At 51.7% G+C, this 70,021-nt stretch overlaps 2 protein-coding genes across 4 annotated transcripts; one reads left to right on the forward strand and one right to left on the reverse strand.

Annotated features, from left to right (window-relative positions):
- Positions 1 to 21,135: 21,135 nt before the first annotated feature.
- LOC129673266 (DNA dC->dU-editing enzyme APOBEC-3-like) lies at positions 21,136 to 37,375 on the forward strand. The gene is made up of 8 exons (XM_055602985.1): positions 21,136 to 21,305; positions 24,335 to 24,491; positions 25,525 to 25,798; positions 25,931 to 26,045; positions 34,365 to 34,530; positions 35,180 to 35,438; positions 35,605 to 35,717; positions 36,033 to 37,375. The coding sequence occupies exons 1-8, from the start codon at positions 21,220 to 21,222 to the stop codon at positions 36,096 to 36,098; spliced, it is 1,236 nt and encodes a 411-aa protein (XP_055458960.1). The 5' UTR covers positions 21,136 to 21,219; the 3' UTR covers positions 36,099 to 37,375.
- Positions 37,376 to 45,140: 7,765 nt separating this feature from the next.
- Positions 45,141 to 64,540, reverse strand: Cbx7 (chromobox 7). Of its 3 annotated transcripts, XM_055602987.1 has the most exons (7): positions 64,197 to 64,540; positions 62,380 to 62,423; positions 53,773 to 53,838; positions 50,925 to 50,991; positions 48,217 to 48,568; positions 47,738 to 47,933; positions 45,141 to 47,513 (listed from the first exon to the last, which is right to left on the reverse strand). In XM_055602987.1, the coding sequence occupies exons 1-6, from the start codon at positions 64,263 to 64,265 to the stop codon at positions 47,779 to 47,781; spliced, it is 753 nt and encodes a 250-aa protein (XP_055458962.1). In that variant the 5' UTR covers positions 64,266 to 64,540; the 3' UTR covers positions 45,141 to 47,513; positions 47,738 to 47,778. The 3 variants fall into 3 exon arrangements, with proteins under 3 accessions (XP_055458962.1, XP_055458963.1, XP_055458961.1); XM_055602988.1 differs by having other exon boundaries at positions 45,141 to 47,933; positions 48,217 to 48,289; XM_055602986.1 differs by having other exon boundaries at positions 45,141 to 47,933.
- Between the last annotated feature and the right edge of the window lie 5,481 nt (positions 64,541 to 70,021).

A 70,021-nucleotide genomic window follows, 5' to 3' on the forward strand; every position in this document is an offset into this window, starting at 1 on the left:
GAAAGAAAGAAAGAAAGAAAGAAAGAAAGAAAGAAAGAAAGAAAGAATTCAAGTTCTCATGTAGTTCAGGTTGGCCCGGGACTCACTATGTAGCCAGGGATATCCTTGGATTTCTGATCTGCCTGAGCACTGGGATCCCAGGCATGTGCCCCTATACCTGGACTTTCAGTGGATAGAACTCAGGGCTGTCTGCACAGTAGGCAAGCCTCTAGCAGCTGAGCTGGTCCCCGGCTGACTATCTTACTATCTCACCTCCCGCTGGCCTCGAACTCTCACTCCAGCTTCCGGAACAGCGGGGTCTCCAGGCCTGTGCCACAGAACCCGGCTGCGCACTGTTCAAACACTGAATTTTACCGAATTACCCCCCACCCATGGGCTGCAGGGGCCTGTGGTTCATCTGCTCACGTGATGAACCGAAAACCACCGCCCCCCTGGCAGCACCAGTGTGACCAGTGTGTCTGAGCTAGATGGAGCTGCTCCTTGTCATTTCACAATAATGTGGAAACAGGCTTCTCTACGGCCTATTAATTTTCATGAAGTTTGTTCTGACAGAGACACCGAACCTGCAGTCTGCTCCAGGGCATGTTGCCATGTCAACAATATTAAATATTCCAACCCACGAGCACGGCTTCTTTCCTCATCTTTTTAGCATTCCTTTAACTCATCTCGGTCACGCCTCGTGATTCCCAGGGTGCAAATACTCCATCTCCTTTCTCAAATTTATTCCAGGCTTTTAAATCATATGCTATTGTGCGTGGAGCTGTCTTCTTCTTGTTTTTTCTTTCGTGTTTGTTTGTTTGTTTGAGACAGGGTTTCTCTGTGTAGCCCTAACTCTCCTGGATCTCATTCTGTAGACCAGGCTGGCCTCGAACTCAGAGCTTCAACTGCCTCTGCCTCCCAAGCGCTGGGATCAAAGGTGTGCGCCACCATGCCAGGTATCTTTTTTTGTTGTTGTTGACTGTTTATTTCTGTGTTTATTTGATTGAATGCATCTGTGTGTGTGCCTGAGTGTCTGTGTGTGGACTTTGTGTGTGCAGAAGCCCATGGAGGTTAGAGCAGGTCTTGGATGCCCCGGAACTGATCTTAAGGATGGGTGTGAGCCACGGCTAGTCATCTGCAACAATTGGCACTCACAGCCACCGGTCATCTCTGCAGTGCCTGGGGTTATTTCTTAAGGTTGTTTTCAGGTTGTCCCTGGGTGATAAGTCAAGGCACAGCTAGCTTCTGCAATTATTAATTTATTTTGCTCTGTGTGTGTGTGTGCCCGTGTGCAGGTGTGTATGCCTGTGTTCAGGTGGAGCCATGGGTTAACCTCAGACATTTCTCTCTGTTGATTTCCATCTTTTCTGAAAGGAGGTCTCTCACTGCCCCTGGGGGGTGCTGGTTTGGCGACACCGGCTGGCAGGCAGGCTCGCTCCAGGGACCCTTCTGTCTCTCTTTCTACCAGGCTTCCAGCTCCAGGACTAGAGGGGCGTGCGTGCCTCTCAGCCTGGTCCTTACAGAGGCACAAGGATTCCACCCGCCATCCCGGCGCCCGCACAGCAGACACCCCGAACCTCGCAACTCTGCTGACCTTGAAGATCAGCTGTAGTGATACTTTTTGTGGACCCTGAGATTTGAAGGTTTTAGGGATGACAGTTTCACCTCTTTATTTCCCATCTGGCATTTATTTGTTTGTTTATTTATTATTTTATTTATTGCTTGCCTGGTCACTCTAGCAAGCATGTCTGAAATGTTGAGCTACAGAATTAAAAGGCGGCCCAACTGCTGTTGATCATTCTCAGAGTGAAGACTTGAACCTTTGCCACCGACTACAATGGTGGCTGCGACTTTTTCTCAAATGCCCCTATCATCTTCAGAAAGTTCCCCTCTATTCCTACTTTTCTGAGGGTTTTTTTTTTTTTTTTTTTTTTGGTTTGGTTGTTTATTTGTTCTCATTGGCCCGAGGTGAGGTCGTACTGTGTAGCCCTGGCTGGCCTTGGAATCTCAGTGTAGACCAGGCTGGCCTGCAACTCACAGAAATCCACCTGCCTCTGTCTCCCAAATGCTAGGATTAAAGGTGTGCCACTAGCATGACTTTATTTTCCAAGTGTGTGTGTGTGTGTGTGTGTGTGTGTGTGTGTGTGTGTGTGTACATGTATGCTTGTGAGCGAAGGTGCCTACAGAGGCCAGAAGAGGAGGTCAGAGCCCTGCAACAGGGGTTTACAGGTAGCTCAGGTGCCTGGAACCAAACTCAGGTCTTCTTCAAGACAGACTGAGTCCTGTCCCCAGCTGCTTGCTGGGGTTGTTAGGTAAATGTTAACAAATTCTATCGATCAGGTTGTCTTTCGTGTGTGGCCTATTTGGCTCACAGGATGAACTGGAGGACAGTCCCTCCTGCTTTGAAAGTCGAATTCTAGCATGAAAGCCTCTGTGACACGTTTGGCCGCACTCACTAGTAAAACCTTCTTGTCCTGGGCTCCTTTTTTGGTTTGCTGATTCACCCCTGAGGCAAAAATTTACCTGATGTAACACATTTAGAATTTTCTCTTCTTTGTCTTTGCTTTTTTTTTTTAATGGTCCTAGGGGGTTGAACCCAGGGCTCACACCTGCTGGACAAATACTCTACCAAGAGCTATATCCCCAGTCGCTCCTGTTTCTTCTTAGATGAATGTTAGCAGTCAGTGTTTCTAAGCATCGGTTTGGGTCTCCTAGAGCATGTAATTGCCTGATTTGTCCTGTGCAATGGTTCCCATTATTCCCTTCTCCTTCTGCTCTGGTGGGACAGCAGTGGCTCTGATTCCGTTATTGATTTAGTTATTTGCCTTTTCTTTTTTTAATTTTTTTTTCATCAGCCAGGGTGAAGGCTTGCCAGACTTATTGATTTTTTTTTTTTTTAACAAAGAGCAAACTTTTAGCTTTATCGCTACCCTCTGTTGTTTCTATCCTGTAATCACCGCACATTCCTACTTTGTCTATACCTGCCAGCGATGGACGCAGCTAACTCTTCTTCTTGTGATTCCTCAGAATATGAAGTCAGCTTGTTAACTTGAGATCTTTGTTGTTGCGGGTGATGGTTTTTCCAGCTCTGGCTGTCTTGGAGCTAGCTCTGTAGAACAGGCTGGCCTTGAACTCAGAGAGACCCACCTGCCTCTGCTTTCCGAGTGCTGGGATTTACAGGCGTGTGCCTTCGTGCAGAGGATGGCTTTCTCTTTAAATACAGGCATTTGCGAGGCTGGAGAGGTGGCTCAGCGGTTAAGAGCACCGACTGCTTAGGAGGGGGCAGATCTGAGCGCCTAGCACCCACACAGAGCAGCTCACAACCGCCTATACCTCCAGTCCCAAGAGAGCCGAGTCCTCCCCGAGCTCTGGGCACACTGTGGTGACGTGTGTACATGCAGGTGAACACACCTATAAAGTAAAAATAAATCCCTAAGGTAGGTACACGATTGTCTTCCTACTGCTGTGATCAAACATCAGGGCAAAGCGACTCACAGAAGGAAGGATTTCTCTGTGCTGCGGTTTCAGGGGGACACAAGGCTGTCACGGTAGGGAAGCCGGGTGGCAAACAGATGTGGCAGCAAGAGCAGGAAGCTGAGAACTCGAGGCTTCAAATGCTGGTACTGGAAGAGGTGTGAGGCTTTTCATCTCTGAGTCCACCACCAGGGCCGTGCCTTCTCCAGCAAGACCACACCTCCTATGCCTCCCGACCCCACCCCAAAGAACACCACCTACTGCGGACGAACTGTCTAATATCTGAGCCCAGGGGGGTCCTTCCGGATCAAAACATTACAGACATCTATGTTACACATTTTTGTTCAAGAATTGCCTTTTCTGCTAAATCCTTTTTATTTTAAGAACCAGTTTGAAAGCTTAATCACCTCCTATTTGACTGTCTTCTCTACGTATGGAATTACAACAACATGGTTTTTCTTTTTCTTTCTTTTTTTGTTTTTTTGTTTGTTTGTTTGTTTGTTTGTTTGTTTTTGAAACAGGGTTTCTCTGTGTAGCCTTGGTTAGCCTGGACTCGCTTTGTAGACCAGCCTGGCCTTGAACTCACAGAAATCGCCTGCTTCTGCCTCCCTGAGTGCTGGGATTCCAGGCGTGCACCACTGCACCTGGCTGATTTTCTTTTCCTTTTTTTCTCTAAAAGGTGATCTCTGGGGGATTGCTTTGACTAGAAAATGTGTTTTTCTGACTTATTTGCTTTTCTTTTTCTTTTTTTAAATTGTTTAGATAGAAGCTGGAAAGATGGCTCAGTGGTCAAGATCACTGACTGTTCTGCTCTTCCAGAGGTTCTGAGTTCAAGTCCCAACAAACACATGGTGGCTCACAACTGTCTATAATGGGATTTGATGGCCTCTTCTGGTGTGCAGGTGTACATGCAGACAAAGCACCCCTACATGACGTCCATAAACAGATAAACTTTTAGGTTGTTTAGATACTTATTTCATGCTTAAAATAGTTAGAATATCTTAAAATATGTTATGAGTGTTTTGCCTGCATTTATGTCTGAGAGCCACATGCATGCCTGGTGCCTACAGAGGCCAGAAGAGGACATCAGATCAGCTGGACCTTCCATGTGGGCGCTGGGAACTGAACCCACGTCTCCTGCCAAACGGCAAATGACCACTGAGCTGTCTCTTCAGGTCTTACCGTTTTGTTTTTTTCTTTTTTAAGACAGATTAGACAGATTCTTTCTGTGTAGCTCAGGCTGACCTAGAACACTCCATTCTCCTGCCTCAGCTTTCTGATTACTGAGTTTACAGGTATGTGTCACTAAGCTCGGACTCAGTATCAGGATCCGAAGACCACAAACTCTTCTCTCTCTCTTCTCTTGTCTCTCTCTTCTTTACCCTCCCTCCTGCTTGATTCAACATAAATCTCCTCTTATTAAACTTTCACTTCATAGTTTCATTGCCCTCTGATGGTCATTAGTTAGACCCATGGTTTCATGGGGTTTGCAAAATAGTGGTTCTATGTCACTTTTTTTTTTGGCACTTATTAACTGATGGAGCTTAGCTGATAGTCCAAAAGGGACATCTATGGCTGACATTGTGGTCTTTTTCCTGATCCCAGCAGCCTGTGACGACCTGCTTGTTGCCTAGCTTAGGACATCCTTAGTGACTTCTTAATACTGTTGACATGATGGAGTCTCTAAGTTGTCTAGGCTAGCCTTGAACCCCTAGTCTCCGGAGATCCTCTTGCCTCCACCTTTCAAGTTAGAACTACAGATGTGTGCACTATGGCCTGCGTGTGCAAATCTGTGATAATTCGTTCTTTTCATTTATTCCAGACCTGTAGATTGTCCTTCGGGTGCAAAAATTATCAGCTGTCGCTTACTTTCTTCTTTGACTTCTGCTTTTGTTGTAGTCTTGAGGCTGGGTCGGCCAGAGCCCAGGCTGGTGTCGGACTTCCTGTGTAGCAGAGAGTGACCTTAAACTCTGGCCGCTGGCCTCCCCCTCTGGAGCCCCGAGTGCTGGAATTGCCTGTGTGCACCACCAAGCTCAGCTTTCCTCTGACTCCGAAGAGTCAGGCTCAACCCTTTTACCCCTTTGCCACCCCCCCCCAAGTAATTATTCCCATTTGTTTATTTCTTCGGGGGGAAACAATGAGTTTGTTGGAATTATAGGGGAGGGGTCACTGAGAGGAGCAGAGAGGACTCGAACTCAACAGCATCACTGAAACCCCACCCCAGCAAGGGTGATGGGTCACAGAGGCTGCAGCCCTGGAGCTCTCTGCACCACCCAAGGCATCTCTACTTAATTATTTGTTTTCACAAGTCATGCATTTATAAGCTATTTAAGTCCTGGAACTTTAAGAATCCTGTGCTTCCAAAGCCCACATTATAACAAAATATTCCTCTGTCTTTTTTGTTTTGTTTTAACATTAAAATTTTAAATATTTACTCAAATGCTATTTTATTTTATTTTGAGACACGATCCCTTTGTAGCCCTGGCTGTCCTAAAAATCAGTACGTAGACCAGGCTGGCCTTGAACTGATAGAGATCCACCTGCCTTTGCCTCCTGAGCGCTGGGATTACAGGTGTGTGCCATGACACCCAGCTAATCAAACATTTTAAATTGCAAAAAGTGAATTCATGGGGTCTGGAGGCACAGCTCCGTGGTCACAAGCACTTACTACTTTTTCAGATAACCGGGGTTTGGCTCCCGACACTTGTATCGAGTGGCCCAAGCCTGCCTTTAACTCTCGCTCTGGGGGATCCAGTGCCCCCTTCTGGCCTCCTGGGGCACTGCACACATGCGGTACACAACCTTCTGTGGCCCACACCTGAACAGAGAGATATAAACAGATCTTGTTTTTAAAAGGCGTTCATGAGCTGGCGATTCTGAGCATGCGCCGCTCTCACAGAGGACCTGAGTTTGGTTGCCAGCACCCAGGCTGGATAGCTCACAATCACCTGCAACCCCAACCTCAGAGAGGCCCGACAGCTCTGGCTCCACGGGCACCTCTGCTGATCTGCACACACACCCACAACACATCTCTCTTGGTTGTTGAAGTTTCCCACGGTTCTGACGAATGGGCACGGAAGCGCCAGAAACCTCCTGAGGGCCTGTTTCAGACACGCCCACTCCACCGCGAAGCTCTGACTCCACGGTTGCCTGTAATCTTCCCATGACGCGAACCTGTCATCACGTCAGGATCCGGAATCATCTGTGAGACGTCTCTAGATCCGGTTGATGGAGACGAGAAGACCCCTCCTGAATGCGAGTTCATGAGCCGGAGTCCCAGACAGAGACAAAAGGAAAAGGAGAAGGCAGCTGGGTGCAATGGCACACGCCTGAAATCCCAGCGCTCGGGGAGGAAGAGGCAGGCAGATCTCTGTGAGTTCGAGGCCAGCCTTGTCTACAAAGCGAGTCCGGGTCAGCCAAGGCTACACAGAGAAACCCTGTCTCAAAAAACCAAAAGAAAACAGAAGAAAGGAAGAAAAGAGAAAAGAAAGAAAGGAAAGAAAGTGAGAAGGCAAGCTAGGCATCAGCATCCACCTCTCTGCTTCCTGAGTGAAGACACACATGAGCTGTGCCCTCCCCACATGACGAGCTAGGCTTGAACTGCGAGCCAAAATAAACCCTCTCTTCCTTGAGTTTCTCTTGTCCTGTCTTTTGTGGCAACACATGAAAAGTGACTGACACAAAAGACATAACAAGCCCTGAGGGCCGACGGTGGCACTGATGAATCTGTGTTCTTCTGCAATGATCATGACCTCCAAGCCTGCGGAACTCAGAGCTGGCGTCGTGGACGTCCTGGGGGAGGCTGATGGCACAGTGTGAGGGACCACCGATCCATCCATCCCTGAAGTCCTGCTCGTGTGTATTCTGGTGATGGGAGAAAAGGCACCTTACGTTGGTCTCTGAGCCAAAGCAGAACCCACACACAGAGCCTCCTGACCTCATCCTTTCTGGTTCTTCATGCCTGGAGGGATTTGCCCTAGAGAGCATGGATGAGTCGGATCTAGAATGGGAAAGTGGATTTCAGAGCCAAGGGTTAAGAGTGAGTCTTGGGGTTTGGGACAGGAGACAAGGAAGACTAGAGACAGCAGACAGAGTGGCCAGACCGAGGATGCCCACTGGCCCAAGGGACAGGGAGGGACAAAACCCATCCATAGATATTTTTTTTCTCTATTGAAATGCTGGAATGACAGTGTGTCAGTCTAAAACTGAGGCCTCAAGAGGTAGTGTCAACGCTAGTAGCTACCAGAAATAAGTCAGTGGAAGAGGCTGTGAGGCCCTGGCCTTCCCTTCCATGACTCTCCTGGAAACTTTTGCATCTGTTGGCTGGTTTTAGGAGACCTGTAGGAAGGCACTGTAAGAAATTGCTTGTAGGAGCCGGGTGGTGGTGGTACACGCCTTTAATACCAGCACTTGGGAGGCAGAGGCAGGCAGATCTCTGTGAGTTCAAGGCCAGCCTGATCTACAGAGCTAGTTCCAAGACATCCAGGCTACACAAAGAAACCCCTTCCTGAAAAAACAAAACAGAAAGAAAGAAAGAAAGAAAGAAAGAAAGAAAGAAAGAAAGAAAGAAAGAAAGAAAGAAATTGCTTGTAGATAAATCTCTCCTATCCCTTTATATCCTTAGGCTCCTATCTCTACTTGGAGTTAAAATGGAATGTGTTTCTGGATATTTCAGGTTCTAAGCCCCACCTTCCAGGGCAGGGCAGAAGGTGAGGGGGTGTTGAACAGGACACCACACAAACTCTGGTGAACATGAAGCTAGGTTCCCCGGAACCAAGCCTACAGAGGCTGGGCCTCTTTCTGTCTCAAGCCTGGCTTCTCTATGGAGGCAGAAAGACCCCTGGGCTGGTGGGACCAGCCACCTGTTTTGGAGCTGTTCATGGTCCTGAGAGGAGCTGGTGGGTCTCTGGACTCATCGTTCCTCCTTCCACTGGGGCGAGGGGAGGGGGACCTACCTGGCCTCATCCAGAATTGGAAGTCAAGCCAACAGTGAGGCTAGCGATAAAGGACGCTGTGTCCCTGAGAAAACTGCATAGGCCTTTCTTGGGGAAGCAGATGGGACTTCTCGTTTGGCCTCCATTTACAAGATTTCACAGTTGCCAAGGCCTCTGAGGATTTGAAGAGCTCTTTGGTCCCGCCACACAGTTTCTCTTTGGGGTAGGTTTATAACAGCCAGGGAGAAGAATGGAGACCCGGGGCCTCAAATACATGGGTGTCAGGGCCCGTGTGATATTTTTTAGTGCATAGCCAGTGTACACACAGGGCGTTCGACTGAGTGTGAGCCAAATGGACAGGATATTGGATATAAGACAAAGACCATCCACTAAGCCTGGTGGCGGTGCATGCCTTTAATCCCAGCACTCGGGAGGCAGAGACAGGCTGGGTTCTGAGTTCAAGTACAGCCTGGTCTACAGAGTGAGTTCCAGGGCAGCTAAGGCTCACAGAGAAACTCTGTCTCAAAACAACAACAACAACAACAACAAAAACCTCAGAATATGCTTAGCTTTCACTCCTGCCTGTGGAGAGGGTGGGAAGGTTGGCAGGCATGGTCCACTCACTCTGTGTCAAGAATTTGCTAGACGTATTTTTATTTATTTCAGATTTCTTAATCAAGAATCAGGCTCAGTGGGGGCTGGCGAGACGGCTGGGGGTTGAGAGCACTGGCTGTTCTCACAGAGACCCAGATTCAGTTCTCGCTCATAACCACCTGCAATTCTAGTTCCAAGGAATCCAGCACCCTCTTCCGGCCCTCTGTGGACGAAAGAATCAGGTTCAAGCCAGGTGTGGGGTTCATGCCTGTTATCTCAGCACTTAGAGGGAGGTGGCAGCAAGAAGATCAGGAGTTCATGACTGCCCATGGTTACACAACAAATTTGAAGCTAGTTTGGGATACATGGCCCCCGTTTCAAGGAAGGAAGGAAGGAAAAAAGGAAGGACTTCAGATGTGAATCAGTGAGTGAGAGCTGGTGCTCTGTGTGGGGTCTGAGGATCAAACCCAGGTCTTCTTTGTCTCTCAGGTCACAAGGTCATCACTGTCTTCTTACACCTCACTGGACACTCGCTTTCTGTGACAGGGAAAGATGGACCCAGGGCCTGACAAACTGCCTGGTCAGTGTCTGGAAGCCAAAAGGTCAGAAAGATCTATTGTTCTCTCACAGGCAGGATCTGCTTTTAATCGGGATGTGGAGCCAGAAGCTCTGGGGCCAGAGTCGGGGAAAGGGAAAGGGGTAGGCTCGAACCCCTGCAGGGCCTCGGGCTCTTCCCCGTCTCAGAGCCCCATTCACAACAGGTTTCAGGCAGCAGATGTCATGAACGACTTCCAGCAACAGAAGTCATTAGGGAAGCCAATAAAGATGTGACAGATCTGGCAAGAGCACGAAACAGCTCAGGTGTAGGAAACTCCTCAGCTAGGAGGCCAAGGGCAGGATTCCTTTGGGTCATGGATGAATCAGCCTGGCAGCCACCCAGCCTTCGATTGGGATCAGAGGTGCAGCCAGCACACACTCAGAGAACGCTTTCAAGGGATGTATACTAATTAAAGCCTTTACTGAGCCAACATCCCCTGGTTTAATCACACGCCTCTCTGTGGTTGTGCGCCATGCGCGCTCCTATGGGGATTGGAGTCAGGTGCTGCCTACCCGAAAAATCCCTAGCTGATTCTCCTAGCTCAACAGGGGCACTTTAGAAGGTCATGGCTTCCTGAGGTTGAGGACACAGTCTAGGGCAGGAATACAGTCCCTCTGTTAAGGGGGAGAAAACTGCCTTCGCAGCGGACAGATCGGAGGAATTGAAGGGAAAAAGCAGGTGACGCAAAGAGGAGTAGATAGAAAGAAGAGCTGCCTGGGCGAGGCCCCGCCGTGAGTGCTGGGCAGCCGGCGGGGGGGGGGGGGTCAGGATGACAGCTGGCTAACGGCCCTTACAGCTGGACGCTTGCTGCACCAATGCCGGCAGCAGAGAGGACAGCTGGGTCAGACGACACTAATTTGGGAAAACGTACATCTGCGAGGAGTAGGGTCCCTCCCCTCGGTACAGCTCTTCAGCATTTTCATGCCACCACCCACTTCTGGGCATTTCATCCACACTTTTCGTTTGTTTGTTTGTGGTGTTTTTTTTATTACTGTTGTTATTTTTCAAGGCAGGATTTCTCTGTGTAGCCTTGGCTGTCCTGGCCTCACTTTATAGACCAGGCTGGCCTCGAACTCAGCGATCCAACTGCCTCTGCCTCCATGGTGCTGGGATTAAAGGTGTTCTCGACGCCTGGCTTCCGTTCACCCTTTTTAAAATCACACTTATTATGTTGCACACGGCAGGACATATTCAGGGGACAACTTGTGAGAGCCGGTGCCCTCCTGCCACCATCCATCTCGGAGATGTAACTCAGCACATCAGATTTGGCGGCCGCAGCTTTACCTGCTGGCCCCAACTGTGGTTTCCTTTTCCTTTTTAATTTTTAACTTTTTTATTATAAGTTGTTTGTTTTTTATTTTATTTTATGTGTATTGGTGTTTGCCCGCACGGATGTCTACGTCAGAGAGTCAGATTCCTGGAGCTGCAGTTACACGCTGAGAATTGAACCCAGATCCTCTGGAAGAGCAGCCAGTGTTTAACCACTGGGCCATCTCTCCAGCTCCTGTAGTTCTCTTAAAAGAATAGAATTAATCCAGGTATGGTTGTGCATTCCCCAAAATCCTTGGGAAATGGAGGCAGGAAGATCAAATTTTCAAGGCTACCCTCAGCTCTGTAGCAAGTTCAAGGCTGGCCTGAGCTACATAAAACATCGCGCCCCCCCCCAAAAAAAAATAATTCTAGTAATGATTCTAAATTAAAAGATGTTTGCCAGGTCGTGGTCGTGTACAACATTAATCCAGCACTGGGAAAGCAGAGGCAGGTGGATGTTTGTGAGTTTGAGGCCAGCCTGGTCTACACAGCAAGTTACAGGGCCACCAGAGCTACACAGGGAGACCCTGCATGACTGGGAACAAGAGATGAAACTGGATAGGTATGGTGACACGTTTCTGTAACTCTGCCACTCAGGAAGCTGGGGCAGGAGGATCATAAACTCAAGTCCAGCCTCTACTGTACAAAGAGACTGTCGAAAGAAAAAAAGAGAAAGGAGCGAGGGGGGGGAGGGGAAAAAGGTAAAGCAGCACATCACAAAACAAACAAACAAACAAATATGTGTATCTGCTGGGGGAGGGTATGTGTGCATGAGCACAGGTGCCCAGAGGCCAGAAAAGAGCGTCAGATCCCCTGGAACTGGAGTTATCCCCAGGTATACAAATGATCCTGTACTTCCCGTCCAAGAAATGGCAACCGTGCCGCCTTTGTTTCGGGAGGGTGTTATGGCCACCCTGCAACCATGTCTTTTTGTTCAGGAGGCTGTGACGGCCAACTTATTACGCTTTCGTCCTGCTTCTGTCACCCTGCTTATTGGCCCGCCCAGCCCCCACTTTGACACCCCTCACTTCTGAGCTATAAAAACCTTCTCTTCTCCGTGTCCAGGGCCCCTCTCTAAAACTTGCACTAGGGGAGAGGGTGGCTGGACTGGGCTTTGTTCTGCTACGCACAACAGAAAAGCTTGCCCTCAATGGGGCCATTTGAGTGGCTGGCCCGTCTGGTGGCTCCTGTCTGGTGGATGCTGGGAGCTGAACTCAGGTCCCCTGCGATTGTCCTATGTGCTCTTAAGCCCTGAGCCATCTTTTCCAGGCCCTACAATATCATTTTAAGCATGAACGGTCTCCTCATACCCGTGATCCCTTCCTTCCTTCCTCCCCTGGGCAACAGCGGACACTAGGCGGGCACATGGCCTATGCTGGTCCAATCAATATCAATTGCCTGGCTCCCCCCCCCCCCCCGCCCCTGGGAATTCTGTCACGCAGCTCCTCTTCCTCGGATGACAGGGAGGGCCTGTCTCTGCTGCCTGCACAGCTTTCTTACTGCAAGAAGCTGGTCTGAAAAGAGACCAAGGCAAAGGGAGCAGACAGAGCCAAGGCACCTGCAACTTGCAGGAGGCAGAGCGAGCCCCGACATCGCAGAGGCCCTCCTTAGCTCCGAGTATCATTTGATCCCCTCAGAACTGGGTTCCTGTCACCCCTGACCGAGTTCTCACTGCCCTGCCCCTACACGCTTTGTTAACCTTTAGACTAGGAGAGACAGCTGTCTTTTTTTTTTTTTTTTTTAAGCGAGTACTTCCTTTGACCAGAATCAAGGTCCAGATGTGCCACTGGTGACTATTAACTCTCCTCCGTGAGGAAGGCCTCGGGAGGAGCACAGGCCTTTGTTCCCAGAGCGGGGCCCCTCCTCCTGCTCACGGCTGCTTCCACGCTGGCTCAGATCCCAAGGCACCATTTCTGGCCCGTGACTCACGGAGTAAATCGCCTATAAGTGAAAAGCCTCTTATCATAACTTTGGCAGGGAAAGCGAGGTGGCAAGCCAGGGAGCATTCTCCACGCTGGAGGCCTACGTGTGCCAAGGGCTGCTCTGCGCACCGCGCATGAGCAGCGTCGCCGGTTTGCTCAAAAGCTGCCTGCGCTTGCTCGCTTGCTCCTGTGAGCACCGGCTGCTTTCCTATCCCGATGGGACATCACTCGACCTTCAACGGTCTGACCGCGGAGCCCTGTTCGTGTGCTGGCTGGTTCCCAGCACCGTCTTCCTGCCCATCTCGGCAGCGGAACGGAAAACATCCTGGGGAGGGCATGACTGCGTGCATTTGCTAATAGGACAGCGGCACGGAGGGACCGAGGGCTCTGTGTTCCTTCCCTTTGCACCTTTAGGAACAAGTGAAGTTAATCTTGTGGGTTTGAGGCCAGGATAGACTTTAGCTAGCTCTGTACAGAGACGACCTTGAACCTTTCGGAGCCTTCTGTGTCCACCTCCCCGGTGCTGGGCTTCGGGGCGTTCACCGCCACACTTTTTCTCCTTACTTTCACTTAGGGCAGAACTGGTGGCTTTGTTCGTTTGGGGACACTTAGCCTCAGCAGCCAGACAGGGAGGCTACGGTGAAAATCAGACCCCTTCGTTCTGCCCTGGTCACGGGTTCCAGCTTCACCACAGGAAACGTTAGCATCTTCTCATGCACCCAGTCAGACTCAGCGACAGCAGGAACCTGTGAGGGCAGAAGAGCCACTGTGAACTCCACTGGCTTTGGCCCCGTCTGAGGTGACACCTAAGGTGATTTGGGATGGCCCCTGTTTTGCCATCTTTCACCCCCAGGTTAGAGCAGGCCAGAGAGCTCATCTCCTGGTCAGCATCCTCTCTTACAGGGACGGTATCACCCTCGATGTCCAGGGCAGGCCTTGACAGAATTGGTGTTTCAGAGCTCTGGCGGAAGTCCAACAAACTGCTTGGCACCGGCGCTGGCAGCTGGAGCTGTTAATGGAGCCGAGCAGCTGCTGTGAAATGCTAGGGATCAAGGCCCAGACTTCAACCATGCTAGGCCAGCCCTCCACTAACCCGGCCACCTCCCGGAAGAGACTAACCAGTCTTGTATTAAGAAGCATTACTTCCAGGCTGGGATGTCACAGGGCATGCCTTGGTCCCAACAGAGGCAGGCAGAGCTCTGTGAGTTTGAAGCCAGCCTGGTGTATATAGCGAGTTCCAGGACAGCCAGGGCTACATAGCGAGACCCTGTCTCAAAAACAAAAACAAAAATCAAAAAGCATTAATTCCATGCTTATTCTGGAGAAGAAGTGGGTTGGTTATGTTTCCATAGATTTTTTTTTTTTTAATGTGTGAATATATGTATACACATGTGTCTGTGTGGGGCGAGGGTAGAGGATGGACTTGGTGTTGGCCCTCTCTCCCAGGCCAGAAACTTCACCACAAAGGGCAGGCTGGATGGCCCCATGCTTCCAGGGCTCTGGCTCCCATCTTGCCAGCACCGGGATCATCATCATCTCTGGATTCTGATGTTGGTTCTGGGGATCCGAACTCAGGTCTTCCGGCTTGCAAGTCAAGCTCTTTCCTGACTAACGTTCTCTCCAGCCCTTCACTAGAAAATGTTTTTCCGGCTTCGGGCTGTCATGCCTCAAGGTTTTCACAGTCACATATTCACAACTGGAGGCGAATAGATTGCTGGTCCAGCAAATGAGATGTTCCGCCAGTCCTCGTGGGACTTGCACTGCCGATTTGTGGCTACGTGTGTAAAATGATTGCCAAAAGGTATGCTGATCTTAGATCTCGAATTTCCAATCTCATGCTTACTCTAGAGAACGGTTTCGTGATTATGTTTGCAGGTCTCTTCTGGTGCTGTATTCGGCTATTTTCTGATTAGTTGTTTTTATTTTATGTTTATTTGTTATATGTCTCTGCACTCACCCAAACGCATAAAGAGATCAGACAACTTGTGGAAACCCCTGAGGCTGGGGATTTTCACTGTTACATTTAAAGAGCCCTCTGGTAACAATGATTCACCTTTTTAAGTCAGGGATACAATGTAACATGGTCGGAACTAAGGATTCTCAAACCCAAACAGAAGCAGTAACCCGAAAGCGGAAGCCCTAGGCCAATCAGAATCTTTTTCATTCTTTTTTCAAGTAAGGTATCTCGTCTAAGTGCTAGCTTTTAAGATTTTATTTTTTTTGCGTAGTGGCTTAAAAGTTTTCTTATGCCCTGTGAGTGCCGGATCCTGAGAGAGGTTCCTCTGCTTTGGCAGCACAGTGGAGTCCTCTCTCTGACCCTTAGGGTTTTCATTGTTAAATTTAAGGAACCCTCTGGTCACACTGATTCACGTTTTTAAGTCAGGGATACCATGTAACGTAATAGAAACCAAGCCTACTCAAACCAAAACACGAGCAGTCACCGGAAATTGGAAGTCCCGGGCCGATCAGAATCTTTCTCGCTCCTTTCTAAGCAGGGCATTTCGTCTAAGTGGTAGCTTTTAAGATTTTATTTTTTGTATAGTGGCTTAAATTTTTAATCTCAGCACTGGGCGGGGGGTGAGGGGTTGAAAGGAGAAGTCAGACAGATCTCTGAGAGTTCAGGACCAAGAAGGGCTACATAGTAAAACTCTTACGTTTATATTTTACTTCTGAAGTTCTACAGGGCCCAGGTACGTCCTAATGCCTTACACGAAGGGGGAGAAGGAAAGGCAGATGGTAACCGAGTCTTTTTTTTTTTTTTTTTTTTTGGGGGGGGGGGGGGAATCTTGCTCGACTTTTGGATCGTTTCCTAAAGCTTCTTTCCCTCCGTTATTGTGTTGAGACAGGGTCTCACTGTTAGCCCTGGCTGGCCTTGAACTCACAGAGATTAAAGGCCTGTGCCACCTGGTCGCCCCCTTCCCCCTCCATCCTTCACTAAATCTTTTCATCGGCTGGGAGGTAGCTGGCGGTAACAGCTACCTGTCCAGAGGACGGGCTGGAGCGTCTTTTGCGTCCCGGCTGGGACCCCCGAGGCTAACTTCTACCGGGATGCGACCCCCTTAGGGTCAGGATACAAAGGTCAGAACGCAGACTCGGGCACACAGCCGCCATCCCCTCCCTTTTCCGTGCTGTGTTGGCGCAGGCGTTCAGAGAACGTGGCTGAACCTCTCTCTCGGTACAGGATGGAGTCAGATTTTCCATCTTTGAGGGCCGCTGTGGACATGTGACTTACGCTGGCCAATGCCGTGTGAGCGTGGGTGACGTCACTTCCACACCAAAAGCTAGCCTCCTGAGGTGTTGCTGAGCGCCCGCACCTGCACCCCCGCACCCCAAGCCTGGCCCCTTCCAGTCGCTCCCGCGACCTCGGCACCCCCCCCCCCCCACTCAAGCCAGCCTTGCGCTTGCTCCTTACTCCTCACGCGCTGCTGTAGAGTCGTGGCTTGCAAACGCCATCCAGTTGCAGCCTTTTCACGCCGGAGCCACGGCTGACCCGTGATCTAAGGGGTTTGGAATGCCCGGGGCCACTGCCCAGAGGTGCTGAGCGCCACCCCAAGTCCGCACCGGTGGCCCGGGCCTGTCGCAGGGGTTGAAGGTGGCTCGCAGGGATTGCGGCTCCCGGTGCCCGGGCGCCCCCTGCCGGTGGCTTCCGGAGACGCAACGGCGGCCGGAGGACCCGCCCTGGCGCCCCAGTCGCAGACTGCGCAGCTGCGGGATGGAAGGAGCCGCCGCATCTTCCTCCTCTGGATTGGTCTCCGGGAGGATGACCCACCCGCGGAGCCTACGGGAGACCAGCGGGTGGCCTGGGCCCAATAGAACCGACCAGGCCGACAAGTTCGAGGGTGTTTCCAAGTACAGGAGCTGTAAAAGGGGGAGGGAGAAGCAGGTCCCACGCTTCGGACGCAAGCTCTGCGGCGTCCTGCGGAGCAAGCTAGCTAGGAAGGCATCCCTGAACCCCAACATGGCGAGGCAGGTGTCGTTCCGGGCAAGAGAGGGGGCCGAGAGGCCCGAGGTCAACATCGGAATAACCCTAAAAGCCGAAATCCTTGTAGATCAATTAATGACAAGTAGATAAAATGATAGTTGAGCAATGGATGATCGATAGATGGTAGATTATAGACAGGCGAGAACTAGACGATAGGTCGGTCATGTATAGATAGATGGATGGTAAATGATAGCTAACAGGAAGATAAGTGATAAATAATGAACGGATGCTGGAGAGAAACGTCTCCTTGCTTCTCAGCAGGCTAGCACACAGCTGTCATTTCTGTCCCAGGCTGAAATTCAAGTTCAAAGTCAGCCTGAGCTACCTGTTGAGACCCAGCCTCAAAATAACAACACAGCAACAGCCGCTGTCTGTACTGCGCCTCTCTCCTCAGAGTGTGTGTGTGTGTGGGGGGGGGGCCTTAAATCGCCTCCTGCACACAATATTCTCTTCTTTTTCTCCCCCACTGGACATTATTCTGCAAGGTTTTTTTTTTGTCGGTTTTTGTTTTTTGTTTGTTTGTTTGGTTGGTTGATTTGGTTCTTCCGGAGGGGCTTTCTCTGTGTAGCTCTGGCTGTGCTGGAACTTGCTGGCCTGCCTCTGTCTCTGTCTCTGAAAGGGGTGTGCCACCACCTTCTGGCCTCCTGGCATCTTCCAAAAGTCAGATCTGCTTGGCTAATGTGTTATTTATTTCACAACCTGACCCCACCGCAAGGCGGCTGGGGGTGTGGCTGAACTGGCAGGACACTTGCCTAGCATTCACGAGGCCCTGGGTTAGATGCCAAGCACCACATACACTGAATGTAATCTTCATAGCCATGATACTGTGGGCTAGTGATCAAATAGACCCCCTTCCCTGTTGACTTTGACTTTTTAAATAAACCTACTTTATTTAGGGTTATTAAACATTTCTACCTCCCTTCCAACACCCCCTCAACACCAGATAGGAGGGAAAGAAGATTAGTGGGGAGAGGGGGTAGAGTTCTCTCTGCTACTTCCTCCTCCGGTAGGATCGTAGGATTACCAATACCAATATCACTCATCCAGAAGTCCAGGTAACCGGCAAATCAGCAAACAGCAAACACAGCAGCAGCAGGACGAACCAGCAGCAAACAGTCCTCCTCCAAGCAGCCGCGCCTTCTTCCTCTGGGCTGTCATAGTTATAGCCCTCAAAGCCTTCAGAATTCAGCTAATTCCATCTTCAAAGGCCATGGTCCACAGGAGACACTTAGCAGGTGTGGACAAACTAAAACCTCCAACTTGGAATGTTAACAAAAAACATGTTTACACACCATAAACCAAAACGTCCACAACATTCCTCTGCAGCGGCTGAGGAAGGACGGCCTTGCTGTGCCGTAGAACCTATTCAGAACACCAGTTCAGGGAAGCTGAGTAACAGGCGGACCCCCACAGAGCAGGTCAGCAGTCCTGGACACACTGAGCACAACAGCCATCACCGAGAGGGCTGAGGTAGGCCCTGGCGTGCGGTGGGTCGCACGGCACCTCTGCACTCCTGTTCCGTTGTCTAAGTGAGAGCAGGAGCAGAACTCCTTAGACGCTGGCTGTGTGGCCCAGCAGACTTGTGAGTTTATAGCTAAATATGAAGACCGCTTGGGCCCACACATGCCAAGTATTATATAAATACTTACTTTTGCCAGGGGTCAGGGCAAAACCTAAATCCCAGCACTTGGGAAGAGGAAGCAAGAGGACCACGAGTCATCTTCTACTACCTAATGAAGGTGAAGTCAGTTTGGGCTGTATGAAAGCGTGTCTCAAAAAAAAAAGGAGAGAGAGAAGTGATCCAGAGAACTTGCTCCACAGATAAAGCACTGTCTGGTGAACAGCCCTGGGTCTCTAGAATCCACATGGTGGAAAGAAATAACTGAGCCTTGAGAGCAGCTCTCTGATACACACATGTATGTTACACAGCACGCCTGTACTGGCTCACACGCTGTGATGGCTGTTCTCGGTTGTCAGCTTAACTGTGCCTGGAATGAGCTACAATCCAGAAACAGAGGGCACACCTGTCATCCGGATCTTGAGTTGGAGAGACACAACCTTTTGACCCAGATCTTGAGTCGGGGAGACACAGCCTTTAGTCTGGGCTGCATCTCCTGCTGGAAAGCCTACATAAGGACAATGGAAGAAGGAAGGTTTTGCTCTTTGCCTGTTTGCCCTTTGCCCTGCTAAAACATTCCTTCCTTCACTGGCATTTCCTACCTCTTCAGGGTCCCAGCATACACAGGAGACACCCAGCCTCATAGAGTTGGAGGGCCCTGCTGTTTGAGATTGCATTTCTTCCAGTCCAGGTAGGCATTCTGAGCTAGATGGAGGGCTCCCTCTCCCCAGCAGGGCCTCCTGTTCTCTGCCTGGCTTCATCTGGAGAGTGTTATTAGGCATAGATGCTTCTAACCACATCTGATACATGGCCTTTGGCACAGTTCCCTGCTAGCTCTCCCTTCCCCATGCCTAAAGGATAATTAGGTTCTGTGTTCTCATTCATATGATAGGAGCGTGCTGCCGAACGCAAATCAAGCATCTTTGGAATTGCTACTTCCAGCTAATCATGTACACCTATCCTGTGAACCCCCACACACACTCCCCAGGGACTATAAAGTCTTTGTTCACCCCAAATAAAGTTGAACTATCTCAATGAAGTGGTTCCCGGAGGCTATTCCGTCATGCTCAGGGCCTTCTGAGCCCTGAGGCCTGCCTCTGCTCCTCCTGCCCTCATGGGCTAGTGGCCAACAGTACCCCCCCCAGGGAAGAGGAGACCCACACAGGGGATAGGGAGATGGCTCAGTCAAAACCCTCCAGTTTTCTAGGACAGTCACTGGAACCCGCATTAACAGGGAAGGACACACACTATGGCCTCCTGTGCAGCACAGCAGTTTCCAGTGCTGCTGATAGGTTAAAACTCCATCCCCGCCATCTCTAGAGCCAACCTGTCTATTACCAAAAGACACCGGACAGGCCGGAGAGGTGGCTCAGTGGTTAGGAGCACTGATTCCTCTTCCAGAGGACCCGGGTTCGGTTCCCAGCACCCACAAGGCAGCCCACAACTGTCTGTGATCCTGTTCCAGGGGATCTGATGCCCTCACAGACATACATGCAATGCAGATAGAGCAGCAATGTACATAACACTTTTAAAAAATTAAATATTAAGAAGAAAGAAATGCAGGGGGACTGATATTACTTTCATTCAGTTCTTGTAACATTTTGGATACTTGCTAAGCTCCTTACAGAAACCACATTTTATCTTGCCAGTACCAGTAGCCCCAGACAGTGGTTTATAAGGAATATAAGACTCCGGGTGTTAAATGAATCATCCCCAGCCACACATTAAGAAAAGGACAGAATCCATTCCCCGGTTACAAAGCTCACCAGCTTGGAGCTGGGTATGGGGCATTTTCTGGAGCTACTTTTGTTATCGTTTCCTTTTAAATGTGTCTAATTGTGACTGAAGTATTACTCCCCATCAATATGCTGCTATATTGTGTCCGCTTGCTTTCCAAGGCAATAGAAAACGTCACACACTCGCTACTCCCAAATTCAATCCGTTTTTCCTAGAGGTTAGACAGCCTTCTGCCAGGTGAGGGCGCTGTGACACACTGGCACTCCAGGAAAGCTGGCTACTACTACGCCCAGAGCCTCTGCAGAGGGCATGGATTCACCTGCCCAGACCTGTATCCAAGGACGGTGCAGGATTATTTGACGCCACAGGCATTCATTCCTCCAAGAAAATCTGAATAAGCAGAAGCGTGCACGCTCTCCATTTCCCTGGTTCACGCTGCCACCCTTGAGAGACAGGTCCGTGGTACAGCAAATCCATTTAGCTTTGGGCGTCCGTCTCCCTCATCTGCAGGAAGCGAGCTTGGATCACGGGCTGTGATGCCAGCTCGGCCACCCGTGGCTGTCTGGTCCTGCGCCATCAACGACCCGTCTGGGCTTGTGTCTGGCCCCACACCTGAGGCCCATACTTAGAAACCCAAACCTAGGCTGTCCCCTTCCCTCCTGAGCCGAGAGGAGAGTTCCCGCTCAGAAGCCGCCACTCCTTCACACCTTGGTACAGCTGGCACCTAGGGCTCCGAGCTCTGGGCACAGCCTGGCCCGGGCCGGTTGGATGGAGAAGTCTGGGTGTCCTCGCAGCGCCCCGCAGCCGCTGCCCTCTGCTCCCAGTTACTTTCTCTTTCTTTTCTGCGATCCCCCGTGGGCCGCTGGAGGGAGGAGCAGGTCTCTCTCCGTCAAGCCTGAGGGCAGAGGGTAGGAGGGAAGGTGGGCAGGAGCCTTGAGAGCTCTGTGGCCCAGAGCCCTCCCATTCCGGGAGCCGAAGCAGGAAGAGGGTGGGGCCTACACTCACATGGCCCCGGAGGTAGGTCACTGGCACTTGTGGGGTCTCCCCAAGCTAGGGCCTGGACGCAGGAAATGCAACCCCAGCGTCTGGGGACCAGAGCCGGGATGGGACCAGCCTGCCTGGGATGCCGCCAACGCAGACACTATTCACCGATCAGGTACCGCCGGCCCCGCTCCTCCAAGGTTCTCACTGCGCCCTCCTCGTGCTGGGGGCCTGAGTCCCTCCATCCCCCCCACCAGCCCTGAGACCTCCCACTCCCTCCACGACGCTCTGTGGCTCCCACTCCCCTCCAGGGTCCCAGCCCTGAGCCACTGCGGCTGCCTCCTGGCTGCCTCTGAAGGGGCCACCCCGCACCCCCTCTCCACACCGCCCCGTCTTTCTTCCTGTTGCAACTCCTCAGCCTGGGGCTGCTTGCCTGTGGGTCTTCCTGCTGATCTCGGGCTGGGCTGGGCTGGGCTGGGCTGGGCTGGGCTGGGCTGGGCTGCGCGTCAGAATTCAAAGAAAAAGTTCACGCAGGCAGAGTTTGGACTCTCCTGTTCGCAGCACTTTTCCGTGGATGTTCTAGGGTATCTGAGCTGTTCTAAGCCAACTTCAGGGGATGCTGGGAGAAGAGAGGACCAGGCTCTCTTTCCCCATCGTGGGAAAGAAAAGTTTCCCCAACACACCCACTGCCTGCATGGTCACTGTGACCTCCCAGAACCACGCCTACAGATACGGCTTGAGAAAAAGAAAAAGAAGGGGGGGGGGGGGCTTGGGGGGAAGTTGGCACTGCAGAGATGGCTCAGCAGTTAAGAACCTTCCATGCAATGTCAGGCAGGGTGGCCAACGCCTGAAATGCCAGCGCTGGGGGAGGCAGTGGGAGGCCGGTCTCTGTGAGTTCGAGGCCAGCCTGGTCTGCAAAGCGAGTCTAGGACAGCCAAGGCTACACAGAGAAACCTTGTCTCAAAAAACCAAACCCAAACAAACAAAAAAAGAACCTTTGCTACTTGCACAAAGGACCGGGGATTCGGCTTGCAGCAAACATACAGAATGGCTCATAATCACCTGTTTTTCCAGCTTCAGAGGATCTAAGGTCATCTCCAGACCTCCAGGCATCCCAGCACACACATATTAGCACACAACACACACACACACACACACACACACACACACACGTATTTTAAAATACACTCAAGAGACACGAGTGTATTTTAAAACTATAGATATGAAAAAGAAAATTAAACCCCAAACTGCCTGCTCCCGTGGTTGACAGTGTGGCCAATTTCTGTCCCCTCTCTTGGTGTCTGTGATTAAAGAATTCTTTAGACTGTTCATAGCAAGTGTTAAGGTAGAAGACAGGCTCGGTGTGTTGCCAAGAAGGGGTGAGTGTGACAGCAAGAGGAGACCACTGTCCCTTCTACACTTCGGCCTGGGGGGGGGCGTTGCAGGCCTTCAAGGCTCGGCCCCCCCCCCCCCCCCCGCCAGTCCCAGTACTGTTTTTTCTGTCTTTGGAACACACACCCTCCCTGAGCAATTTTATTCTGTCCAGTGATGGATAGGCCTGTCCAGAGCCACTGCCAGGTTGGGGTTGGTGGGGGGCTCAGCAAGAACAGCCTGTCTTCAATCTTCAGCAAAAAGCCCCTCGGCAGCCAGCAGTCTCGAGATTAGGAGTCCCACAGCTGGTCAGAGGCACTTATCTGTCAACAGCCTTGTCCCATGCATGGCCTGGTAGCCAGTCCCTGATGTCACTGCTCCTTCCAGAGTCAGAGATAAGACTCAGATACCATTCTGACAAAGGCCGATTAAAGTCTGGCTCTGCCGACTCTGAGGGAGGGGTCCAGCCCGATGTCCTCCAAGCCCGATAATACCTTAACCAGTTCCCAAACCACAGGATGCATCAGCTGGCCGAACCAAGGACTCAGCTCTGCCCCTCCCAGCTCTGAGACAGGGGATCCAGCCCCTGCCTCCTGGTTTGGGGTTTTCCGAGACAGGGTTTCTCTGTGTAGCCCTGGCTGTCCTGGAACTCACTCTGTAGACCAGGCTGGCCTCGAACTCAGAGATCTACCCGCCTCTGCCCTCCGCGTGCTGGGATCAAAGGCGTGCGTCACCACATGCAGCTGTGTTGTGGGATTTTTATTGTGGTAGCGGTCATAGTTTGGCTGCCTTTTCTTCCCCCCAGACAGGCTTTGGTTACGAAGCCCTAGCTAGCCTGGCACTCACTATATAGCTCAAGTAAGGCTCAATCTTGGGCTAATTCTCCTGTTCCTGCTTCCCAAAGACCATAGTTACAGGCTTGGGCTATTCCTGTCTATTAAGTAAGAACATTTCTCGGAGGGTCACAGAAGGACTTGATGAGTTCAGATGCAGGAACTACCGAGACAGGGTAGCGGGGATTTCCTTGACAGCATATCTGTGTGTGTTTGGGGAAGGGGCCTGTTTATGGTGTGTGCGCCCACCTGGAGACCAAGGGTTGATGTCAAATGTCTTCCTCGCTTGCTCTGCACTTCATTTCTTGAGCTAGGGTCTTTCACTGAAACAAGCTTGTGGATGCTGGCTGGCTGGCCAATGAGTTCCTGGGATCCTCCTGTCTCCCAGCTCAGGGTTATGGATGCTGCCGCCATGCTTGAAGGCTTTTACATCTGCTCTGAGACTCGGGACTCGTGTGCACGTGCTTTACTGGAGAGAGCCATCCCTCCAGTCCCGTTTCCCTGCATTTTAAAACCTCCGTGCCAGCCACTCGCACCTCTAACCCTGTAATCCTAGCACTCAGGAGGCAGAGGAAGGTGGATCACTGTGAGTTCGAGGCCAGCCTGGTCTACAAAGTGATGGGACAGCCAAGGGCACACAGAGAAACCCTGCCTCGAAAAAAACGAAATGAAAAAAAAAAACAAAAAAAAAAAACTCCATGCATTGTGGAGGTGCCATGTCAGAAAGGAACGGAGGTGAAACACAGGAGAGCTTTGTGCCTTCCGTGTTCTTGGGTTGCGCCCCCTCCCCCCGCTCTCCCCCAGCCCTGGGGCCCTAGTGGGAGGGCACCGCTCTGGCAGCATTTTTCTCTTCTCTCCCTAGTCTTCCTGCTTGGATAGACTGCAGAGATTGTCAAAGGTTGAGAAGAGGCGGTTCCTTAGGGCTCCAGGAGCCTTGCTCGGCTTGGAGTGGCTCCAGGGCACTCTGCAATTTCTGGTTTTTCTCTCTTTGTGCCTGCAGAAACCGGATAAAGATGTTGTATCAAAGAACATTCTACTTCCACTTTAAGAACCTCCGCCACGCCAACGACCGAAAGAATACTTTCTTGTGCTACGAAGTGAACAGAATAGAGTGCAATTTGCTTGTCCCCTTTTACCAGGGGATCTTTACAAAAGAGGTACTAGGGTTGAGGACGTAGCTCTTGCTTGGTAGAGTGCCTATCTAACATACATGGAGTGCTGGTAAATCCTTCGCAGCGCCCGTAGCTTAAAAATCTGCCAGGATTGGTGGGGTGAATTTCAATGACTTAATTTAATCCAACATGAGCAACATTACTTAAAAGACACACACACACACACACATACACACACTGCTGGGTTTTAAGAGAGGATCTCATTTTTTGGCCCAAGATGGCGTCCAACGTCCCTTGATCCTCCCGTCTCAGTCTGGGATTACAGGTGCAGGCTGCCACGCCCCAATTCCTTTCTCTCTTTGAAAGGAGCTGCATGAGTTAAGCATGATGGTGCTTGCCGTTTCCCTCCATCCTCCACAGGCTGAGGCAGGAAGGAAGGTCAGGAGTCCAAGGTCATCCTTAGCTACATAGTGGAATGGAGCCCCTCACACACACAAACACACAGAAATAAAACAAAAATAGCTTGACACGGTGATACAAGTGCTTTAACTCCAGCACTCAGAAGTCGGAGGCAGCTTTATCTCTGAGTTTGAGGCCTCCTGCTCTGCAGAGCTAGTTCCAGGACAGCCAGGCCTACACAGAGAAAACCTGTGTCAAAACAAATAAACAAACAAAACCCAATAGATAAATACTTTTTTAAAAAACTCAAAGGAAAGGAATTACAAATGACTGAGTTTCACCCCTGATGTAAATGCTATCTCAGATGAGCCACCCTTCAAGGACTCGGTAGCCATTCTTGGCCTATGGTTCCCTGAGGGGGCTCCTTAGCCTATGTCCTCCCCAGCAGGCATGACAGACAGGCAACCAGCTGACCCCAGTGGACCTGGCTACAGCAGGGTTCAGGGTGCTAGCGACAGATGCCAGGGAGAGACAGAATGGATTCGGGCTTAGCAGCTAAACCAGGACCCGTGAGGGAGAAATTAACGAGGGAGAATGGGAAGAGGACGGAGGCACGGAACCAGTCAAGCGGCAGAATGCCCTCCACCCCTCTCCTCAGGAGTTCCCCTTTCTTTCCCAGGGCGACCTCCATGCTGAACTGTGCTTCCTTTACTGGTTCCACAACCAGTTCCTGGAAGAGTCCCCCGGTGACGAGTACAGGATCACGTGGTACCTGTCCTGGAGCCCCTGCTGCGACTGCGCGGAGCAGGTAGCCAGGTTCCTGGCCACACACCGCAACCTGCGCCTGGCCATCTTCAGCGCCCGTCTGTACTACTTCTGGGACCCACATTACCAGGAGAAGCTTCGCAGGCTGACTCAGGAAGGAGCCCGGATGGTCGCCATGGACTACCCAGGTGAGGGGTGGGCATCGGTACCCTCGGATCTGCCAGGCAGTGAAGGAGTTGGGCCTGGGGAGCCAGCCTCAAGGGAGGGATTGTGGAGGGTCCTGCTGGGCCCTGACTGCCTTCTCTCCTCCTCTGTCTCAGAATTTAAAAAGTGTTGGGACAAGTTTGTGTACAATGGTGGACAGCCATTCAGGCCTTGGAAGAGACTGAAAATAAATTTTAGTTTCTACGATTCCAAGCTTCAGGAGATTCTCAGGTGAGGGGCTTTCTCGTGTTTGGCCACGCCTCCCCTTTTCTCCCTCCTCCCAGACCCCTTCTCTTTTGGGGGCATCTTTACCCACAATACCTCCCCACCCCTCACCCTTGTGTCTCCCAGCCGTGACACCATGATTGAATCCTGTTGCAAGTGAATTGGTGTATGTATATAAGCATGGAGAAACCCCATCAGGGCAGCCTTGAGAGTCCAGAGAGATGGCTCAGCAGTTAAGAGCACTGACTGTTCTTCCAGAGGACCTGGGTTCGGTTCCCAGCACCCACATGGTGACTCGCAGCTGTCTGTAACTATAGTTTCAGGCGAGTCTCATGCACACATGCAGGCAAAACACCAATGCGCACAGACATTAAGAGGCGGGAGCAGCCTTGAGTGCTCAGAGGGAGAGGCCGTCGGATCCCCAGCTACTGGAACATTGCTCAGCAGACACTCAGCCAGCCCGTTATGGTCTCTCCAGGCCCAAGAGGCTGCCAGGAAGTTTTTTCTCAGGCTCTCCCCTGGCTTGCAGATGCCCTCTTCTTGTTGAGTCTCTCTGTGCCCTATGGTCCTTCCTTCCTACCGTCCCTCTGTCCAAAGTCCCTCTTCCCATAAATCTGTTTTTTATCTTGGATCTGGACCCACCTAAATGTCTGGCCTTCAAATACCAGTTCCATTCTGAGTCCTAAGGTGTAGGGCCTTGAGCTTGAGCCTCTCACAATGGCTAAGAGGCTTCTTTGTGGGTCCAGACTACCGTGTCCTCACTCTGGCTGTTAGCACCCCAGGAGAATCTCTGACCGTGCCCTGTCACCCGCTTCCATTTTCCAGACCTTACTATACTCTGGAGCCCTTCCTCTTGTTCACCCACTCTGTCAAATGTCTGTCTGATAAAATGTTCCCACAAGCAAAGTTCTGGGTGGGGTGCAGGTGAGCCATGGGGACTGAGCAAAAAGTGGAGTGTACTTACAGACGATGCTGGGGGGGGGGAGAGGGCTTGAGGAACAGAATGGGGAAGAGAAGAAGAAACTGCTCTGTGGGCAAAGGGACTTGCCATTGCAAGCTTTGTGACATGAGTTTGACCCCTGGGACCTACAAAAAGGTGGAAGGAGAGAAACAACTTTACAGGGTTGCCCTTTGACCTCTACCCTTAGGCTGTGGTACGTGAGCACCTACATTATATACATGCATAAACACACACAACAGTAATAATAATAATAGTAGGAGTAACAAATAAGTACTTTTAAGGGTAGAAAGCCGGCCATCAGGGACAGCCGGGGGATGCACCTGTAGGACTGGGAAGGATGGGAAGTGAGACCAGGGGCAGGCATTTGGGAGAAGCTCAGGGGACGGGGTTGATAGACTGACCATGGACAATAGCCCTTGGCGCTTCCCCTGCCGGTTCATGACAGCGTGAGAAGCAAGAGCTCAGCTTGACGCAGATGGCTCTAGGCAGATAGACACAGAGGTGGCGGTCACCGTGGGAGGGCCCTAGCCCCATCCTCCTCTGGGGGCTGTTGGCGAGTCATCTGAGGGTAACCTCCAGGGGTTCTCTGGCTGAGTCAGCACGTCTGACTTCCAAATCTCCCCCCCCCCCCCCCCCCCCCCCGCCTCAGAGGAGAAGTACAGAGGGGTTCTGATTCGGCCTCATGATCCACCGTCCTAGTCATCAACACTGGCCCAAATGATCATGACTGTTTCTTGATTTTTGGAAACCAAAAACCCGTCCTTGAGACCCACCCCCAGGCATCCGGTAGCCTCCTGAGCCTGGCATGGCGCCCCGGCTGGCATATCTCCTGTCTTCCCTGGCTCACAGAGTTGGTGTGTTTTTGTTCCTCACAGGGCCTCTCAAGGCCGGAGACATGAGAATATTCTCTAGGGAGAAGCCAGGGTTCCACCCTTTGATGTGGGAGATACTTCAGCTTCTGGCATGGCTAAGATGCTCAGTGTACAGATGTGGCCTCTTCCTAAAAGGACCCGGCTCGTCCTGGAGTCTTCCTCAGACCCTGGCTCCAGGACAGATGGGGGAGGAGGGGCTCTCTCAGCTCTGGCCTGAGCCAGGGCAGGATGGAGGATGAGAGCGGGGAGGAGGCCTGCCGGGGACTCCTGTTCATGTGAGAGCCAGGCCCTGAGGTGACAGCTTTCACAGAACCTTCTTTGTATTTTCTAATCTGAGGATCCTTGGTTGTGACTTGCCAAAGCAGGCCAACAGCTTCAGGAATGTGAACTTGAAGTCCATGTCCTTGTAGCTTAAACCTGGCAGGCCCTGTGGGGGGCACCTCTTCCCCAGCCCTCTACTTCTGCTACTTCCCTGGGAACAATGAGGGCCACAGAATCGGCAGCTGGAGGAGGAGGAAGCACATCCGCAGACCTGGCCAGTGCTCCCACCATGTTGTTTAGCTATGTGTCCTCAAGAGACAGTCTCAGCCTCTCTGTGCTCGAGACCTCTTCTGAGACGTCAGAGCCATGACATCTGCCCCCGCTGTATTGTTGGGATAGCAGACAGAAGGCAGAAGGTTCAGTTTGTGAGGAGAGTACCATCTCCCGTTCTGGCATTTATTTCCTCTTTCCATTTGGATCCCTGTTCAGACCACATGGGCAGAACTGCTTAGGCTAGGCCCTGTTTTGCTGAGCCAAAGGACAATGGAAAGGAAAGGGAGCCCGAGATAGAGCCAGCCCAACTGTCCTGGGCCCTCCTGTTTCAGGGCGGGACCTGTAGCTCACTGTCAGGGTCTCAGAGAAGGAGCTGACTAAGCAGGAAGTGGAGGCCCAGACTGAAGGACCCAGAGCAAGGCTAGGACCAACCTGCTCAGGATACCTGTCCCCACAGGATGTCTCAGAGAAGGTATGTGGGAAGCTCAAGAGCAGAGAAGATGGACAGGACCCACAGAGAGTAGGAAAAGAGAGGAACAGCTGGTCAGAGGCAGGTGGATCTCTAAGTTCGAGGCCAGCCTGGTCCAAGAGCTAGTTCTAGGATAGCCAAGTCTACACAAAGATTCTCTGGTGGGGGTTGGGAGGTCCCACCCAGAGACTCTGTAGGAGTGAGCGAGGTCACACAGCTGCTGTTTGGGAGCCCAGTCACAAACCAGGGACTTTCCCAAGGCCACAGGCCACCTCAAGAGAGAAGCAAAGCGCCAAACAGTGCCTAATGCAAGGGGAGGTGGCTGGGGCAGCTGCCTTGCTCGCCCCCCACCCTAGGCTCCGCCCCTCAGAGAACCCCGCTGTTTCCCCACTTGTGTGCTTTTAGGAGCCTTGCGTTACTTTTGTATTTTTCATACGTCTTTATAATTCTTCAGTCAATGCACGAACCGACAGGTTCAGTTACGGTGTTTTCCCAAGTGTGTATCACTACAGTTGGCGCACACACCTCTTGTCCCCTCCCTCACCACAAACGGTCTCCCTCCCGCTTTCACACGTACACGCATACACACACACACGCACACGCACACGCACACACACGTGTATACGAATGAGGCACCCTGGCTTTGCATTTCTGTCTGGCGTCCTCGCTTAGTCCCCAGGGGCATCCGTTTACCTGTAAAGCTCGTCCTCCCTGCTGTCTGGCTGAGGAAGCCTCCACTGCGTATCCAGGCTCCCCTTTCTTCATCCAGTCTTCTGCTGATGGACACACCTACGCTGCCCCCGTGTTTTGTGTCTGGGTCACACGCTATTTTAGCCCTTGGTCGTCTGCTGTCCCATAGTGACTACGCTAGGGTGTATTCCTCCCCCCCCCTCCCGCATACACGGAGGGGCCTCTCCCCATATGCCCTTTCCTCGCCAACGTCTGTTGCCAGTCATTTTTTCTTAATTTAATTTGTCTGTTTGTTTGTTTAGCTCTTTTAGACAGTCTCTCACCGGGTAGCCCTGGCTAGCCTGGGGCTCTCCTAGATCAGGCTGCTCTCCGGCTTGCTACAATCCTCCTGCCTCTGCTGCCCACGTGCCGGGATTGTAGGCATGAGCTATTGCTGAGTGAGACGGAAACTCAATCTGTAGGTTGTGGGTTGTGAGGCCTGTATAACGTATATATGTGTTCATGTGTGTGCACGAGCGTGTGGTGTGTGGCCAATGGTCGGGAGGTCTGAGAAATGCTAGGTGCGTCCCTCGGTTGCTCCCTACCTTAGTTTTTGAGACGGGTTTCATTGAGTTGGCTGCGTGCTTGGGATAGCCAGCTCCAAGGACAACCTGGACCAAGCAGTGCTGGGATTTCAGCCTCTACAGACGGCTTTTTGCGTGGGTGCTAGGGATCTCAACCCAGAACCTCATGCTCACACAGCGAGCATCTCACTAGCTTTGTGATCGCCCAGGCCTCAGTTCGGTTTTGATTTACATTTCCCTACTGGCTAAAGATGCTGAACTTTTTTTTTTTTTTTCATCCTTTGTAGTTCTTTTGAGAAATGTCTTTTCTCTTTATTTCTCACTTAGTGATTGGATAGTGGGGTTTTGGTGTTTAGTTTTTGGTTTTTTGTTTTTAGCTCTTTTTATCTTCGACATATGAATCCTTTGTTAGATGCATGACTTGGCAAAGATCCTCTCCCATTCTAGATAAGAGTCTCAATCCATTTTTTTGTGTTGTGTGTGTGTGCTGGTAAGTGGGTGCCACGGAGCACATGGAGAGGTCAGGGGACAACTTGTGAGAGTCAGTTCTCTTATACTCTGTGGGTGTGGCCTTTCTCTCTGAGACATGAGTACACACACACACACGCACACACACACACACATGGCACAGATGCCTTCAGGTACCCTGGGGAAAACCCTGGCTCCTCAAGGGCTCCAAGGTAGGAGAAACAGAAGAACAATGTGGAGACAAAATTCTCCAGTCCCCACAAAGTGTACCAAGTAATACACACACACACACACACCACTGCATAAATTAAAATGAAATGAATCTCATCTTAGTAGGACCTGCCTGGTGATGGTGTGTGGGCCCAGACCTCTTGCTGTCCCGGAACTCCTTCTGTAGACCAGGCTGGTCTTGAACTCACAGATTCACCTGCTCATGCCTCCCGAGCGGTGGGGCTAAAGGTGTGCGCCACCGCTGCGCGTCTGTGGCACAGACCTTTAATCCTTGCACCAAGAGGTGGATCTCTGCGTTAAAGGCTAACCTGATCTACATGGTGAGTTTTAGGTCAGCCAGAGCTACACAGTGAGACCCTGCGTTTAAAAGCCAGAAATCTGCCTGGTGGGCACAGGCTGGGATGGGTGTAAGTGAATCGTGGGTCCTTTTGAAAAGAAAGCATAAGTGCACCAGTGGCTTACTGTTGGAACAGGGCTGTCCTGCCTGTCACCTCGAGCACTTTGGATGTCATAGGAGGAGCCCACAGCGTGTCCACCCCAGGGTCTGGCCACCCTTCTTGCCCCTTTATTATCCTTGGTTTAGACTCATAAGACTTGGTGGTTGAATACACTGAAGGACAATGTGTCCTACCGGGCTCTTTCCGCGCCGCTAATAACCCAGGTGTTTCTGGTCCGATTGCTATTTGGGTGCTGTGTGTGCACTCACGCATGCACGCGCCCACACCCACACCCACACTTCTTGGCAGGCGAGGGGCTTGGTCTCACATGAGTCTTCCGATGACAGAATGTTACCTTCCAGGAAGATCTGGCCAAGAGGAGAAAAGTCTGGGGAGCACAGGGATAGCTTGGTGGTTCAAAGCGCCAGCTGCTCTTGAAGAGGGACCTTGCACTCAGCACCAGGCAGCTCATAATTGCCTGTAGCTCAGTTTTCAGATCTGACACCCTCTCCGGTCCTCAGCAGGCACCTGCACGCACCCGTGGACGCATATCCACCTTTCCCCACATAATTAAAATTAAAAGTGAAAACTAAAATCTTTTTTTTTAAACTATAACCTTTTTTTTTTTTTTAAAAAAAAAAAATAAAGTTTCATTGATCTCAGGCAATGAACTTAACCTTGGGCAGGGGAAGGTAAACACAGAAGGGCAAAGTCTTACCTATGGAAGGTGTGCGGTTCCCCCTGAGAACGTGGGGTCACTTGGTCCTGATAAGCAGGCAGGGCAGAGAGCAGACTGGAATGGAAACTGGCGTTTTGGTCTGGTGACTGCGGGGCTGGGCGCAGATTGTTTGGCCTCTTCACACCGTTTCTCAGAGGACGGACACCTCCCTCCAACAGACCTCCCTAAGAAACAAAGGGATGGCCTTTGTCCCCCCCGTAGTCTGTAGTCTTGGGAATTGGGCCTTTCCTGCCTGGGATTTAAGACGGGCCGTTGCCCCTAGGTTTGACATTTATTCAATTGCTTCCCCTTCAGCAGGCCCGTTTTTCCTTTTGAGAGTTAAGTTGGGTGAGCTGGGCCAAAAAAAAAAAAAGCAGCTACCCAAAATGTCCCATCCTTCTTAAGGCCTTAAGAATCTCACCAAACTTTACATGTGGTGAGGTTGCTTTTTTTTTTTTTTTTTTAATGTATAAATGTTTTCCTTGCACTTACATAAATGCACCAGCATACCCTGCCTGTAGGGAGCGGAAGAGGATACCGGATACTCTGGAACTGGCGTTCCAGAAGGCTGCTAGCCATCACGTCATCACGTGGGTGCTGGCAGCCGAGCCTGGGTCCTTTGCAAGGGTAGCGAGTGCTCTTAACCACTGAGTCAGTCACCTGGAGCCCTTCAGGTGGTGAGTGAGTTTCTGCAGGTCTGAATCTTGACAGAGAAGCACGAAAGCCAGAAAACAGGGAATTCCTGGACACTTGGGAGGACAGGGAGGAGGAAGATGGCTCAGGGCGTATGAGTATTTGCTTTGCAAGCATGAAGACCTGAGTTCAAATTCCAGTACCCATGTTAAAAGGGGGGGGGCAATACTACACATGGTCATAGCCCCAGCACTGGGTGTTGAAGATGGCCAGATCCCAGGAACTCACCAGCCAAGCAGTGTAGACTAAATGGACGACAGATGAGGATACCCAGGGTCCTGCTCTGGCCTCCACATGGGCACACACAGTGCGCACGTCCGCATACATGTACCAGACAAAGGAGGAGCTGCACAGTGGGACCTCGGAGGACCATGTAGGTCTCCTGGTCTGGGAGAGGACACTATGATCTGCTGACATGACACAGGAAGCTGGACAGCTGCAGAGTCTGAAAGTCAGATGTATTCTAGTTTAAAATAAAGCAACCTAAGACAGAGGGTGACTGTCCAATGGTGGGAAAGTTTGCCAATCAACGGAAGATGGAGTCGCAAGCAGAGGTCAAAGGGTTGGGGGCTCACTGCAGAGAAGCGTCGAGGAAAGGCAGGCAAGAAGGGAAAGTTAAGAGGTCTGACTCCAGGCCGCAGGCACAGATTCACTGGAGACAAGCTGCCATCCGTGCCACACTCAGAAATCAGGGGCTGAGACATAAGAATGGTGTGTTCCACAGGCGGGAAGGAGAGAGGGAAAGATACCCGGGACACACATATTCACCCAGGATGACCTGGCCTTCCCGTATTTGAACTGGGAAGTGAAATGGCAGAAAAGAAACAGTCCCCCCTCCCTTCTGGGCTAAGGGAGGACCACCTTGTCCCAGAGTTGCTTTGGCCAGAAACCATCAAGTTGCCAGCGGGAGGAAGGCCTTTGATTAAGGAGGCTGGGTCACTCATCCCTGAGAGCTGAGTTTCCTTGTCCACGTAAGAGCAGGACCCATCAGATGTCCCTAGTCCCACACAAAGAGTAGCCCCCCAAAAAAAAAAAATCCACGCCTTCACTCCAAAGGCAATGGAGTGTGCTGGAGCCCAGGCACCAGGGGAACAGCCCTGGCTAGCGTCAGCGCTTGATGCCACTCACCAAGGGCTTCGAGGAAAGAGAAACAAGAACAGCGAGGAGGCCATGTGGGGATGTGATGATGAAGAAGGTGTCAAAAGCACAGGAGGATAATTCATTGCCTTGGCTGCTGCAGGTAAGGCAACAGGAACTGCAGAGGTGCTCCATAGGGCTCCCTCTTCAGGGAGGGTCTATGCGGACAGTCAGGAAAGTGACGTCATGTAGGGACACCAATTCAAGTTCAGACTTAGTGCCGGCAAGATGTCTGAGTAGGCAAAGGGGCCAACCCGATGAGTCACACGGTGGAAGGAAGGGACCGGCTCCTGCATGCTAACCTCTGACCTCCGCATGCACGCTATGACATTTATGCGCACTGCTCATAGGTAAATAAACCTAAAGCGTGTTCTTAAATGGTTCAGCGTGACCGCCTAGCCTAAATGGCATTCCCGGGGAGTCTGGAGGCAAGGTGCAGGGTGGTAGGGAAAATTTTCCCCCCAGTGCACCCGCATCGTTCCCCTCGTTAGCCCCGAGGTCACGTTCTCAGGCCTTCACGTGTGTGTTTCTGTTTTGTTTCTTGTACGGTAGCCCAGGGAGCCTGCTACGGGAAGAAGTGTTTCGAGTGCAGTTTAGTAACAGTCAGAGGGCCGTGCCAATCCAGCCGGGCCGCTACTGCCGCAGGAAGACCTACCTGTGCTACCAGCTGGAGCAGCCCGGTGCCCAAGAGCCACTCAAAGGCTGCCTGCAAAACAAGGTATCGGTCGGGAGAGGCAGCCGGGGACGTCCCCCTCCGATAGCTACATCACCAACACCTGAGTCCCAACTTCCACTTCCTTCTTTCTCACACACTGCTGGTCACTCTTTCCTGCTGGTCCTGGTTCTTGCCCTCGAGTAGGACACTCTCCTGCCCCTCAGGTGCACTCAGTGTCTGACCATCCTCCCAGCTCAGCTTTTTTTTTTTTTTTTACTGTCTTGGAGAAACAATGTACCATCCACAGTGGCATCTTCGCGGCTGTCTTCCAGACTGCCTGCCCCTCCCTTTTCCTACAGCTAGCTCTTCCGCGTCCTGATTAAAACATCGGGAGTTTTGGAGTGAGTGGCACACGCCTTTGATCCCCGACACTCAAGAGGCAGAGGCAGGTGGAGCTCTCTGAGTTCTGGGCCAGCCTGGTCTACAGAGTTAGAGCCAGAGCTACAGAGAGACCCTATCTCCAGGGAGAAAAGAGAGAATGAATGAATGAATGAATAAGTATATAAGTGGGTGAATGCAGAAAGAAAGGGCTCTCCCTGTGCTGACATTAGGAAATTCACAAGACAGAACCCCTGGTCTCCAAGCTTACCAGCAACCACATAACATCTGGCTTCTGCCTTCTAACTCTTCTCTCGGCCTGGACTCCCCTCAGAAAGGCAAACATGCAGAAATCCGCCTCATTGATGAGATGCGTTCCCTGGGGCTGGGCAAAGCGCAGATTACCTGCTACCTCACGTGGAGTCCCTGCAGGAAGTGTGCCCAGGAACTGGCTACATTCAAAAAGGATCACCCAGACCTGGTTCTGCGCATCTACGCCTCCCGCCTGTACTTCCACTGGAGCAGGAAGTACCAGAAAGGGCTGTGCTTCCTGTGGCTCTCAGGGATCCACATAGACGTCATGGACCTCCCGCGTAAGAAGGGGCCACAGCCACCAGTGGGCAAAGGTCTCTAGGCTCCGAGAGGACAAGCCCTGGGCCAGGAGGATGGGGAAAAAGCTGGCAGGAAGGGAGAATGCTGGCCCTATTGAGGCCTCTGCAAGGCCTGGGGCCTCACTAGCTACCCTCTTCTCCATCTCAGAGTTTACTGACTGCTGGACAAACTTCGTGAACCCTCAAAGGCTGTTCAAGCCGTGGCATGGACTGGAAAAAAACAGCCAGAGCATAAAAAGGAGGCTGAGGAGGATCAAGGAGGTAAGAACTGTGCTACAGACCCTGCCTCCTAGCGCAGGCTCCGCCCCTTCAGCATACCCCGCCCTGTTAGAGGCCCCATCCTCCGCGGCAGCCCTCCGACAGTCCAGGCTTCCTGCTGCAGACTCTCTCTTTCCCCGTGCCTTGGACCCCATACTTCACCCTCCCCAAAGCCAGGCCTCTCATCTCCAGACATCTGTTCTCGGTCCTGTCTTCTCTCCCTCAGGCACTTTCCTCAGCTCTCTGTCCCTGTTGTTAACTTGAACATCCCTTTCCTCAAACCCATTGGCACACCCTAATTTCTCTCTCTCTCAACAGTCCTGGAATCTGCAAGATTTGATAAATGATTTTGAAAAACTACAACTTGGACCCCCGTTGCCCTGAATGGCAAGAAGAGATTCAAGACAGTCTCTAGACGGCCTTTGGGTTCTACCCCAATCCCAAGTCTAGAAGATCTTGCTCTCCTGTTTTAATTTTTCCTTTTGGTTTTTTGTTGTTTTGTTTTGTTTTTTTTTTTGAGGACAGGGTCTCACTGTGTAGCCTGCTTCTCTGGAACTCACTATTGGAACAGGCTGGCCTTAAACTCAAAGATCCACTTGCTTCTGCCCTCTAGTGCTAGGAATAAAGCATGCTCCACTGTTCTGGGCCTTCCTTTCCTTCCTTGTTCTTTTATTTTCTCTCTCTCTCTTTCTCTCTCTCTCTCTCTTCTCTCTCTCTCTCTCTGGTTTTTCAAGACAGGGTTTCTCTGTGTAGCCTTGACTGTCCAGGATGGCCTCAAACTCACAGTGATCCACCTGCCTCTGCCTCCTCCAAGTGCTGGGATTACAGGCGTGTGCCACAGCACCGAACTCTTAATTCTCATTTTATCTCCCCCTCCACCCCCATCGATAGGTGCTTAATTTTGTAAGTGAAAAATTTAAGTTGGGCCAGGCTTGGTGAAGCATGCCTTTAATCCCAGGACTCAGGTGGCAAAGGCAGGAGGATCTCTGTGAGTTTGAGACCAGCCTCATCTGCATGGTGAGCTCCAGGACTATACAAACAGACCCAGTCTCAAACAAACAAACAAATAAATAGGGAGAAGAAAAAGAAAAAAAAATTAAGTTGGTCTTGATGCGCCCTGTCTGTTTAAGGCAAGAGGATTGTCACAAGTTTGAGGTCATCCTGGGCTATATATAATGAGATCCTGTCTCAAAAAATAGAATTGTTAGGGGATGGTTTGGTGCTATGCATTCAAATGCTAAATTACTGGCTTCCAAGATCTGACTGCAGCTCATTCTCACATATACCAAGTGATGTTGTGTAAACTTTGCTCGCCAATATTATCTGACTGGTTAAATAAAGTTGCTGAGAGCCTGTAACTGGGCAGAAGTAGGCAGAGCTTGGGTTCCTGGGCTTGGGGGTCAGATAGGGACCACAAGGCTAGGAGGAGAGAAAGGAAGCAGAGGATGTAGCAGGAGGTGAAGAACCTGGAGGGAAGGAAGTCATGGGGAGTATGGACCTTGAGCATGTGGCCTTGAGAGCTGGCCTGATGGAACAGAGGCAGCCCAGGCAGGAACAATTATGGCAGGTAACTGGAGGGTGTGTTGCTGGGAAATAGCAAAATAGCTTAGGGGGGTTGGTATCTGCCCAGTTACTATGCTTTAAAGCTTTCATAAATCCAAGAGGTTCTCAGTCTCGATTATTTGGGAAATAACTCGGATAGAGAAGCCCTCTAGAGTCTAGTAATCCTTCTAAAACTAAAATCAAGAGGGGAAAAAAAAAGTCTTAAAATCCAAAAAACCTGTGTTTGTTACTAAGAAAGTAGACAGCCAGGCCTCTCACCTGTCCCAGGGAGAATGACAAGAAAGGGAGCTGGAGAGACGGCTTGCTGCTCTTGAAGATCCCAGCACCCTCCTCTGGCAGCTCACAACTGCTCTATTTCCAGCTCCAGGGTATCTGATGCTCTCTCCTGGACTCTGTGAGCACCCCTCATCTACACGCACATACACATAAGTCAAAGGGGAAAAGGGACAAAAAGTCTGTGGGCAAGTGTGGGACAGTGAGATTATTTTAACTGTGTCCTGTTCCTTCCAAATCTCTACTATGTGTCTCGATAGAATAAGCCAGGCTTGGTGCTATACCCCTGCAGTCCTGTGTGCTGCAGAGGCTGAGGCAGGAGGATCTCAATCAGGTACTGGCCTCAATCAAGGCCAGCCTGGACAATTTGGTGACAGCTGTCTCCGCCAACAAAATGAGCCAATTCGAGCCAAACTCAAGTAGAAAAGGCAGGTTTATTGGGAGCAGCTCTCGGATGGGTCCACTGGTCCCAGGGACCCCGTGCTGGGCAGCTCAGAGTTGTCTGTGGCTACAGGCCCCCAGGGGATCTAACATCCTCTTCTGGCCTTTGAGGGCCTCTGCACACACATGGCATCCACTGAGCTCGACACATGCGTACACATAGAGAGAAATAAATCTCTTTATAAAAAGATAGCAGTCAATAGGGGCTGAGAGAGGGCTCAGACCCAAGTGGGCTGCTCTTTGTAGAGGCTGCAAGTTGAATTCCCAGTATCCACAACCACCTCCAACTCTTGCTCCAGGGTGACCTGACTCCTCTGGCCTCCATGGGCACCTAAATCATAGGCACAGACTCACATACACAAAATTTAAAATTTTTCTTACTTTTTTTGTTGGTTTGTTTTTTGTTTTGTTTTTGTTTTCCAGACAGGGTTTCTCTGTGTAGCCCTGATTGTCCTGGAACTCACTCTGTAGAACAGGCTGGCCTCAAATTCAGAGATCTGCCTGCCTCTGCCTCCACTGTTCCTACATAATTAAATTTATGAAGGAAAAACCATCTGAAATCTCAGACTGGGCTGGAATAGTTGGTAGCATAAGATGGTCCATGCTTGGTCTAATTTTGTCCATATCTTGTTTCTCCCAAAGCTGAGAGTGTCTGTGTGACTTAACTGTACCTGTAAGGAGACACCTACTAGGACAGCATTCTGGTTTTAGACTCAGACAGACTTTGGGCCTATTTGATTAGATGAGATCTAAACTATCTCTCTGTGTGTGTAATGTGCATTGTATTGGTAAATTATTGCATGCTAATAGAGCTCTTTGAGAATCTGGCTCTGAAGGCAGGATTGCTCCTTCAACTTCAGACATAAGCATGTTTATGCCAAATGTCCCCCTCGTCTAGGGATGGACTGGCCCCATAACTGTGAAAACAGAGGATAGGCTAGAATGCCAGCCATTTCCAACAGAGGCTTCTGCTGCTCATCCCACAGTAGAAAAGTGTTCAAGCTCTACTTTTTGCTAGATGTTTACTAAATAAACTTAAAGGGCAGCCTTCAATCCCAGGACTCAGAAAGCAGAGTCTCTGTGAGTTCAAGGCCAGCGTGGTCTACAAAGTGAGTTCCAGGAGAGCCAGGGCTACACAGAGAAAACTTGTCTCTGAAAAAACAGAAAGAAAGAAAAGGAAGGAAGGAAGGAAGGAAGGAAGGAAGGAAGGAAGGAAGGAAGGAAGGAAAGAAAGAGGAAAGCAGAGAAGCCAGGCCCAGTGATGCTCGCTGTAGTCCCAGCACTCAGGCAGGCAGAGGTAGGTGGTCTCTGAGTTAGAGGTCAGCCTGGTCTACAAAGCGAGTCCATGACAGCCAGGGCTACACAGAGAAACTCTGTCTCAAAGAACCAAAAATAAAAAAGAAGAAAGGAAGCAAAGAAAGAAAGCAAACTCAGATGGCTCTGTCCAGGGCTCTATGACAGAAACTTTCCCAGTTGGTTTTGCTGGATGTTTACTAACTTACTAAACTTACTCATTAAACCAAAACTGTGGTTACTGGAGATCATTCTCAGGACCATACAGAACCATAGGAAATCATAACAGATAAAGCAGGGAGGCAACAAGCCGGGGAAAAAAGACTTAAGATGCATACACAATGCAAGGAGGCAGTTTCCCACAAAAGAGCACCTAAAAAACAACCCACAACCCACGGGGGAGGGGTGTTGCCTCATGCGCCCCTCCCCCACGAGGCAACACCCCTCCCCGGGATCCATCAGCAAACATGTGCAAACCAGTAAGCAGCCCTCACCATACCCAAGCGGCACCTCCCTGTTGGACTCTATCCTTCCTCTCTCTGGAACTGTGGGAGGGAGGAACATGTTTAAACCGACAGTGTGGGGAGCAGCCTGCACGGAGATGCTCACAATCACCCTCCACTCAGAACGAAACCCACACCTGCAGGATGCTCTGCCTGCTGACTCTAACATCATTGTTTGTCTCACTTCCTACCACGGCTGGGGGCTCCTCGGACACCAAGCGGAGCTATTTGGCCTCTGAAGAAACCCAGAAGGCTGAGAATCTTCACTCCAGATGCCCCAACTAATGAGAAATAGCTGAGCGACAGAGGATGAGCAACCAGCTCCTGAATCCCAGACTTCTGAGGAATGTCTTGTTGTTGTTGTTTTGTTTGGTTTGGTTTTTGTTGTCTTGGTTTTTGAGACAGGATTTTTCTGTATAAGATAGACCTGTCTATCTTAGAACTCACTCTGTAGACAAGACCGGCCTCATACTCAGAGATCTGCCTGCCTCTTCCTCCCCAGTGCTGGGATTATAGGCATGTGCTATCACACCAGGCCTGATGGACAATTTTTTAAAGAGTTTTTGTTTGTTTTTTTTCCTATCAAGTCAAGGTCTTCTGCAGCTTAGACCAGCTTCAAACTTACTATGTTTTATTTTGTTTTGTTTTGGTTTGGTTTTTGGTTTTTGGAAACAGGGTTTCTCTGTGAAGCTCTGGCTATCCTGTACTCTTTTTGTAGACCAGGCTGGCCTTGAACTCACAGAGATCTTCCTGCCTCTGCCTCCCTGGTGGGTACAACCGTGCCATCTTATGTGGTGCTAGGTACTGAACCCAGGGCCTTGTGCATGCTAGGCAAGGAGTGTACCAACTGAGCTACATCCCCAGCCCTTAAGACGCTTTTTTCACTTCTCAAAACTCCAGGCAGAACGAAGCCCAGCATCGGAGGGCTTGCCCAGCATCCAGTGTTTGCCTCCCAGGCATGAGACCTCAGTTTCCATGCACCACAAACAGTCCAGGGGACTCGGCCAGACTAGCCTGCAGTCAGTCAACAAAGGCCAGGCTTCGAGAGCCAGAGGCCTTTCTCCCTAAAGGAGATGGGGGGGGGGGGCAGCTTGAGCTCACAGCTTTCTGCATGCATGAAGATGAAGCTCTGGCTCTGACAGTGTCGGCCTGAGAGCCTGTGGGGGAACGGAACAGGTCTTAGCTCTTTTTCTATCACTGTGATAAATGAACAGCATGACCAAAAGCAACTTGGGAGGAAAGGGTTTATTTGGCTTATACATCCCGATCACAGTCCATCAAAGAAGAGAAGCCAAGGCAGGAACCCGAGGCAGGAACTGAAACACAGGCCACGAGAGCATGCTGCTTAGCCATTTCCTCCCCGTAGCTTGTTCAATCCCAATCCGCTTCCTTCCTTCCTTCCTTCCTTCCTTCCTTCCTTCCTTCCTTCCTTCCTTCCTTAACTTATTTTATTCTCTGTGCATCGGTATGAAGGTTTCAGAGTCTGTGGAACTGGAGTTATGGGCAGTTGTGGGCTGCCATGTGGGTGCTGGGAATTGAACCCAGGTCCTTTGGTAGAGCACCACTGAGCCATCTCTCCAGCCCCTGGTCTGCTTTCTTATACATCCTAGAACTACCTGCCCAGTGGCGGCACCACATACAGAGGGCCAGGCCTCTCACACCGATCCTCAATCAAGGAAATGTCTCACAGGCTTGCCCACAGGCCAATCTGATGGGTGCATTTCCTCAGTAAAAGTTCCCTCACTCCAGACGACTGTGACTTGTGTCAGCGTGACAAAACCCAGTGTGACAGGGCGCCACACTCCTCACCTGTCCGACTGCCCCGAGAAGGCCCAGCTGCATCATCCCTGGTGACTAGGAGAATGCCTCCCAGGGATACATGCCCCACAAGGGAAGGGATACTTCCCTTCCCCGCTGGCTATCAGCTCAGACGGCACTTAGAACAGCCTCACTCCCGACGATGCCGTAGCTGGAGTGTGCCAAAAGGACACGAGAACGGTGCCAGCCCAGCAGGCACCATGGAACAGAGGCCTGCTGCCCACAGGATGTCACAGGCTGGCCAGGACACCGGGTACCAGTCCCAGCACAGTGAAGCTTGGACGTGAAGACAGCTTCCATCCCCCCTCCACTCTGTACTTGTGATTGCTGAAAAGAATGAGCTGGTGCACCCCCTCTCGGGTGATGTGGGAGACGGCGCTCTGGCCTCCCACCCCACAGGCACTTTGGAACTCCCTCTCAGCCCGGGGAGATTCGGTGTAAAGGTGAGGTGATCTCAAGGTGGCAGGAAGTTCTGGGTGGATTCAATGTGGACAATGCCAGCCCCGGCCCTGTTAATTTCCTCCTCCCTCTCTCCTTTTCAATTCCTTCTCTTTTACCTTTCATTTTTTTGATAAAAGCCTCACATAGCCCAGGCCGGTTTCAAAACCCCTACATTTCTTGTGCCAGGAAGTGGTGGCCCACACCTTTAATCCCAGCACTCAGGAGGCAGAAGCAGGTGTTTCTCTGAGTTCGAAGCCAGTCTGGTCTACAGAGCCTGTTCCAGGACATAGCCAAGGATGACCTTCAGCTCCTTGATCCTCCTGCCTCCAAGTATGCAGGGACAGCAGTTATGGGCTACCATCACACCTGGCATTTTCTTTTCTTTCTCTTTTTCTTTTTGTTTTGAGACAGGGTCTATCCTATGTAACCCTCTGACTGACCCATATTCCCTAGTACATCAGGTCAGCTTCAAACCCATAGACTCTGCTTGCCTCTGCTTCCAGAGTGCTAGGAAGTAGTTTGTTTTGGGTTTTGTTTGTTTGTTTGTTTGTTTTTTCAAGACAGGGTTTCTCTGTATAGCTCTGGCTGTTCTGGAACTTGCTCTGTAGACCAGGCTGGCCTCGAACTCATAGAGCTCTGCCTGCGTCTGCCTCCCAAGTGCTGCAACCACCGCCTGGCTCTTAAAGGCACTCAGTACCCTACCTGACTCATACCTGCACTTCAATTTATTTGTTCGTTTGTTTGTTTTAAAAACAGGGTCTCACTATACAGACCAGGCTGGCCTCAAGTTCATGATCCTCCTGCTTCAGTCTCCCCAACACTGAGACGGCACACAAAGCTCTCTTAAGGCTGCGCTGTAGGTTTGTGACCAGCAAAGAGCAAGCACCACAGGGTGAAAGGTGCATTGTCCCTCCATCTGTCGACAGCGGGTGATGCCAGCCTCAGTCCTCACCTAAGCATCTGCCCAATGGCACAGCCACAGGGGCGGGAAGCTGGGCAGTGCAGGCTATGTGACAGTCCAGCAAAGTCTTGCTCTCCCAAAGCTGCCGCAAAGCTATTTAGGGAGACGACTTGTCCCATCTGTCAGAGGCAGGAACTGCTGGCGAGCCCAAAATAATGCTGAGCCTCAAGATGGCCGCCTGCTAGTGTAGTGGCTAGCTGGTCACCCTGGGATGCCTGTTCCTTGAGAGCAGTGGTTCTCAAGCTGTGGGTCAAGACCCCTAAGGGGTGACCTATCAGATATCCTGCATAACACTATGATTCATAACAATAGAATAATTACAGTTTATGAAGCAGCAGTGAAGTAATTGTGTGGTTGGGGGGACCTGCATTAAAGGGTCACGGCATTAGGAAGGGTGACACAGAACCCCTGCTCTAGAGTGACTAGCTTCAACACCTAGCCAGATTTGGGTGCACATCGGCTAGGTCCTTGCTGCCATCTATGGGTGACAAAACACTGGATTTACCGCATAGGCCTTTCTCTTGCAGCAGCTTTCCATCAGCACCAGTCTCCAGGGGAGGAGGTTGCGGCTGTGTGGGCGTGGTCATGAGACTCCATGCCCCGCCCCGTGCAACACTATCCATCCAGGGCAACTGGCCTATGGGGACAACGAGTTGCAGAGCCCAGAGCAGGGGTGGAGGGTGGGGTACCCGTCTGTGCAGATGGCATCTTTGTAAGGTCTAGCACACGTGCCCAGTGAATGCTGCCATATTCAGGAAATGGCGAGGCCTGGAAGCTAGATGGGTCCCTCACACAGAGGAGTTGACCCTTCTCCTTCTGAGGAAGGGAATCAGGCCTTCTTGTTGCCAGAGGAGCAATGCACAGAGAACCTGTAGCTGAAACTCTTGCCCGGGCACTCGTCTCCCAGAATCGGTGGGTCAGACGTAAGAAGCGAAGCTGATACAGTGCTCACCGTGAGGATGCCACTGAGCCTGAGGTCACCGTCTCACATCCAGAAGAGAGGAGCTTGTTGGAACCTGGGCTTGTCTGCGCAGCTGTACGGTTCCAGTCCCCAGTGGTGACTAAGTCAATAGCAGAAGCATGGCCTGGTAAGATGGGTGTAAGACAGTCGGGCCTGCACTCCTCACACGAATACCCTGACCAGTGGAAAGGCCGGCTGAGGGGACTGAAGGAGGGAGAGGAGGACTGTCCGCTGCGACCTTGGGGCCAGGACCAGCTCCAAGGACCACCTCTTCGGAGAGTCCTGAAGAGTGTGGGTTTACTGTGGGGTTGAGCTCGAGCGGGCAGTGGGTACCACACCTTCAGCGGCCATCTTGATGTCATCCTGGCTGTGGATGGCTGTAAGGAAGGTCCCTTTGTAGGTGTCAAGTGACAGCAAGCATCACTTTCTAGTCCAGACTCAGTATAACAGGTGAGTAGTTAGGGAGGCGGACACTAGCGCACAGGGCCACCCAGTGGGGGGCTGGCCTCCCACCCCATTCTTGGGACTGGGCAATGCTGTGTACATCTCCATCTTAGGCACAACTGACCGCAACTGTCCACAAGTGACCTTAGCGTCATCCCCAAGATGCTCCTCTCTCACAGAACATCCTGTAATCCTGGTCTCAGGGGTTATAACTCAGGACACTTCCAAACCTGCTTCTTCTCTGCCTGTCTCTTTGCAGATATGGTCCAACCAATCATCCAGTGTCCAAACTGGAAACTCAGATATGACGCTGGTGTGTGTGCACACGCATGACCCACCCTCACACCCACGGGTGAGTGTCACAATTCTCCTGCTTATGCCCAGCATAAGCATCTCCCCTATACCGACTGCCCCTACTGTGGTCACTGCTCTCCTCTGGCCAGACAACTCCATCAGTGTGACTCTCCTCCCAGTTCCTTTAACTGTAACTGTCCAGTTCCACCCTGCAGGCCAGTGAGAAATGGCAAGGCCCACAGAAGCAGTCCCAGCACCGACGACACTGCAGGGGCCCTCCCCTGACCCACTAGTTTCATTTCTGTTCTCAGTTCATTTTAACTTGTGGCCTAGAGGGTTCGGAAGACCACAGACTACAGCTGGGAGACTTGGGGGTTCAACCTAGGCTGTGGTCCAGGGGGCCACACCGTCAAAAAAAAAACCAACCGGATGCATAGACGTTTTAAAAATCATTTTAATGTATTCTTAATAATTTCTGCCCCATCTACCCGATAAATCATCTAAATAAATAGATGCTATACAGTCTCTTACCAATATCAGTACAAAAATAAACCCACACTCTGAACCTGCTGACTCTCCCCAGAACACAATCCCCAGAGGGGGGGGAAGGCTTGTGCCCGACTCCTCCCAATACATTCATGTAGTCTGAACAAAGCTCGGAGCTCATTCTTGTGCAAAGGAAGCGGTCTTGTGCTGAGACCTGGCGGCCAGGTTCGGCCCGCCACTTATGAAGCAAAAATTGATGCCACCTCACTGACACTGAGCTCCTTCCCCAGTGGGCAGGAGGTGGAACTGGGCAATGAGAGTGCCATCTTACCAGACGATAACCACCCAGCCCAGAGGGGCTCAGCTGTGGCACCAAGGAGTGCCCACACAAGACGTTGAGGCACATCTTCACCCCAACAACCCACAGTGAGGGAAAAGTACCACCCAATCTCTACATTCAAATGGGTGGGGCCAGGGGAAAGATAGGCAGGTGGCTCCCACTCCGAGTACTGGCCTTGTCGGGGGTTAGTGTGTATGTGGGGGAGGAGAAGTATACTGTCCACGTGGGCTTCAGGCAGGAAACCCGTGGAGCCACTCAAACCTGTAGTCATTCTCCCTTGGAGGCCAGTCCCCAGCAGTCCAGAGCCACATAGCTGCCCCGCGGGATACCCACCCTAGGCCTCCCAGCTGGTGGGCTTCATAAAAGGGCCACGTGAGAGAAAAGGCCACTGCCTGCTGCCAGAGACAGAAGACAGCTGCCTGGAGCCCCCTTGGAGCCTCATGGTCTAGCTGTACGGGTATTTAGTCTCATGCCCGAGGGAAGGGGAACATGACATCCTCTGGATGCGGTCCCCCAGTACTGTGGGCCATCAAACCCAGCAGCAAAAAAAAAGCCTCCACCGCCCACCCTCACCTTCTGCCCAGGAGCTGGGGCCTCCAGAACAAACCCAAGCTTCCTCCACTCCCAGGCTTCTACTGCCCACTGGGTGAGGGTCCTCTTTGTCTCTCCCCTCTCCGGCCCACCCTGACATCCTCTAGGTTCAGATCCCAGGATGGAGGTGAAGCAGGTCACCCACAGCAGACTGGCCCCACATGGAAGCACTGAGTTAACCCTGGACAGCTGAGAATTAGGAAGAGGGGGAAGCCAGGGACTGGAGAAGCTTGAGGACAGAACCCCAAACAGACACGGGTACAGGCTCTTTGGTTTGGGAATGGGAGACCCTTGTTCAGGCAGACTCCACTGCCCTCCTAAAGACACAGCAGAACTGGGGGCTGCTGCGACCCAGCCACACAGGTTCCTACGATGGCAGGGGGTGAGAGAGCAATGCGTCCTTGACAAGGGAGGTGGCCCTCCTCAGGAAGGAAGGTGTCGGTCTATAGGACACCAGTGCAAACTAGAAAGCTGCGCCCCTCTCCAGGACCACAGGCTTGTGGAGGCTGACTCACCATACATCAGAGTTCAATCCCCACAGGCATGAGGGGTCATCCTTAGCTGTGCCATTCAGGTTGGGTGGGGAGGGAACACAGAAGACAAGGACTGCCCTGAGAAAGTGGTGGGACACTCCCTCCCTGACTGCCCACACCCACCGGCACCCATGGGTGCCCAGATGGGCTGAGCTGCAGGAGAAGGTAGAGAAAGGAGGGGTGGGAGGCTGGAAAGTCACCTGAGTCAGAAAGAATGTGAACTCCTGTGGGAGGAAGTAAGGGCCAAGTGTCTGTGAGCCTGTGCGGAAGCGTCTGTACCTCGTACACCTGAAGCCTGGTCCTATCTATGGCTTGGAGATCAGCTGCCACCAGGCCCAGGCCAGGCCAGATCCCAGCTGTTTGCTGACAGCTGCAAACCAAGAGACCAATCCTGTCACATGACATGCGTGCAAGGTGGAGTGAGGGTGCCGTGGCAAGTTCACTTGTGCTGTGAGTTACGCCATGTTCACCTGGTCAGTTTCTAAAGGTGTGCAAGGTCCACGTGGACAGGTCTATACAGATGGGGCGGGTGTGAACACAGGCACAGGCCGCATGTGCATACTGGGGTGGCTGGGCGTGCTCACAGGCATCTCTACACATGCCAGTGAAGGGGAGACGGCACACGCAGAGGAGGCCTGGTGAGCAGCCTCTTCCCTGGTCCAGGGCATGCCGGTTGTCCTGATCCTGTCCCTGCTGGCCAAAGCCAGCCTCCATGTCCCACCACAAGGCTGGAGTGGAGAGTTCATAGTGAAAGACCCAAGTCAGGGAGCAGGGAAGGGACACCACCCGAAAGCTGGGGTGACTGCTCGAGGCAAGGTCTGGACCTCCTGGGCTCCTCCGACTCCTAGGATCGGCCTCTGAAAGATAACGACAGAGGCGTACTGGGCAGGGTAGCCCGTCCCCATCTGCCCTGGAGATGAGACCCAAACAACACTGGCCTTCCCATCCTGCCCCAGAGGCCACTCTGTAAACAACTCTCATGGAGCAAGGGCAGGGTGCTAGGGTATTCCCATGCTTCTGCTTTCTGAAAAATAGAATATTTACCCTGCTCCCAGCCCCTCCTGTCTCTGGAATTCCTCACCCAAGCCCCACGGAACACAGTTTAAGAGGGGAAGCCGCTGTTCACAGTTTCCCACTGCGGTCTCGGAAGAAGCCCTCGGCGGCCTGAGCCTCGCGGAAGGTGACGGTGATGGAGTTGGCGGTGATGTCGGTCACGGTAACTTCACTTGAAGGGAGCATGGGTGTCCAGGGAGGGGGCCCACCGGCCAGGTCTGCTTCTGCGGCAGCCATGGGACAAAGACACAGATGAGGCACAGGTTGGCACTGAGTGGGCAGTTATAAGTAGTGTATGGCAGCTCGGAGCCCATCCCCCATGTCCTTGAAGCGGGATGCTTAGGAGGGTGCACATGTACCTGGCCCAGGGTGTCAGGACTGTAGAGTGGAAGGGCAGGGGGCAGACCCAGATCAGTGCTAACTGCTCCACAGCTGTGTGGTCTCCAGGCCCCTCGGACAAGGGTCAGGGACCTTTCAGGCTTTGAGGTCTCAGGATGACCACCTTACCCTCTTCCTCAGGGGACTGCTCCACAGGCTCCCAGTCGCCGGCGGCCTGCAGGACATCTGGGGCTGGTGGCTCCTGCAGGGAGAGCTCCCGTCGATGGCTGTGACTCTCCAGGTGGGGCCCGCGTGGCGGGAACTTCTTGCATGAGAGCCGCAGGTACTTGTGGGCCTTGCGTGGCTTGCGGAGCGGGAAGGGCAGGGTGGGCACCAAGGGGCCCTTGTCCACCAGCTCAGCTGCCCCCGCCTTGACCACCCCCTCAGGGCTCCCGCTGCCGAGTGGGCGCATCAGAGAGAAGCAGAGCTTCTCCTTGCCCTTGGCTTTGTGGGAGCTCCGCAGGTCCATGCTGTACAGCTGCTGCAGGGGCAAGCCAGGGCGTGGCGGGTCAGCCCGCCCCCCACGCAGCACTCTGCTCATGCTGTAATTCCCCCAGTGTACCCCAGCCTCACCTGTTCCACCTGCACCTCCCCAGTCTGTGGGCCAGTGGCCACACCAGCACAGCCTACCCCTATGCCTGCTGAGCTCAGTCACCCCTCTTGGCCACAAGCACGGGCCTTGTCTCCCCAGGGCTGAGGGTCAGGGCTACAGGGGATTACTCCTTTGATCCACAGCAGAGCAGCACACAAGTGTACACACTGAAAACCAACCCAACAGGGGTAGGGGCACAGCACCTGCCTAGCATGTGCAGGGTCTGGGTTCAATGCTGAGTGCTATGCAACGTTAAAGACAAAACTAGACTAATGAAGTAGACACATTACAGAGATTTTTCTGCCTCTTCGGAGAGGGAACCTTGCCTCCCAAGGAGATCTAAAAGCTGAAACGGCAGCAACGAGCGGCACGATAGACGGCACGAGCGAAGGGGGCAGCTGCTGCTGGATTCTGGGGACACTCCAGCTTGCAGGATCAGCACCCACCTGCTGCTTGCAGACAAGGACATTCCTGGGCCCTGGGAACTGCCCTCGGCCCTTCTTGGGGGCTGGGTCTCTGCTGCCAAATCAACTTGGTGAAGCAGAGCAGGATGGCACACTCACACACCTACGGGTTGGAACTCTAGAATGGGGAGTCTGTCTTCCCAACTTTGGGCATGATTGGCACAGCTCCAAAAAGAAAAAAGAAAAATCCCTAGTGTGAAGACCAAGGAAGATCCCACATTACTCTGGCACACCCTTTTCTGCCACATGCCACCAGAGGCCAAGAGTTTCTAGGACAAGTGGCCGTCAAATGGGGCCATGCAGTCACAAACCATCGAGGTGGAGCGATGGTGATACACACCAGTCCCACTCCATCCTGCCCGCTGATCGTCAGGCATGCCTGTACTGGTCACTGGTAGGAAGAGGCTGACGCAGGGGACCTCAAGGCTCTCCCTGAACCCCAGCCCTCGTGGGACTTTAGGCTTTCAAGAGCCACCACAGCATGAAGCTCCTATGGGTCCTCTGTTACCTCACCCTGTCAGCTCCAGATCAGAGCTTGTTCTACATGCTGTGATCCCCAGGCAGACCCCAAGCCTCAGAACAGGACAACAGGCTGTGTCCGACAACCCTGTCTTTGGGACTTTACTGCGGAGTGCGGCTTCAGGCAAAGCCATGAAGACACTGTGGCTTCTTCCTTGCTCTTTGATCACCCGCTTGATTCAGAAACTCATGGACACAATGCGAGGACACCCTCACAGCAGAGCCTGCCAATCTCCAGAACTGCCGCACTGCCTCGCTGCACACGCCAGCAGCCAGGCTTCCTGCCCCAACCCTGAAACAACAGACTGGATCTGAGACAGATCACTCTGCAACCAGCCGAGGCAGCACCACCTTCTGGACCCACAGAAACCATGTAACACAGTAACGGTTCCCATTTTCCAGTTGCTGTGGGGTGATCTGTTACCCGGCAGTAGTTGACACGTTTACCGTGCTTTGACATAACAGATGGAACGTGTCCAGCACGTGTGATGTGCTGGCTAGCAAAGCTCACTTTCCTTCCTAGGGCCAATTTAGGTCGTCCCCACCTAAAAGCAAGCCAACCTGGCCACCAGAGAGCCTGAGATAATCCAGCACCGGGAATGGCTAAACACACCTGCCCCAAAGTTCGTCAAATGCCCAGGTAGGCCTTATGAGATCAAGAATACACACTCTGCCCAGACCCTTACAGGCAGGAAACACTCAGACCTGCCCAGAATCACAACTGTGTGGCTTCACACTCTTTCGGCTTCTTTGCCAAGACTTAAGGTATCCTGAGAGTAAGCAGAAACCTTTGCAAGGCAGGAAAACACAAGCTTCATGGCATCTTCCCATCCAAAGAGAACACGGTTCTAGAAGTCTGCTGTTCCAAGGTCATGTTCAGGACGCTAAGGTTCTCCGGTTCTTGGATTTTGCAATCCTTGCCTGCCAAGTTTTCTCAATGCTAAGATTCTCAGACATTTTGAGTTTAGAGATTTGGAGCATCAAAAAGGCTTATTTACAACATTTCAAGTTCCCAAGGATTGCGATGTCCGTTCTCAGGCCCACCGGCGTCCCCTGCCCAGGCTGACTTCCCTGGCTCTAGCTTCCACACATAGCCTTTACCCCATCCCTTCTACTGAAATGTACCCACTGAGTGACTCATGCCACATACACTGGGTGGTGCTGGGTGGAGTGAGAAAACGGGCTCGAGGGCTAGTGCGCATGCAGGTGGGGGAAGCCAGGGTCGGGCAGGGGAAGGGAGGAAGCTCAGAGGCAGTGGTTACCTGCAGCAGAAGCCGCTTGGGTTTCGGACCTCTCTTCCTATACCCTGATGCTCGGTCTCTCTCCTCCCTAGGAGTTCGAGGAAGGTGGCAGAAGAAAAAGAGACACTGGTGACATTTAAGGGGAAGCAAGGTGTCTGCCTCAGCCCCCTCCATTACATGCTTGGCTTGGGAGCGTTGTTGGTCATCCCACACTCCTGCCCCCTGCTCGGCAGGGTGAAACCAGTGGGGCTGACGCTCAACTTCTAGGGCTTGGATTTTTTTTTTTTTTAAATTGTTATCGGTTTTCTTTTTCTTTTTCTTTTTAAAAGATTTATTTATTTATCATGTATACAATGTCTGTGTACATGTACTGAAGAGGGCACCAGATCTCATTAGAGATGGTTATGAGCCACCATGTGGTTGCTGGGAATTGAACTCAGGACCTCTGGAAGAGCAGACAGTGCTCTTAACCTCTGAGCCATCTCTCCAGCCCCTAGGGCTTAGATTTTACTCGGAAAACGTACAGGTCCTTGCTACCCTCCAGGGCTAGCCACACAGGGTTCTACAGTCTGTGCCACCTAGGGACCCGCTAAGGGTGAAGCTCTGCTGTCTGCTCTCAGCTAGCAGTACGGCACCTGGCAACCCAGTTTGCCTTGAGTGTCTTGGAACCTAGTGGAATCTTCAGAGAAAGGAACCTGCCTCATCTAACTGGGGAGGGGAAGGGAGGGGAGGAGCGCCCTCTTCACGAAGCCACCCTCAACCTATACGACATAACTCAGGATTCCACATGGCAGTGCCAAAGACATGGGGACACTAGGTACTCTGTCTCAGGCCACCCCACTCATGCTTCCTGTGGCCCCATCACGAAAACAGCACAGACAAAGAAAGAAGGTGGGGCTGGGGGCCTGCTCATTTCCCATTGAGGGTTGGGTGACCTTAGGCCACTTCCCCATCTGGGCTCTCCGTAAACCAGCCCTCTCCAAACGTCTTAAAGTGGTCTTCTTGGCAGGAGCTATCACATCGTTGCCTGCCACCGAACTCCCCATGCGAGGAATGGGCACATGGCCTTGGCACTTCCCACTGCTTTCTTTGTCACACTCTAAGACAGTCCATACGCCTGGGCATGGTGGCACACATCTGTTAATCTCAGCACTCGGGAGGTGGAGGAAGGAGGGTTGCCACATGCGTAAGGCCAGCCAGGTCTACACAGTGGGACGCTGTCTCAGGAAACCGAGACAGTCCACAGAACCCTCTCAGTGACACAACCCTTTACAGGAGCGGTTCTCAACCTTCCTAATGCTGCGGGGACTTTAACACAGCTCCTCAAATTGTGGTGACCCCCCGGTTGAGAACTGCTGTTTCAGACCAAAGTCCCACCAAGAACTTAGGGAGCCTAAGGAACTGTGGGGCAAGACCACCATCACAATCAGTTATGAGCAATGTTGATGGACCGGAGAGATGACTTAGCAGTTGAGAGCACTGGCTGTTCCTGTAGAAGACTCAGGTTCAATCCTAGCACCCACATGGCAGCTCACAGACTAACTCCAGTTCCAGGGGCTATGACACCCTCTTCTGCTCTCCAGAGGTACTGCATGCACACACACTCACTCAGGCATTCACACATACATATAAAAATAAGTATTAAAAAGAACAACAATCACCAGGCAGTAGTGGCGCTCGCCTTTAATCCCAGCACTCGGGAGGCAGAGGCATGTGGACCTCTTTGTGAGTTCGAGGCCAGCCTGGTCTACAGAGCGAGTTCCAGGACAGCCAGGGCTTCACAGAGAAACCCGGTCTCAAAAAAACAAAACAACAAAAAAAGAAAGATGATGACACGTCCTTTGAACATGCTTCCAAGCCTCTGGGGAGAAGCCACAGTGTAGCAATGAGGGGCTGCTTAGGTCATGCTGTTGCTGTCCTAGTTCCTGTCTGCAAGGCTCCCAGACAAGGCCCCTAACTGCCCAGACTGGCTTTCGTTTCCTCCTATGTCCAATGACACCTTCATTCCTGTGTCAAGAGATTACCTTAAGGAGCCAAATAAAAAACAGTTTTAAGGACCAGCCACACTCTACGTCCAGCCCACAGGAGAAGGAGGAGAGTGGATCAGCCACAACTCCAGGTGGGCTGCAGGGCTGTAGCGAGACTGTCTACAAACAGGCACTGGGGTGGGGGTGGGGACACCGTGAGCTCTCTCGTCTAGGAAAGGGGTTCACTGCTAAGTCTGACAGCCCGAGTTCTATCCCTGGGACCCTATGGCAGGAGAGAACCAATGTAAGCCGTCCTTTTAACACTCACACATGTACTGTGGCACTCACGTACCAACACACACACACACACACACGATGTAATTTTAAAATGACTCATCTAACTGGGTAGGTGTGCGATGGCGCGCACCTATAATCCCAGCACTCGAGAAAATGGATCTCTCTTCGAGGGCAGCCTGGTCTACAAAGCGAGTCCAGGACAGCTGAGGCTGAGAAACACTGTCTCGAGAAACCAATAACAACAACTAAAAAGACGGCATGTTGTGGCACACTCTGTGGCCCAGGTGGGACCATGGCTGTCAGCAGTCTGCTGAGGGAAGGCCAGAGGCCCAGCCTTCCTCATGTCGCCAGCCTTGCCTGGCCTCACCAGACTTCCTTTATGGACAGGGGAAGTCAGATGCTGCCATTCCCACGTGGGACACATCTGTCAGTGCTTCTGAATGAATCCTCAGCCTGGCACCAGGAAGCCACACGAGGTCAGAAGCTGGCAGACAGAGAGACACCAGCGGGACATGGGAACAGAGCCTGGCTGCCACCACTTTCCCCTGCATACGCACCACTAACCCACCCGGCCCTACAGACCCTCCAGAACAGGAGGCCCTTACTTTTCCTCGTAGGCCATGACAAGGCGGGGGTCCAGGATGTGCTCCTCTGGCTCCCACGTGCTGTACCTGGGGAGAAGAACAAAAGGTCAGAGCTGCCCTGCCCCATCAGTGTCACAGAGGCTGCAGCCAGCCTGTTGTCTAGCCTGTGAAGGTTCAGAATCCTAGCCTAAGTCTCCAGGAACTGCATGGCATCACAACTCCCCTCACTCATGCCACGCTGTGATCAAGACTCACACTACAGATGCCAACTAGATCCACTATCCACCCGAGGCCTAAGGATGCCTCTGTTCCCCATCCCATGTCATGGCAGAGGCTCTGGAGCTACCCTATGTGGGTTCAAGTCCCAGCTCTGAACCTGGCTAACTATGCAATGTTGAGTTATGTGCTCAGCAGCCCCGTGCTTCCGTGTCCCTCTCTGTGAGGTCCTGACTAAAGGTCTTAGGGCTGTTCACAGTAGTGCCTGGCAAGGAGAAGGAGCTTTACTACTCTCTTCTTTTTTAATGTTGCTCAACCCCAGCCCCAGCCTGACCAGCATGTCTCCATCAAGCAAGGCGTACAGCCCCTTCTGAGCTTGGCCCACAACAGGTGTCAGTAAACGTCTAGTGATGACAGGTTTTTTTTTTTTTAAAGACTTATTTATTTATTACATAGGCAATGCTCTGCCTGAATGTACACCTGCAGGCCAGAAGATGGCACCAGATCTTATTACAGATGATTTTGAGCCACCATGTGGTTGCTGGGAATTGAACTCAGGTCCTCTGGAAGAGCAGCCAGTACTCTTAACCTCTGAGCCATCTCTCCAGCCTAATAATGAGTATCTTATATTTTATTTATTTATTTATTTGGGTTTTTGAGACAGGGTTTCTCTGTGTAGCGTGTGACACCACTGCCCGGCGGGTACCTTAAAAGAAATATAAAATTTTAAAGCAGTAAGAGGGAACAGTATTAACCACAGCTATGAGTATAAATTTTGATTAATGTGAGGTGCTGATTAAAGGTCTCAGGGCTGTTCAGAGTAGTGCCTGTATGGATGGGTGGGCAATGGTGGAACACACCTTTACTCTTAGCACTCGGGAGGCAGGGGCAGGCGGATCTCTGTGAGTTCAAGGCCAGCCTGGCGTAGACAGTGAGTCCAGGACAGCCAGAGTTATACAGAGAAATGCTATTTCGAAAAAACCAAAACCAACCAAACAGACAAAACAAGTATGGATGCCTGCCCGGGTGTAGTGATCTACACAGTGAATTCCAGGCAAGCCAGAACTGCATAATAAGACCCTGCTTCAATTTCAAAACAAAGCAAAAAAAGAAACATAGGTCATGGACCCAACTATACTGCTGCTGGGCAGAGATACTTGCTCATCTGTGTTCACCACTCCTACATTCATGCCTAGGAAATGGAATCAACCTAAATGCTCATCAGGTAATGAAGAGAGTGAAACGTGGCACACATATGCAATGGGATTTTATTCAGATGTAAAGAAAAATAAGTTACAAAACTCACAGGAAAACGGATGGAAGTAAAAACATACTGAATGAAGTGATCCGCACCCAGAAAGACAAACAGCACATTTTCTCATAGATGCAGCCTAGCTTCAGATGGGTAGGCTTGTGCTGATTTGCAGTGTCTGCAGAGGTCAGGAAACCAGAAAGGTCCCACGAGACAGGGGGGAAAAGACTTTGAAGTTGGAGAGGGAGAATGGAACACGTGTCATGAAAGTAGAGTAGAACGGCAGAGCAAAAGGGCTGAAGTTGGGATGAGAGCAGGGACTGGGGAGTTAATCAAAACTGTGGATGTATGAAAAGTCTCGTGGAAAACCCACTAATCCGTGAGCTAAGTTTTAAAGCAGGGGTTGGAAAGATAGCTCTACAGTTAAGAGCACATGCTGTTCCAGCGCCCTCTCCTGGTCTTCTTGGGCACCTGCACTCATGTACATACCACACATATGCACATACTGATAATAATTATAAATCATAGTTTTTAAAAGGGGTTTGAGGGTTGGTAATAAGGCTCAGCAGGTAACGGTACTTGCTGCCCGGCCTGACAAACTGCGTTCGATTCCTGATACACACCAGGCACAGACAGAACTAAGTTATCCTCTAACCTTCACACACGTACACCATACACACAAAGCAGCAATTTTTTTAAAAACATGACTGGCCGGGCAGTGGGCGTATGCCTTAGTGCCAGAACTCGGGAGGCAGAGGCAGGTAGATATCAGTGAGTTGGTGGCCATCCTGGTCTACAGAGTGAATTCCAGGACAGCCAGGGTTACACGGAGAAAACAAAAAAACAACTAACTAAAAACAAAACAAACATGATTGTGAAAAGAGGCACCCTGCATTACTGGACGCTGCTGCTCCCAGAAGGCACAGGTGATTAACTAAAAATCTCAGCTCCAGACATGACGTGCCTCCCTGTGAGTTGTTGGGTAGCAAGGCTTGGGGCTCAAAACAAAACATGCTATTGTCATTGCTCTTGGTTGCCCACCAAAATTAGGTGGTAGGACCGTAACGCTGAAGATACCACATATTTTGATTCTAGGACACAGATAAATCAAGCTGCAACTGAGCTGGGGCTTCTTATTTGTTAGTTTTCACAGTTCTGAAAGGAGCTATGCAGGCTGCTGTGGAAAAGTCACTGATAATCTCACCCAGTGGTGAACCTGTTGCTAGGCAAGATGCCACCAATGGTGCAAAAGAGGTATAAATGTTAAGAAAGTAACCAAGTGCTTTCTGAGTCAATTTGAGGCCTACTCTGTAAGAGAAAATTTATGCCTGTTGCTATAAACCTGGTTAAAAGCCAATGGAAGAGAAGTCATAGATCCTAGAAAGGAACCTATTCTTCTTTTTCTTAGAGATTTATTTATGTATTAATTAATTAATTTAATATATATTTTTAATAACTTATTTTAATTCATGTGCATTAGTGTGAAGTTGTCAGATCCCTTGGAATTGGTGGTATAGACAGTTGTGAGCTGCCATATGGGTGCTGAGAATTGAACCTGGGTCCTTTAGGAAGAGCAAACCACTGAGCTATTTCTGCAGCCCCCAATTTAATGTATATTGATTAATGTATATTGCTCTGTTTTCATTCACACCACAAGAGGGAACCAGATTCCATTACAGACAGTTGGTTGCTGGGACTTGAACTCAGAACCTCTAGGAAGAGCAGTCAGTGCTCTTAACCGCTGAGCCATCTCTCCACCCAGGGAGCCTGTTTCTGTTGATTTGCTAAAGGGACATGTCGTCACACTGCCTTTTTTTATTTGTTTTTATTTTATGTGCATTGATATTTTGTCTGTATGTATATCTGTGTGAGGGTGTCAGATCTGAAGTTACAGACCGTTATGAGCCACCATGTGAGTGCTGGGAACTGAACCTGGGTCCTCTGGAAGAGCAGTCAGCGCTCTTAACCACTGAGCCGTCTCTCCAGCCTCCATCACGTTGCCTTCTAATTATTTCCTTACAGACATAGATCAGTACTGTTGTCAATCTTAGAGAAGCTGTTTTGTTTTGTTTTTTTTTTTTGGGGGGGGGAGGTTGTTTGTTTGCAGTGGGCAGAATTAACGCTGCCTCAAAAATGGTCAACACGCCGAGAATATGTGAGTTTTGAGTGCTCAGCCCTAAATGGGACATCTATGCTACCCCTCCCCCACAACACTCAGGAAACATCACAGAAGAGCATGCAGACCGTGCAGGGGCGAGGGATGAGGGGTGCTGTGAGATGCAGCTCTGGACAGCCCGTGGCTATCACACTCAACTCACAGCAGCTGTGGTTATTTGCACAAGGTGGAACCTGCTACCGGTCCAGTAAGGATGAGGGGGGGACACACATCTAGACCCCCTGCTGAGAAACCACGGCCAGTCCATTGCTGCTGGGAAAGAAGTAATTGTTCTTCAGGGTGTGGCCGCTGGTAAAATGCCTGTGACCCAGTAACTAACCCCACACCCTGAATAAGCAAGCAACAGCAATTAAACTCGGTGAATATTTAATTTAAATAATAAATTTAAAATATAAATATATATTACCTGTACACACACACACACACACACACACACACACACACACACACTGGACATGCTGGAAAGAAAGAAAGGTTCCAGAAGGAGGGACTAAAAGGGAAATGAAAGTGGAGTCTGGTGGTGCATACCTTTAATCTCAGTACTCCAGAGGCAGAGGCAGAATTTCTGAGTTTAAGGCTAGCCTGGTCTACCAAGCAAGTTCTAGAACAGCCAGAGCTACACAGAGAAACCTTGTCTAGAAAATAAAACAACAAACAAAAACAAAGCAACAACAACAAAAGGGGACTGGAGTAAATATGATCACATTTAGGGACTGGAAAGATGGCTCAGCAGTTAAGAGCACTTACTGCTCTTACAAAGGACCTGAGTCAGTTCCCAGCACCCACTTGGCGGCTCACAAGCACCCATAACTACAGTTCTAAGGGATCTGTTGCCTTCCTCTGGCACTCAGGTGGGGCACATACATACATACAAGCAAAAACATCCATATGTATAAAAAATCACAAAAATTAAATCTTTTAAAAATACATTATACACACATAAAATCATCAAATAAAAATGTGATACCACACATATAAAGTATACACACACACACACACACACACGCATTTGTTTTTTTCAAGACAGGGTTTCTCTGTGTAGCCCTGGCATCCTGGAATTCACTCCGTAAGACCAGGCTGGCCTCGAACTCAGAGATCCATCTCCTCAGTGCTAAATTTTTTTGAATGGAAACAAGGCCATGTTCTGTGAATCAGGCCAAGGTCCCCCTGGAGAAAGAAGACAAATGGGTGGGAAGGCTCATCAGCGAGGAGAAAGAAACAGAGAGACACTCTCAGAGCTAAAAACAAAACAAAACAAAACACTTCTCTTCAGTCTCAGGGACACTGGACCAGGAAGAAGGGCAAGCTGCCCAGACACAGAACTCTTCCTTCCTTCCTCCCTGTTACCATTCGGTTCACATGTGGGATGCTGGGCTGCCTTCTAGCGGTCCTGCCACGAGCATCACCAGCCCGGAATGCAGGCTCTTCCCCTGTCCAGCAGCCAGCTTCTAACTATCCTTAAGAGCCAGAGTCTTGTGGTTTCCCTTCCCAACTGGCACAACCCCAGGGGCCACTGCCTCTCAGAGCTTCCGGCACAAGCCTGCCCCAGGCGTTCTAGGAAAGCTACTGAGCTGACCACCACCAAGACAGGTGGAACTCACTGCACCCTCACTACCTGCTCAGCCTCTCTGGCCTGCTGCAGCTGCTGTGTGTCTCCTGGTGAGTCCCTACTCGTTCTCTGCACCTCAGTTCACCCATCTGAAAAGCAACTGGCCCCACTGTCTGTCAGAGCAAGTGCAACAGGCTACACGGAAGACCGCCCCCCATCCCCGTATTTTACCAAGGCATATTCCGAAATAATCACTTCAGTTTACAGAAGGAGAAACAGCGGCACAGAGGTTAAGGAACTTGCCCAGGGTCACCTCCTGGGCTCCCCACAGGCGAAAGCATCTCTGGGGTAGGATCACTGCTTAGATCCAGGCCCTTTAAGCCCTGACAAACTATAGAATTACAGGATCCTGGAACCAAGTCCCAAGGCAGAGAAAGAGAGCAGCAGGAGGGAAGGGTGTGGGAGGACCGCCAGGCCCTGAAGTGAAGCAGCAGGGTCTTGGAGGGTCCAAACCCGGGCTGCGAAATGCCGCCGCAGTTATCTGATGCACACAGAGCACCGCGCTTGCGCACGCACGCAAGCACAGGGTGAGGGTGCGAGCCCAGATCACTGGAAACCCATTCGGGCGGGCACGCCTGCCCGCTGGAGATAAACATGGCCACGTGACCCTCGCCCCGCCCCTGCCCCACAGCCCGGTAAACAAGCTCGGCCGAGGCTCTGGGTCTCACTACGCAGCACTCCGCGAGCCGGGTCAGGCGATTGGGGTGGGTCGCAGCACCCCAGCAAGCCGGGTCGCTGGGCCCCGGCCTGCCGTTCCGGAGTGGGGGAGGGGACTGCTATGATGTATGCAGAAACCGGGCGAGTCGGAGCCACGCGGAGCAAGGCCGGCGGCAGCTCCATAACTCCAGTTTTAACCGCCCCAACTGCTGAGCCTCATTCTAATGCGGGTCTCCCCGTAATCCCTTAGCTTTGGGTTGTGAAGATTCGATGTGTTATGCCACAAGACTCGCATACTTGAGTGTGGCACATGATAAAATCCAAGAAGCGTTCATTAGACCAGCTTCGGAAGCCTAGAGTTGCAGGCTTGGCTGCCAGGGCTAACCCAGGCTTTTGGGCCTATGGAGGAGGAGGCCTACTCCGTACCTGACTGCCAGGGTGCACGGGTGACTCCTTCACTTACACATGAGGAAATGGAGGCATAATGAAAGAGTTTTGCCTTGGGTCACGGCTTGTCAATCACAGCCAACGTTGATAGGGCGGCATGATGGTCTGGCACCAGAGAGCTACAAGACACTGGGATCCCTTTGGTAGTGTGTGCCAGGGGTAGGTCGGAATCTCATCTGAGCTTCTGTACCCCATACAGAGCTCTCACACTCGCAGCTTGGAAACTGACAGTACTGAAGCTCCAAGGAGCAGTCTTTCTGAAAAGATGCATGCAGGGAAGGAATGAGGGTCTCCAAGATGGGGGAGCAGCAGGGTACTGGGCAGGGGGAGGCAAAAATGGACCCGAGGGTCTCCAAGGCAAACGGAGCACCTGTAATAACACCCTCTGCCCAGTGGCCCCAGAAGATCCAAGAGTTCCCCTCTACCACATTCACTGGGAATTTTGTGCTGGAGAGAAAATGGACAGAAACAAAATGGCTCTGCAGTGGCCAAGCAAGGGTACCTTCCTGTCACTATTACCTATCCTGACCTAGCCCTGAGGAGAGTAGCTACAAAATGGAAGCATCTCACTCTGGTCCAAGACTCCCAGGCCAGACAACACCCACTCCTCACACTTTCTCGGCCTCTGCTCCAAGTCAGTTCCCTGTAACCCAGCTGATAGGAGGCCCTGGCCTTATACCCTCCTCTCCAAGTGAGGTGGGGCTGCCAGGCAGCTGGACCTGCTTCACATAGGCAGCAGGCATCATATGAAATGGGTATTGTGCTGTGGGGGTTGGCAGTTATGTTCCTGTAATGACCTCCTCTCTCTGAGCCTCAGTTTCTCCACCAGAATGTGGAATGGATTCTTTCCTTCCAACAGGAAAATACAGCCTACAGGCCCTCCAGGTACTGTCAGTCCAACTCCTAGAACAACTGATTTTATGAGAGGCTTTGGGGGTTAGTATTTGAAGACTAGCAAAGAGTGGGGGAGGACGCGCCGAAGGGCTCACAAGTGCCAGATGGGCAGCCAACTTATGTCCAGCAGCAAAGGGGGCAGAAGGAATGGTTTCCAAGCGATCTAGTCAAATGGCTTTGTACAGAAACAGGAGGGCTATCAAGGTACTAGCTCCCCTTCTCCTCAGGGAAGCTATGGGCATGCACAGCAAAGCTGAGCCCTGTTGGGCCCATTGATTGTTTCCCTTCTCCCTCGCTCCCTTTGCCACTTTGCCCAGGCCAGATGACCACTAGTAAACAGTGGCAGGGCTTTTGGGAGTGGAAGATGAGGTAGAGGAAAGGGTAGACAATGTGTTATCGATATGCTGGTCATCAGTACAGCACCTGGGTGGATGCCTGTGGTCCACCCTGAACCAATGCCCAGGCCTTTCACCTGTGAGAGAGGCGAAGGCCTAGGCCACTGAACCCACTTTGTAGAGGAAGAATCTGAGGCACCAATACCCCAGGACCCAATCATAGGTCAGCCTTCCACACCCCCAATACACACACACACTCATACAAGAATCAAGTAAGTTCCAGAGGCTGTCAGCGCTATCAAGAAAGCAAAGGGGCTTCCCAGCAGCCGGGTCTCTAGGAGGCAGGGCATAGCATTCACAAACCAATAGGTCCTGAGGCTCGCTTGTTCCCATCCCCCAACAACTCTGCTGGGAGGTGATTGGTTGGTGAGAAGGTTCCTGATGAGGCTTCAGCCCCAGAGGTCCTCAGGCTATGCTAGTCCCTTTGCCCACAACACTAGAAAAGAATACTGGGAAGACAGAGGAGAGGTCTGAAAATGGCCAGGCTGAGCCCAAGTCTCAGCTCTGCCTCCCCCTGCTGTGTGACCTTCGGAAAGTTAGTCTCTGACTGTTTCATCACCTGAAAAGCTCAGAATCACAGCTACTTAAAAAGAATGCCTGGTAACTTCTCACTCTGTCAACAAGAGAGTACCATCCAAATGCAAGACGACCCAGGCTCGGCCCCTCCCTACACTGACTGCACCGAGGACTGGGGATCCATTGCCCAAGGTTCCCCTCTCACCTACGCGCTGGACCTGCTGCCCCACATGGGGAACCTCTTCACCTGGCCAGCAGCCATTGCGGAAGCCAAGATGCTGGGCCGTCGCTCCCATGGCCAGAAGTAGGAGGAGAGGATGAGGGGACAAGCATGACAACCCCTAGCAGGGGGGAATTGAGGCCTAGAATAGCTGATGACTTAGTTGCTGTTCAGTCATCAAAGCAACAGGCGCTGAAGCCAGCATGGGGAGGGGGTGATGGGCAGAGGACACACAAAGGAGCTTACTTGGGGGGCCATCCTTTCCACTTCACCAGATATTCGACTTTGCCCTGGGAAGAGAAAAAAGGAGATGGAGTGAGGTACACACTCTACAACTCCACAACAGTACAGCACCCCCAACCCGTGGCCCTCAAGACTGTCAACCCGGAGTCAAATCCCCTCAGACTCTGCCTACTGCGTGCCCATCCCACAGCCCTCCCTGCTGCAGCACGGGAGGGCATCTGATCCCAAACATCCCTGGAACCCAACAGATGGGCTCATGCCATAGGGGGAAACTGAGACCACCTGGGAACAGGCATGCACGGCCACACACAGTGGAGGAAGTCCCATGCCAAGACTGTGATTCCTCACTTCCAGAAAAGAAGCTACCAGAGACCCTAGCTCTCCTCTCCGGGAGAGGCTGCCTGGCAGGACCCCATCGAAAGATGGCAGGTCTTCCAGCTGCTAGGGACTAGTCTCAAGGGAAAGGGGTCTTGAGTGTCCAGTCCACCCCATGCACTAGGTGAAGCATCTCCACATGAGAACTGTGAGGATAATTTGTAGTACCTCCTCCCCGATCGCCTTGCCGAAGCTTCCCTCCCCAGCACCACACGACGTGTGATGGTTCTTTATGAAAAGCACCTAGTCCAAAGGCATCTGTATTTACTTCCTCATTCATCCTGCCACCGTGTCCTCTACCAGAACGCCAGCTCTGAGCGGAGGGAGCTTTGGGCTCGGAGTGGTACCTGGAACACGCTGCAGCCTTAGTATAGATTTGGAGTGCTGAGTTGAACGAATAGGGGGTTCCCTCTTTGACCTAACCCTGTGCCCTGTTGGAGGAGATGGTGGCTATCCCTGCTTCATTCAGTCTAGTAGCCTGGAAAGGCAGGGAAAGAAAGCAGCCCTAACCACTACAGCCCAGCCCCAAACCCCTGAGGATCCTTCAGCAGGCACTCCCCTGCCTGCCCTTCAGTCAAGTGGGAGGAGGTGGCTGCCAGGAGCCTCCCACTGAGTTGCAGAAGAAAAGGGAAGGGGACCTTCCGTAGGTCCAAGCGAGGAACTTTTTCCATGCATGTGCCAGATCCAAGTTCACCCTCTGCAAGCACGTGCACAAAGAGCTTAGACTTGAGGTCTGGACCGGAAACTCCAGGCTGAGGTGTGTGGTCCTGAGCGCGGCAGAACCGCCTCCTTAAATCTCAGGGTGTGTGTGGAAGGCCAGGGCAGAGAGGGGGAGGAGCTTCGGGGATGCCCCAACAACAGTGGCCCAGGCTTCGGTGCGGCACCCGGCTGGTAGGTTGGGGGAGGGGAGGAATGGAGGAGAAGAAAGGTGTGCCCTGAGGGGTTGGGATCGGGAAGGTCAAAGTCCAACAGGAAAACTTCAGAGGCCACGGGAGACTTTTCCAAAGCTCCGCTGCCAACTTCCAAAGACTTGGTACAAAAAAAAAAAAAAAAAAAAAAATATCCAGAGAGCAGAGTTCGAGACTTCACTTTGACCCTAACGCACTAGCAAGTTGCTTCCTCAACTTAAGCTTCAGTCCCCTGGAGGAAACTGAGTGGAAAAGGGGACGAGGCGGAACGGAGCTCAGAATCTCTAGTCCCATCCTCATCTCCATCCCGGGTGGCCTCGGATGCAGCAGCATCTCCAGGTTAACAACTTTGAACTCCACAGTCCCTACCAGGGCGGCGGAGAAAGTGGGGAACGGGCTACGGAGCCGGCCGGGCACCGCAGGGTCCCCCAGGTGCGCCCCGCACCGCTCTCCGCTCTGCCCGGCCGGGAGGGGGCGGTGCTGGGGAGCGGGAGGCGACCTCGCCGCGTCGCGGGAGCCGCCCCCGAGCAGCCTCACCTTCCGCACGCGCTTCTTCCGGATGCTCTCCACCGCGAACACCTGCTCGCCTATGGCTGACAGCTCCATGCGGGGCGGCGGGCGAGTGGGCCCGGGGTCGGGCCGGGCCGGGGGTGGAGCAGCGGGTCCGCGGCTGCTGCGCGCGAGGCTCGGGCCGGCGGGGACCCCGTCAGGCTCGGCGGGGCGCGCACGCGCACGCGCGCACACCCCCCAGCGCTCCCTCACGCCGCCGACGTTCCATTTTTGAACCTGCGCAACGTTTTCCTCAGCGCCGGGGAGCGGGGGCGCGCGAGAGCGCGCGCGCGCGCGCGCGGGGCCGGCCTCCCAGAGCGCCCGGAGGGTCAGCTCCGCCCCTCCGATGCCGGGGCCACGCCCCCTCGCCGCCGGGGCCACGCCCCTCTCCCTAACCCCGCCCGCCGGCCAAATTGGGCCGCTGGCAGCGGGTCTGATGCTCCCGACGTGATTGGAGGTTGGTGTCCGGGCGCAGCGGCCCGGGGTCCGCTCCACCTCGCTCCTCGGCTTCTGGGCTGGATAGGATCAGTCCCCCCAACCCTGCCCCCCGCCAGCGACCCGGGAAGTCCGAAGTGGTGCGGCCCCGAAGCCTGTAAAATCTCAGCGCCTGGGCAGCTGAGGCAGGAGGATCAGGAGTTCAAGGCCAGCCTGAGCCCCGCGAGACCCTGTCACGTGGCCGCGTTTAAGCCCCCACATTACGGTTCCCAACCACGGGTCCCGGGGATTCCGTGCTCCCCTCGGATCTGTGCGGCACCACGTGCGTGCAGACAGACAGGGAGCCACTTATACACACCAAATGTTTATTTAAAAAGAGGTCTGAAGGCTGGAGGCGGTGGGCTCGCGTCCACAATCCCGGCACTCAGGAGGCAGAGGCAGGCATTGAGCTCCGCGAGTTCGCGGCCACACCCCGGTGCACCCCGGGGAAATGCGGGACGGCAAGAACTATGTGGAGAGAACTTGTTTCCAAACAGCAGCGATCTTTAAGAGAAAGGAAAGGAGATTAAAATACCGTGTGGGGCCGTGTCGTGCAGACAGAACACGGAATAAAGAGAGACCAGGCCGGGCGGGGGACCAGGAGCGACGGACGGCGGAGGCTTCCCGCTGGGAGCGCGTGGCCCAGGCAGGCCCGAACAGGTACCTCGGCGTCCGTGCTCCCGCCCATGCCGCCAGTCCTAGCCGGCTGCTCCCCGGAGAGCCCCGGCTGGGCGGCAACAGTTCGCCGCCGGGGGCAGCGGATCGCGCCCCGGCCTGGACGCCAGCGTTTCGATCTTTTTTTTTCCGCCACGCCCCTGGTTTTGCGCGCGGACCGAGGGCTCCTCATCCACGTCCCCGCCGTGAGCCTTCCCTGCGGCGGGGGTCGGGCCCGAGTCGCCCTGCTCCTCCCACTTCCTCCCGGTTCCGGCCTCCGCGAGCCCCTGGAGGTGACTCAGGGCTCGCCCCTCAGCATCACCACCCCCACAGCCCGGAGTCTTAGCCGCGGCCCCCTCCCCCACGGGCCCTGGCACCCAGCGCGCTCTCGGCCACCAAACCCGACCGAGTCGCCCGGCGCTTAGACACCTTCCGTGTGGTTCCTGAGTCTTAAACTCCAGACACCTCTGTCCGGCCCTCAGGTGATGGCACCTGAGTTTTTTATGAAACGCAAGGGAAGCCAGAAGGCTTTCCTGTCCCGAGAGAAAATTACCGTCGTCCGAGAACTGCGTATTCCGTGGAAATATCTACTAAGAACAAAGGCACAATACAGACACTAGAAATTTGCCCATCCCTGAGGGGAATTCCAGCCGAGGAACTGGGGGGGGGGGGACCAGGGAGAGGGGGCCGAGGGAAAGAGGAAGAGAGAATGAAAAAAAACTGATGATAAAAAAAAAAAAAAAAAGCAGAAACCGTGTTTTCCAGAGAAAAATAGACGGGAAATTAACAAGAGCCACGGCTAACTATGGCGAGCGGAGTTCAAGTATGCTATCCTTACCCATCCCGGAGCAAAATGAAAAAGGGGTAAGTTAACAAGTTGAAACGAACGCGAACTCCGAGAACGGTGCCGTGCACTAAAGTGGAGGAAAAAAACCAAGAGAAGCAATCGAGCAAGAAGAGAGAAAAATAAACACGAGATGCGAGATGAACAGATCATGTAAGTTCAAATACCCTGTGACTCAGTAAACTTAGTGGACCAATACCGTGCTCATTTTTTTTTTTTAAATCGGGCTGCATGAAATCCCAGCAGATGCAATTTGCAAGACAGAACTACAAGGGGTGTTTGTAGAGCGAGGACAGTAAATGGACGGAGGGCTAACAGCAGGTAAATGGTTAAGTGGGGGGGGAGGCTGGCGGCGCTATTTAAATACGAGGGAAAAAGCATCACAAAAGACAAAGGAAGCCCCTTCCGAGGAAGAGCTCCGCTCCACCGGGAGAATGGTTGCAACCTGGCATGCAAAACACCACCCTTGAAAAATGCAAAATAGCAGAGGGAAGACACTTACAGAAGGCAGGGGAGTCCGCAAATTCCGCAAATTAGCGCGGGACGTTCTTCACCCTCCCCTCAGTACACCGGCAGAAAAATAGTAAGATACAGGAAATTTGAACATCATTCTAAAACTTTACTAATGGACTTTTGTGGAACACAGTGTCTACACCAGCAGCATGTTCCTTTCTTTTCTTTCTTTACTATTTATTTTCATTTGGGATTTTTTTGAGACAGGGTTTCTCTGTGTAGCCCTGGCTGTTCTGGAACTCACTCTGTAGATCAGGCTGGCCTCGAACTCAGAGGTAAGGAGAGCCTTTACCTCCGTCTCCTGAGTGCTGGATTTTTTTTTCCCCCACAGTGTAGACAATCCTCTGGTGAAAATAACCAAGAAGAAAAGAGAAAAGATGCAATAATTAACAGCAGGGATGAGAAATGAAGAATTTGTAGAATGTTGGGGAAAAGGAGAAGAGATACAGTGAGAATAGAGAAAAAGAGACATAGCTATAATGTCGAGTATCTGCGGAGCGCTGGGGGAAAATGAGCTACAGATTAGGAATAATTTTATTACAGTCCCTTGAAAATCTAAACTACAAGGGGAAATTCCCCAGGGGCGGGGGGGGGGGTGTCATTTACGGAAAAGCATTCAGATGAAGAGCAGAACTCAACCAGCCCCATCCCTGATAACCCAAGTGTGGAATGAGGCCGTCGCTGGCCTCCAGGGTGTCTGCATTACAAGCGGCCAACACCAAGCCCAGCTGAGGTTTCCAAAACCAAAGTAAATCAGGACTACAAGGGAGCGGCTTATTCCCCGTGAAGGTATCTACAAAACAACAGCAACAACAATCTACAGCAACTGCCCTCTTTACTGATGAGCCGCCCAAAGGATCTGCTGGTCGGTTACGGCCAGGTGAGCTGAGCGCAGCTCCCATTTCCATTGCGCACTCCGCCAGATCGAAACCGTAGGAAAAACAAACAAGGAAACCTCAACTCGCGGTCCAGAAAACTGAGTCTCCGGCTTTGGTGGAGGCTTACAATTCCAGTCGGGCTAGTTCAATTCCTCCGGCTAAAGGACCACCCCTGTGAAGGCGGGCTCACTCTAGGCCAAGCTAAAGAGACCTGCCCTGAGTACAGTAGCTTGCAGAAGGCAGCCATGCAAAGTCTACGCGATTTTCTGAATTCCATAGCTTTTCCTATCCATCTATCTATCTATCTATCCATCTATCTATCTAGATCTCTTTTCTAAGCACCCTTTCCTTAACCCTTTGGGCTTTTTCTCCAGCATGTTGGGCTTCCTTGCGCCTAAGTTTCCCTCCCTGCCATGTGGCTGTCTGTTGGTCCTGTGTCTGACCTCCATGTCAGTTTAAATGGCATGGCCTTTTCCTTTCTCTCCTCCGTCTCCCTCCGGACAGCTGCTGAGGTTCACAGCTTGCTGACGGTTTTTTCCAAAACTAATAAAATTGACCTGTGCTTTCCTTTGAGCCTATTCTTCAATTCTTTTACTAAGAAAACCAAGAAGAGACCCCAGTTTTCCCTGCATCGGTAAAGCCTGAATTAGTGACCAGAGAGAGCCACAGTGACCATGGAGCACTTGAGAAGAGTGGACTCCGAGAGTAAAGAGAAGCACAGAGTTCACAGATAGGACCCAAGCTGGCCACGCATATGTTTAATTCCAGCATTCAGAAGATAAGTAATCAGATTTCCGGGAGTTCAGGGCCACTTGGGTTTACAGAGTGAGACCCTGTCTCAAACAAACAAAATCAATAACAACAATGACAAAAAAAAAAAAAAACAGTACCCCAAATCCTAGTATAACATGCCAAAAATTTTCTCAATGAATGTGGTGACCCCTGCCTGTGATCTCCTTAGGAGACAAAGCAGCAGGATCATGGTGAGTTTGAGGCCAGCTCCTCTACAATGTGAGACCCTATCTCAAAGAGGAAAACCAAGTCCCCCACTATTTGTTTTAATACTGTTCTGGAGTTATAGTGTTTTGCTATAGTAGGCTAAATAAAATATAAAAAGTAATTTTGCTTGTTTTAAAATTTCTTTAATGTAGCTATCATAAAGTTTCAAATTACAGGGCTGAGAGAAATGGCTCAGCAGTTAAGAGCATTGGCCGTTCTTGCGGAGGACCCAGATTCAGTTCCCAGCACCCACACAGTAGCTCACAACCATCTACAACTCCAATTCTAGGGGATCCGATACCCTCACATGGGCACACATGCAGGCAAAACATCAATCAATGGACATAAAATAAAAATAAATCATATTTTTCAAAAGAAAATTTCAGAATCTACATGCAACTTGTATGTATGGTTCACATTAGATTTTTATCTCATAGTGCCATCCTAGAGAGTAGGGATTCTTGAGATGGCTCAGCTGGTAAAAGAGCTTACCACCAAGCCTGAGGACCAGAGTTGGATGCCCCAGGACCCACGTGGCGGAAGGAGAGAAGCAACTGTGGCAAGTTGACCTCTGACCTCCACGTGTGCATCGTGGCTTGTGCATGCCCAGCACACATCACTCCTAGAAGATACCAGAAAGTATAGCAAACAAGACAGTGTTGGATAGGCATGAAAAGAGACAAATGGGACAATAGGACAAAAATAAGAGTCTCCCTGCCCCCAAGATCAGTAAAGAGAGAGGAAAGAAGAGGGAGAGGGGCTGCATGTAGAACATCTTTATGCATATAGATTTCTGTGTGGCGAGAAAGGGAGAAGTTATTAGTGGGTGAAAGATAATGCTTCTGGCAAACGGTGCTAGAATATCGGTTATCCACGTGGGAGCTGGCCAGTTGGGCCTCCGTCCTAACAGTATGTAGCCCTGCGTGTCTTAAAAACCTAATGTCAGTGGTAAAGGCTGAAACTTCAAGATGATAGCATTAAAGATATAATTATGGGGGATGGGGCGATGGCTCAGAGGTAAGGAGCACTTGATGCTCTCGCTGGGGACCTGGGTCCATTCCCAGCACCATGTGGTGACTCACAGTGGTCTGCAATGCCAGTTCCGGAGGGACAAATGAAAAGGAAAATCACTCTTTCTAAGGGGGTCAGTGTGACGAATGCAGTCAGTGAGGAGTATTATCTAATCCCTGCTGCACCGACAGTCGGTGGGATTAAGGAGAAAGCCCAACATTCACAGCCCGGGCCTCAGGGGGAGAACACACACTGGATTATTTTGAAATACAGAAATGGTTCTTCCTACTTCAGGAAAACTGAATCCACATAGCCACCATTTAAAAAAAAAAAAAACGCCGGTGGTGGTGGTGGTGGTGGTGGTGGTGGTGGTGGTGGTGGTGGTGGTGATGAACGCCTTTAATCCTAGCAGAGGCAGGTAGATCTCTGAGTTCAAGGCC

The sequence above is a fragment of the Psammomys obesus genome, unplaced genomic scaffold (genome assembly GCF_907164565.1).
Source record: "Psammomys obesus unplaced genomic scaffold, mPsaObe1.curated_primary_1811, whole genome shotgun sequence".
NCBI classification, from domain to species: domain Eukaryota; kingdom Metazoa; phylum Chordata; class Mammalia; order Rodentia; family Muridae; genus Psammomys; species Psammomys obesus.

Coding starts and splice junctions, on each gene's coding strand:
- LOC129673266 (XM_055602985.1), top strand. CDS start 21,220: ATGCAACCCCAGCGTCTGGGGACCAGAGCCGGGATGGGACCAGCCTGC. Junction 25,799..25,930: donor GGTCGCCATGGACTACCCAG/GTGAGGGGTGGG, acceptor CCTCTGTCTCAG/AATTTAAAAAGTGTTGGGAC. Junction 35,439..35,604: donor AGACGTCATGGACCTCCCGC/GTAAGAAGGGGC, acceptor TCTCCATCTCAG/AGTTTACTGACTGCTGGACA.
- Cbx7 (XM_055602987.1), bottom strand. CDS start 64,265: ATGGAGCTGTCAGCCATAGGCGAGCAGGTGTTCGCGGTGGAGAGCATC. Junction 62,424..64,196: donor GGAAGAAGCGCGTGCGGAAG/GTGAGGCTGCTC, acceptor TTCTCTTCCCAG/GGCAAAGTCGAATATCTGGT. Junction 47,934..48,216: donor GCAGTCCCCTGAGGAAGAGG/GTAAGGTGGTCA, acceptor TGGCTGCCGCAG/AAGCAGACCTGGCCGGTGGG.